The 72,089-nt window shown below is 40.9% G+C and overlaps 2 protein-coding genes across 2 annotated transcripts in view; both read right to left on the minus strand.

The window, feature by feature from the left end:
- Positions 1-762: 762 nt before the first annotated feature.
- Positions 763-13,854, minus strand: LOC103374151 (MAGUK p55 subfamily member 3-like; the record flags this gene model as incomplete). Its single annotated transcript, XM_008304188.1, has 16 exons — positions 13,818-13,854; positions 13,269-13,387; positions 10,817-10,894; positions 10,617-10,697; positions 9,917-10,054; positions 8,938-9,019; positions 8,304-8,389; positions 8,115-8,189; positions 5,687-5,883; positions 5,535-5,599; positions 4,889-4,906; positions 4,536-4,577; positions 2,574-2,732; positions 2,403-2,483; positions 1,046-1,139; positions 763-871 (listed from the first exon to the last, which is right to left on the minus strand). Coding segments are annotated over exons 1-16 (1,461 nt in total), but the record flags the coding sequence as incomplete, so codon positions are not given.
- Positions 13,855-34,701: 20,847 nt separating this feature from the next.
- Positions 34,702-72,089, minus strand: part of lrp2b (low density lipoprotein receptor-related protein 2b) — a 41,105-nt gene continuing 3,717 nt past the window's right edge. The window contains 74 exon segments of the mRNA XM_008304189.1: positions 34,702-34,773; positions 34,908-35,036; positions 35,210-35,299; positions 35,628-35,759; positions 35,930-35,993; positions 36,242-36,419; positions 37,123-37,242; positions 37,693-37,875; positions 38,064-38,284; positions 39,183-39,311; positions 39,585-39,750; positions 39,870-40,013; positions 40,551-40,676; positions 40,841-40,972; positions 41,251-41,379; positions 42,185-42,307; positions 42,740-42,877; positions 43,676-43,792; positions 43,886-44,002; positions 44,472-44,591; positions 45,289-45,417; positions 45,919-46,164; positions 46,386-46,582; positions 47,412-47,589; positions 47,679-47,902; positions 48,015-48,185; positions 48,491-48,646; positions 48,846-49,362; positions 49,756-50,051; positions 50,147-50,348; positions 50,582-50,713; positions 50,922-51,037; positions 51,189-51,318; positions 51,639-51,881; positions 52,021-52,224; positions 52,594-52,883; positions 52,970-53,128; positions 53,233-53,398; positions 53,516-53,963; positions 54,620-55,092; positions 55,237-55,428; positions 55,552-55,788; positions 56,347-56,476; positions 56,519-56,599; positions 56,944-57,121; positions 57,881-57,990; positions 58,204-58,347; positions 58,699-58,865; positions 59,237-59,365; positions 59,607-59,784; positions 60,314-60,542; positions 60,651-60,835; positions 60,965-61,173; positions 61,295-61,543; positions 61,672-62,049; positions 62,149-62,265; positions 62,364-62,486; positions 62,600-62,839; positions 62,932-63,207; positions 64,205-64,342; positions 64,729-64,859; positions 64,954-65,079; positions 65,452-65,644; positions 65,739-65,948; positions 66,673-66,813; positions 66,965-67,167; positions 67,297-67,503; positions 67,726-67,949; positions 68,065-68,231; positions 69,155-69,283; positions 69,524-69,640; positions 70,065-70,208; positions 70,390-70,506; positions 70,613-70,729. Coding sequence (XP_008302411.1) covers positions 34,702-34,773; positions 34,908-35,036; positions 35,210-35,299; positions 35,628-35,759; positions 35,930-35,993; positions 36,242-36,419; positions 37,123-37,242; positions 37,693-37,875; positions 38,064-38,284; positions 39,183-39,311; positions 39,585-39,750; positions 39,870-40,013; positions 40,551-40,676; positions 40,841-40,972; positions 41,251-41,379; positions 42,185-42,307; positions 42,740-42,877; positions 43,676-43,792; positions 43,886-44,002; positions 44,472-44,591; positions 45,289-45,417; positions 45,919-46,164; positions 46,386-46,582; positions 47,412-47,589; positions 47,679-47,902; positions 48,015-48,185; positions 48,491-48,646; positions 48,846-49,362; positions 49,756-50,051; positions 50,147-50,348; positions 50,582-50,713; positions 50,922-51,037; positions 51,189-51,318; positions 51,639-51,881; positions 52,021-52,224; positions 52,594-52,883; positions 52,970-53,128; positions 53,233-53,398; positions 53,516-53,963; positions 54,620-55,092; positions 55,237-55,428; positions 55,552-55,788; positions 56,347-56,476; positions 56,519-56,599; positions 56,944-57,121; positions 57,881-57,990; positions 58,204-58,347; positions 58,699-58,865; positions 59,237-59,365; positions 59,607-59,784; positions 60,314-60,542; positions 60,651-60,835; positions 60,965-61,173; positions 61,295-61,543; positions 61,672-62,049; positions 62,149-62,265; positions 62,364-62,486; positions 62,600-62,839; positions 62,932-63,207; positions 64,205-64,342; positions 64,729-64,859; positions 64,954-65,079; positions 65,452-65,644; positions 65,739-65,948; positions 66,673-66,813; positions 66,965-67,167; positions 67,297-67,503; positions 67,726-67,949; positions 68,065-68,231; positions 69,155-69,283; positions 69,524-69,640; positions 70,065-70,208; positions 70,390-70,506; positions 70,613-70,729 — 13,223 coding nt within the window.

Genomic DNA, 72,089 nt, shown 5'->3' on the forward strand with positions numbered 1-72,089 from the left:
TTTTTTCCTTTCTTAGAAAAGCAAAGTCTATGCTTTAATAGTATGAGGCTTTTGATAAAGCCATCTTAAACAAATGTATCCATGCAAATAAGGTATTTCCAAAGAAGTTTAGGAGGAGAGATGGCATTGGTATTGGTATCGGAAATCAAAAAGAGGTATCAGTCCATCCCTATCATAAATGTCTCCAAACCCTCCAAAAACAGAGCAGCCGATAAATGACTGCACAGTCCGATGCGCTATATAATACATAATGTGAGTCTGTGACCGTCTGTAAACTCCCCCATGAGGTAATGGTACAGTCCAACTACAGGCACAAACCACAGAAATGGAAAGTTAGAGTATTGAGTCATTTTTATATTTTTTGTTCCAAAATCTAATTCTGACCAAAAAAAAACACAAAAACAAACCCAAAGAAGAACAATTAAAAAATACACTGAGAGTGAAATAATAATAGTAAAAAAATAAATAGTGAAAGCTTCAAAATTGTTTTCTATTTGATTAATCTGGATGGTGAGAAATGAACAAAGAACTGCAAAGTGTTGCACAGATTGTTGTGGTTTTCTGTTGGCAGATGAACCTAAGAAACGAAGCGACAGATGAATTGGATTTACTTTGTTACAAAAAAGAAAAATCTATATCTAACTCAGTGTCAGCCTCATTGTCTGTACTGCACTGAAACATTTACTGAATTAAAAACACATGGAATTACGAAATCAGAAGTGTGTTTCGTTGGCAGGGCTGCATGTACATTTCCACACTAACCTCTGGCTGCACATCCACCAGACAGACTTTGTTTTGATCCAACGTTCTGTGAATGGACTCCAAACTGGTACCGTACAGATTCTCTTTATATTCCCCATATTCAATAAACCTGCAGAAACACAGCAGCGTCATGAATTATTCAGGCAACGAAGTTAATGTGCACCAGCTCTCGGTAAGTAATTAACATTTCTGGAAAGCTTCAATTAATCCTTCTGCATCCTTCTTAAGCATAAAGTAGATAATTGTTGCACTTAATCAGACAGATATTGTAGCCAACACTCACTTGCCACTCTGGATGTCGGCCTCGAACGCTGCTTTGCTGATGAAGTGGTACTCTACTCCTTCTCTCTCGTGACATTTCCTGGCTCGAGTGGTGTCTTCAGGCCGTGTGTTTCCAGCAGCCAGCAGGAGACGAGGTGGAAAATAAGAAACTGGCTGAATGCTTGCATGTTTTTGGCTCTGTGAGTGTAAGTAATCAAATGCATGGAAAAACTTGTGTGTTTGCTGCTGAGATACTTAAAAAAAAAAATCAATGCAAATACAGTCTGGAACAGAGTGCCACAGTTTTACGCATACAGGTTATTCCATTTTAAATCATCAGGAGCCTTCTGCTCGGCCATCTCTGATCTTCTTGAAACACTGTAAACTATAGATTTTGAAAATGCTATCTGTAAAATTTTTGATTGATATACAAAGTACTTTCCGAAATGCTATTTTAAAAAAATTCGACTCACTTCCAGCACATTTTTTCACCCGTAGTAATTTGAGGCTGTTTTAACCACAATATCTCAGAAACTATTAAAATAAAAGCCTTTTTACAGTCATTTCTCATCCTGCCATCGATTCAGAATCTAAAATATCAGAAAAGTAGATCAAATAGTTGCTAGATGTCAACTTGTGGTATTTCTGGAACCACATGTAGCTGCAAGTAACAATCATACAGAGTAAAACGTACAGAAAACATTCTCATATGAAATACTTTTGAACTTTTGAGAATCCAGAACTCAGCTCTACTTGTATTAACCCGTCTAAAAATATTGTGGTTTTTGTGGTACAACTGTAGTACTTCCTCAATGAGTTATGAAAGTTCAATAAATATAATTTTTTTTCTTTCATTTTTGTGATCGAGTATTTTCTATTAAAATGTATTCCGTGGTTTGTTTTGAAACGCGCATCATCAATGTTCTTTGATAAATTGTGCTCGAGGATGGAATGGTTTATTTATCTACATGTCCAATATTGATTCTGAATCAGTGACACAACGTGAAAATAACAATGGAAATTTCCAGCTTTATCTTAAATACTTTCCGAGACATCGCTGTTCAAACATAGCCTTAAATTTCAATGTGCAAAAAAATGTGCTAAAAGTGGGTCGATGGGTAATTACAAAAAAAAAGAGAAAAACTCTTTCTTGAAAAGTATTTGATATATCAAGCAAATAAATAAATGAATAAATAAATAAACATGTATCTTTCTGAATATCCATATTTCATGCTATAAAAATGTCAGGCCAATCTGACATGGTCAAGCAGAAATGGTTTAAAAAATTTGATGAGATGGAATGACCCAAAAGTTATTTGCACAAAATACATTCAACTTTTAGTTAAAAAAACGAAGGAAATATGTTTTTAAAGACGTACGAGGCACAGCCAAACCGTACTGTCGAGGATTCTCAGCGATCACCTTCTGCTTGAGCTCAGTGATCCGAGCTCCAAGTGAACCTGTGACCAAACAAACAACAGAAAAATTAACAAAACCAACCTGCATGCAAACATCCCGGCTTAACTTTGAAGTGTCATTTCTTGACCTACCGATCAGTACTATAAGGCGGGGCCTCTCATTAGGGCGGGGCAAATACTGTGCGACTTCCTCATAAATCAGGAAGTCGGTGGGATTGCTGTCTGGAGTGTGCGGTTCTCCTGGTGAACCCTGACGATCTTTCCTGAGGCGGAAACTTCGGCGAAGGCTGGCTGTAGTCAAAGACATGCATGTAGCACAGCTTAGGGTATAAATGCTATGTGCCTTGATTCATCCTACGTACTTGTCCTTATAAAAATAAATACCACACTGCCAGTTTGAAACCTTGACATTAGGTTTAAGACAGAGAAAAAAATCGACATCAAATCAGTATTCCTCGCTCTGCCCAATTAAAATTCAAATCCTGTGTCATACATTACACAAGACAGACACACTGGACAACACCATTAGAAATCAGTAAGAGTACCTGAGTAAAAATCCCATGAGAAAGCATGGCCACAGAAGGCAGGAGCTGCCTTACTCTTGGGAGAAACTACAGCTCATATTAGACCATTTATTCAACCAGCTTAAATCTTTAACAGAATAGAAGCTTGGAAGCCATGCATGCTGCGTCTACCTCTCAGTCAAACACAATAAAAAGCACCGTTAGCATGTAGCATGAGGAGAGGCCACTTGTCAAGCACAATGAGATGCCATCAGGCGCCACAAAGACACTGAGAGAAGCTTGGTGGCTGCAGCATACAGGACAAAAGGCCTGCCAGTCGAACATCACACCCACTGAAATAACGTGATGTTTTTTGTAAAAAATACAAAATGAGGGCATGAAATACACTGAAACGCACCAATCCTGATGCTAGAATACAGAAAAATCAGCGACTGTTTGTCAACTAATCAGTTCAACTCAAACTGATCAGTTACACAAGTGTGACATGATGAGTCGATGAGGGCACCAAAGGAAAAGGTCAACTACTGAAGTCACTACAGTTCATCCTGAGGGGAACATGAAAGTGTGCCCTGGAAGTGGTGTAATCCATCCAATAGTTGAGACATTTTACTGATTACTGGGATTATGAATGTTTGTGCAGCATTTGTGCCATTTTCAGCCTCACTAAAAGTCGTAGACTGACGAATGCTGCAATCTCTAGAGCCGCACTGATACCATTTTTTAAAAAACCACGCAGTTAAAAAATAATTTACACTTTTAATAACGTTTTAAAACTAAAATGTATTCTTTTAAGCTTATACAAAAATGATTAAATGAAACGGTTCTTAAAAAGTCACTTAATACGTAATAAAGGAATCTAATGAGAAAACTGAAGGCCAGAAAAGGCTTTAAAATCGAACACTGGCATCAGTCTGAAATGCACATTGAAGATAAGATGACACTAACTATTGCTCAACACGGTTTAGGATCAAATTTACAGTTTTGTTTGAAACATACTTGTGAGCTGAATAGTTTTCTTATTTTGCTCAGTAAATGTGTGCATTTGAAAAGCATTGCATCTAATGTCTGCATCATGATAAGAGGAAGTGTGAAAACATGTTAACTCCAATGCAGGAGAGAACTGATCTTCTCTGCAATAAGGTAAAAAAAGGGTTCGATGCATTGGAAGCTATCTGCATATTGGACATCGGAGAAAATCCAATATCATGCATTGTGACACCAGAGTGAACCAATGTGTCAGATATTGCACCTACCAATCTGCATGATTGAAAATGACATGAAAATACCCTCAGAAAGTCTGGCAAACAAACGGGTGAACACGCTTTCCTCTGTGTTTGAGTTTTTACTTTCTAGGTCAAGAGTGCTGAGGTCTAAAATCAAGGAATACCCCAGGTGTTATCTGCCCTGACCCTCAACATCTACTACCAAAACCGTCACAGCAGCACAATCCATTAACACCTCAGCAACAGTTTGCAGTCTCGAAAAGAAAAGCATGAACCAGCACACAGACTGAGCAGAAAATGTGATGTTGCAGCGATTTGGTACAAACTCACTGATTGCGCTTCCTCACCTATGTCCTTTCCATTCAGAGCACCCTTACTGTCACAGTCCTCTGTGGGATGGCAAAGCAGGGAGAGAAGACAGGGTGAGGAGGAGCAGATGGGAGGGGAGGGTGGTGTTGATGTGAACACAGCAGGTTAAACACTTTACGAGGAGGTTTGTGGTATGAAGGCAACTGTAAGGGCGAAAAAAAAATAATTTAAAAAAAATGGCACAATGAGAGGAGGAGGAGGGGGATTAACTAGAATCTGTGTTTTTGTGAGTTTTATGAGTCACTGATGAGAATTTCATAAAGAAATTCAGCCATCAAAACACGATCCAGGGATGGAAGATGGTTGCTAATGTGAGTGCTCGTCTACGTACCTCTCTCAGTCCGATCATCTGAGGTTGCAAGAAATAAAACACAGTATCACTGTAGAGGCAGAGTACTACAAGCACTGTTCTCTACCTCCTAAGGTGTATGATAAGGAGGTACGCTTTCTCAGAGTCACTATGAAACTGTTTCTGAATGTCATATGTAAATTATATCTGTGCTTAGAAATCCGCCAGCTTATCTGATTTTCTTTATCCAAAGTGCTCATGTCCACCTAATAGATTTACTAAAGGGAGTCTATAGAAGATAAGGGCTGAGTTCTTTGTGAAAAGAAGAAGTGTTCAAAGAGGACACACCACTATGCTGCAGGATTTCAACTAAACCTTTTATTCAACTTGGTGAGAGTTCAAGAGTTTAGCTTTTATGCAATAGAGCAGATCCAAGAAAAGAACTGACTTTGTTTTATTCTACTTTTAAATTGGATTAGGAAATGAAACGATGGATTCAGTTTTGTCCCCCCGAGAGATTAACCTCATATCCACTCTTCTCATTCTATAATCTCTGTTTCTGTATTTCTTTGCATAGATTAGATTTCACCCACAATACACGCTGTCCATGTGGCTCTAAGCTTCTTGTACATTTGTGGTTGTAGGTCACAGAAGATCATTTGTGCTTTCAGAGGTAAATAAGGCTTACATGTGGATGCTTTGAGGGTCGTAGGGGCAGGGAGGGAGCCCACTTTCATCCTGTACTTCAGTCGCCTGGGAGGATAAAGAGAACAAGTGGATTTTTGATTTTTTAACAAAAGCAGACATTTTCGAATCCTATACACGGCAGATGCAAAGTACCTCTCCTGAAACTGTATGGAGGGGATGAGGGCGGCGCGCAGGTTACAGTCGCCCACCCTCTTGGCCTGCCACCAGGTGCCGTCCTCCTGGCTCACAACCTGAAGGATATCTCCCCTCTTAAAAGGTAGTCCAGCCTCTTGGCACGGCGTGGCCTTGTCCTCAAACGGTGTGTAGTCAAACAAAGCCCGAAGGTAGACCTTTAATAAGAAGGAATCGTCTGTTAGCAACTTCAGTTAATGTTAGGAACTTCACTCACTTCATACAATAAAGAGAGAGTTTAACATTTTGGTTAAATACAAGTATGCTTGCTTGACGATCCCACTTTCACGTCTGTATGGTTTATATGATGCTAGTAACCTGCTAGTTTAGCTTAGCATTAAGACTGGAAGTAGGAAGTTACAGTTAGCTTGGCCACTGCTTTCAGGCAAAAAATATTATCGCACAGAAACCCTCAGAAAACCCTAATTTATTGTTCATATACTTCAGCTTTTGTGCTGATAAAATTACCAGGATGCTACATTACAGGTGGGTTTTGTTACCTTCAAACAAAACCATTTTAGCTCTTTCTAGGCTTTAGGCTAAGTTAAGCTAGGCTAACAAGCTTCGTTAAACCACAGACTGTATATAAAACATGAACGTAGCCTCCAGGTTTAAAAGTGAAGACAACATGGAAGTGACTTAAACCTGCATTCTTCCTACTAACAAGAAGGGGGCGAATCAACCAGTAGTTTGTGTCTGTAATGGAGACAGCTGCACTTTCAGGACCACATTTCTGGAACCCTTGTGGTTTTGGGACAGCACCACCTACCAAAGTGGAAAACTAACAACGCTGATGTTGAAAGTGCAGCCTCCTCTGTTGTAGTGTTGGTTTTTAGAACAGAACAGAAAGCCTTTACTGATATTCTATTATGTAAAATACAACCAAATGAAGACACATCCATGTAACAACCTAAAGGAACATAAAAATAATATCGTAAATAAATAATAAATGTTAAAATCTAATACTAGAGGCAGCATTTAGATCTATATGAATGCTGTTTACACTATATCTATTGCACTAGAAATAAAACAAGCTTCTTGGGAGTGAAAACAACTGCACAAGAATAAAGGATGACACAGAAAGAGACTTTATTTCTTGTTGGAATTCAGTGCACACTATGAGTGCACACTATAATTATTGCATGACAAATACTTACAATTAAAATTTGAATAAAAATCTATAAGAAAATGAACCTACTTCCCACTTGATTTATTACCTCAGTAAACATTTTCTTAATGAGTTGATTGTCTTAATTGCAGGTTTCTAGACTTTTTAAATACAGTATGATGTTAATTTAATTAATGGTCCATTTAGAGTGAAATATACAATGGAGCGGGGTATATTTTAGGACGGGGCTACCTTGTGTTTGAAAAGTTGCCACTACATGGGCGGATGTAGTGCCCTCGGGTTCTCAGTCACATGTACCACTTGCTCATTATGAACAGTTTCAAAAAACTAAGATTGTGATGTCCAAGTGCCAAACTGGAGGCTTTCAAAATGGTAGTCCACAAACAGATGTGTGGCGTCCTGGTTGTTGCATCCATTTTTGATATACAGTTGATGTGTTTAACCCTCTGAAAACTGAAACCTGCTGGTGGGTTTGAAAGGCATGCTGTCTGTTAAAGGCCTGTAAAATTCCACCAATTATCAGAGCAACAAAATGAATTGTTAGATTTCTAACTTACCAACACTCCTCGAACAAACTGACGTGCAGTTTCGATGGAAAGCTAACCAAATCTAGGCTTAAATTTGTAATATTGAATCAAAAGGACTTTATTCCATATATCTCTTTTAAGAATTTTCAAAAATTCTGCCATACAACAAAAAAGAAAATCTTGTGAAGCCATAACCTGACCGAAAGATTTCAGATGAGCTGCAGGCAGTGTTGACACAGAAGGGAGATGAAACAAGGATGGAAACAACAATAAAAAACTAAATCAAATATCTATGGTATATAGAGCCACCATTTTTTTTCTAGTAGTGGTAAGACCTGCATGTGGATTTCAAGTTTTTGCAATTTTTCAAAAAGGAAATTCAATATTTTTAGGATTTATGGCATTATCAGTGTTTTATATTGAATAAAAAAAAAAAAACATTTTTGAGTTCTATTTACTTCTAGTCACAGTTGTGCTGATTCTATAGATATGCAGGACGTTGTACTGCAGTGAAAAATGAGCCCACAATGAATAAAAAATATGTGACAGGAGCTTAAAAAACACACAGAAAACTCCTTGGGCTTCAGAAGGTGGAAAGACAGTGATTTAAAAAAAGTGGTACGTTCTCCAGCAACTGTTAGTATCAGTTACACAAAATTGTCACTTTCCAGTCTTGGAGTATTTGCTTGTTGAGTCTTTCAGAAGAAGAAGAAGCAGAAAGAAGAGTCCTCACCCTGCTCTCCTTCAGTTTGTCTTCTTCTGCAACAGCTGGGATGATTTTCAGCGTGATGGAGCCTTGTGACTGAGACTGATCAAAAACAACAGAGCAGCAGCATCATTCATCCTCCCCAGCAGTCACTGGATGTTTGTAGACGAGAAAAAAATCAGATGATCCTACATGTAAAATCCTTTTTCTCCTTACCAGAATCTGGCTAATTTCATCTGGCCTTTTGTGGGTTATCAGGTTTCCATTAACCTCTCGAAGCTCATCCCCTACATGCACCAGACCTGAAACACAATCACAGCACACACACACACACACACACACACACACACACACACACACACCATGTCTACCAGCAAAAGGAAAAACAAGCAAAACAAACTCCTAGTATGTGTCGTAGCACTGGCAGCATTTTTAAAGCGTGAGGCTCAGATGTGACCAAAAAAGTCAATTTTCCGTTGGCATGTTGTCAATATCATCTCCATGGCAACAACTGGGACCAACCCTCGTTTGTAATCTCAAAATATGCAATCTCGTGGCGCTAATCTCAAGGATTTGATCTTTGTTGACAGTTCAAGGGGTTACACAACGTAATCTCCTCACTTCTCTGTCAGTGTATCAGTAGTGACAAGAAAGTCCTGTCATGTAGGAAGTTAACGTCTAAGAGGAACACAGATTCCTTCACTTTGTGCCTATAGTCAGATTATTTTCTCATGTCCCTTTGCTGCAGCTGTGCCCTTGTATATATATATGATTTTTTTTTTGAGATAACAAAAAAAAGAACACAATTGAAATATAAATTGTCATATATGATGCATGAACACTGTCTCACCGCTGCGGTCAGCCGCCCCTCCCCTCATGATTCTGGCTACAATTACAGCTCCAGTGGCCTCGTCTCTCCGAATCGTCGCTCCCTGTTGGAAAAAAGAAGATGCAACAATAAATCAGAACAGATATCTAATCTTCAGTTCGCCGAGCTCGTACAATCCTCTGAGCGACAGACTGGTGAAAGCTGCTCCCCGTGTGCAGCTCAGTGGTTCTTTGTTGGGAAAGATCAATAAGTTAACTACAACGCTGCCTGACTGGAGATTCTGATGCCTGATCATGAAGATGGTCTCTCTATTTCTGCTTTTGCTCAGTGTTGAACTGATTTAATTGTTTACAAAAATTTAAACAACTTGGAATCATCTTTTACAACATTTTCTGTAAGAGCCCTCAGGTGTTACTAACACCGTTAAAGAATGGTGAATCTACTTAGTATAGAGACGTTACTACTCACGCTTTCATTTCTTTTTCCATACTTGTCTCCTGTCTGCCTGCAGCCACTACAGCTGAATCCATTTTGGTCACAGCTGAGTCACTAAAGGTTTCTTGTTTGCAGTTTCTATTTTGTATTGAATCTGTTAGAGCAAATGGTTTATTTTTTAGAGAATCTTAGAGATTTAGATTAAAGTCATTTTAGGCTTAAACTTGTTTTCCTGTTAGAATGACGTGAAGATTCTTTCTGTTTTTACGGTTTCTTGCTCTAAAAATTGATGTCATTTTGGTGATGTTCTAAAGATAATGTGCCTTCCACACCCACCGACAAGTTTAGAGGTTCAGGGAGTTAATGCATGCTAGTTGCTGTGAAACTTCTTTTTCTCCTGGATTTATTTTAGACCCACAATCACACCTCAGAGTGCTCTAAAACCCCAAAGCTGCTCCATTAAAGTAAATGGACTTTTAAAGCCTCACTTGAGGGCATGAGAATAGTCGAGGGAAGGAAGCGCTCTTATTCTGTCATACGCCCTCACGTCTGGATCGACTCTCACCAGCGGCTCCTTGTTCTTCACCAGGCGGACGATCTTCACCGACTCCTCCTCCAGGTCGTCGTCCAGATCGTCGGGCAGCGGCGGCAACACTGGGTCAAATTTCTTTTGGGCAACTGTGTCATGAGCTGACAGCACCGCCTGCATGAGACATTTACAAACAGATACACAGAGATGAGTCAGAATTAAAAGCCTCAACAACAAACACAGACATAAAAAAAACAAAAAAACAAGAAAAAGCAAGACAATACACCAAAGAAAGCCATTAAAGGTGGAATGTAGAAAACATTAGAGCTCTAGAGTGAAGAAAAGTCAGGGAGAAAAGAAATAAAAGGAGGAATGACATCTCCTTCAGTGACTGCTTTTGCAAATGAGTGTTCCGCTTTCACATCTCTTCCCAGAGAGCTCCCCAGAAACCCAATAACCTGAACATAATCACTTGATCAGGGTAATTAGGCAGACTTGTCTGTGTCTGGGGGATGGAGACGGGGTACAGACAGCTGTGACGCTGGTGTTATGTAATAGATGATCAACTCGGAGGAAAATCAGAGCAGCTCAGGGTGAAAACACTGAGAAGAGGCGTCATTAACGAGATCAAATCTCAGAAGGAATGAGAGAGTGTCTGGGTCCAACAGGACAGAGACACCGTCCCGCATTTATCAGCCAGTTTCTGTGTGATGAAGGTCACTGAATGTGTCTGTACCTTGAGGTGAGGAGTGCTCAGCAGCAGAAGCAGTTCTCGCTCGTCGTCCTCCAGAGGTCCATTCTGAAGCTCCTCTGCCAGCTGACGAGCGAAATCGGAAAATTATCCTCTTCAGACAATATATTTACTTTACAAAATGACATCGGCTGGGTTGAAATGAATGTTTACTCTACATGGAAATGAACTTTGATTGCACCTACGTCCTCTGCCAGACAGGAGGCGCTGTGCAGGACCGGAGTGGGGCTCTGTTTCTCATACTGCTTCAGTTTCTCATGGATCTGGGAGGAAAAACAAATCAGCAGCAACCAGTCATTTGTGTGTGTGTACACAGAAAAATGCAGTCTTCATATAAAACACTTAGAAACAGACATTTAGTGACACCAAATGTAGTAAATTTTAGTGAAAAGTCTCTCTCCAGTCATTGATTAAGCTCAAAAAACTTCTATATCTGAGTATCAAAGTTACATATTTAGAAGTTTCTTCCATCTTCCACTTTTAAAAAAACAGCTCGAGCACACCAGCTCACCTGTGACTCAGCTTAAACACGATAAAACTGCCCACAGCTATACAATGGCAAGTTAAAATATTAGAAAGCGATTGTGAAGAAGAAGAAGAAGAAGAAGAATGCCAGATTGCTTCCTTCGGTTCATTACATATGAAACCCTGGAAGTCCAAATCCATATTTCTGAGACTGTCAAGAAGAAGAAGAAGAAGAATGCCAGATTGCTTCCTTCGGTTCATTACATATGAAACCCTGGAAGTCCAAATCCATATTTCTGAGACTGTCATCAGTACACCGTCACTTCAAGATGGAAATGCTCAGCGAATGTCGTCCAGCATATAAAAAACACTGCATGGACTCATTGACAAGGTAAAAAACATGTTTTTCCACCAGAAGGTAGAGCAGCCGTCACACTTCTAAAAGTGTCCTTTAGATAGAATTTAGACGAAGTAAATAAAACAAACATACAAGCAAACATTATTGTATTTGAAGAGTTGTTTGGTAGTTTATCTGTAAAATATCATCCATCCATCATCTATACACCACTTAATCCTCACCAGGGTCATGGGGGGCTGGAGTCTATCCCAGCCGACTCAGGGTGAAGGCAGAGGACACCCTGGACAGGTCACCAGTCTATCACAGGGCTACACTTAGAGACAGACAACCAAGCACACTCACATTCACACCTACGGACAATTTAGAATCACCAATTAACCTCAACATGTTTTTGGACTGTGTGGGAGGAAGCTGGAGATCCCGGGTGTCCTCTCTGGGACACGAACCAGCGACCTTTTTGCTGCGAGGTAACGATGCTGAGCCCAGAGCCACCTTGCAGCCCTGTAAAATATCCTCATTATAATATTCATTGTGCCCTTCGAAGCCTACATATGATGCGTGTTTGCCCATCAATGCACCATAGAGCTGAACTGTGAAGCACGTTTGACACAGTCAGGCTGTCTTTGCTTAATAAAAACTAAACCCCAATCAAACATAATGGATAATTTACAACTTTCTCTGTGAACCAGGTTTTCAGGTCATTCAGCTCCGTGTGTGCTCCCATAAAAGGGGGCGTTCGAGGCATCATTTGACTTTTGTTCCACAGAAAATTGACAGATGGCACGTCGCCTCCTTCAGTCAAGAGGAACAGGTTATCATAATGGAGAGCCGTGAAGATGTTACTTCTTTTTTTTTATATTACAGCTAAAGGCTCTGCTGCTGCTGCAAATGATAGAAGAAGGGAGTGCTGGTAGAAAAGTGTTCATCATGTAAGTCACTAAATATGTTTTCTGAACCTCTGAGGATCCGAGCTCTTGTTTGATATGCATTTTTGTTTTTTATTTCTCTTTGTTATTTGATCTGATCAAATAGCAAAGAGAAATAAAAAATAAAAAATATGAAGAAAATAAAAATCTATTAAAAATATGAAGAAAATAAAAATAAAAAAGAATAAATAAATAAATAAATAAAATATAACTAACAATAATAAAATAATAACAAAAATAGAAACAAATTTTAAAAAATGACCTACTGTGGTCATATAACCCAACATGTGATGTCGACCGGGTCTGAAGAGGTGAAGGCAGCTGCTTCCTTCTAACACCACAGCTGCACATTCGAGCTCTTTCTGACATTTAAACACGGCTCTCAACAAGTGCATGTAGGTCCGACACTGTCCCATAGTGAAGAATACGTTGAACTCACTTTTGTTTTTGGCCGAATCAAAGTGAAAATATAACTACTGATTGAATAAATGCCAACAGAATAATAGATGTTTTAATCTGTATTCTATTTGCTGCAGCACAGGCAGGAAAAGCGACTTAATAACGTATTATTATTACAACAAATCAGGACCAAACATGCATTTAGGTTCCCACAGCAACACAACGCACACAGTCTGCACGGCTTTGTTCATTATTAATGTACGGCTAAACAGATTTGCAAATATAACGTATTTCTGAAATAGTTATGTGTACAAACTTTTCAGTTGCACTTTCCAGGTTGTTTGGGATTGATTGGTTCTTTTCTAGTGTCTATACTGTTCAATATCTTAAGTCCAGGGCGTGACCACGTGGTTCGAGTCGTCGGCTACAGAAGAGACAGAGATCACAAACGCATCAGCCGCTTCTACTCAGACACGACGCTTTCTGTACCTTCATGAGGTAACTGATGCTTTTCTCGCTGAAGACATCTTTGAGGAACACCAGGTCCTCTTTGTGGTTGGCGTCAGGGTGAAGCTGAGAGGTGAGCAGGGCCAGAGTCTCATGCAGCCCTGTGAATCCGACACAAACACAGGACCTATGCATTAATCATCCATTCAAATGCCCATTTCCATCACGAAAAAAAAAAAAAAAACGAATATGAATCATCATCAATATGTAACAAGCCGCCTCCACCCCCAGACTTCAGAGAAACTAACCATTCATGCTATGATTTATTACCAACAGGTTGCTGTTTGGGTACTTTTATTCAAAGTAGTGACTTTAAATGAGGAGCTCAGGATGCACAGCAGAGTCAGAGATGGCTGCAAACGTACAGAAAGACTCTTTAAGCATCTTATTCGTGCTGTTAACGATGAGACGTTTTAGCTCCGCCAATCAATCAGTAACATAATGCAGCATCACAGTGCATGTAGTTCTTATCGGGCCCACTGAAGCATCCACCTGTACGAACATGTAGCTTCAGCTTATGTGTGGCTGTACCTGTGCTTGCTGACACGATGGGCATGGCGTCAATCATTCAGAGGAGGCAGGAGGAAGCAGAGAGGGGAAAGAACAGGGAGGGAGAGGAAGCAAAGCCGATCACCGCTCTCAAAACTCTCTCCTCCGTCTTCTTCTGTCCCTCACGTGTGGCCGAGGTGGAAAATCAGCGGCGCAACTGAGAATGAAAACAAATTACACAATGTGACACCACATTAGGGAAGGAGGCTTAGAACAGCATTAAAAAGGGATTACTGCAGTACGCGGCGCAACTTAATGGATTTTGCTTTATCTAGCAGCTGAAGTTTAATGGATGTGCACACGACTGCTCTATTAAGATTAATCTAATATTTCTCAGAATTACCCTCACAATTTAGATTTTGTTATCGTAATGTGTTCTTTTGTTTTTGCTGAGGAAGATTAAACTGGAGACAAATAAGCTGAGAGATATACTAAAAACGAGATAAATAAGTTTCCTCTGCTGGTGGATGCGACAAACAAGAGTTGCAACAACTAAAATTTGACCTGAGCAGAGTGAGCTCACATCATTTCATCAAATGTAAATACGTGTGTGAAGGGGCGCTCCATCAGCCGTGCTCTGACAGTGATGAATGGAGCCATTACGCTGCTGAAGTTTCATTATAATTAATTGCTGCTCTCATTACTGAGGCATAAAGCTTTCATTTCATTTCAAATTGTGTGACTGCCAAACTCGAGGAAAGTGAGGTCAGATATTAGTGGCCACTTTAGTCCAATAAGAACTTTTACCTTGTCACCATGGCGACGCTACAGCATCAGTGACTGTGAGTTTAATTAAACGGAGCTGTGGCACATTATTCATTTCAGAACTTGTTTAATGGAAGTCATGAAGCGTGCAGCCTGGATCTGGCATCAGCAGAACTTTCTTGTTCCCATCGTGCTTCGTTTGGGTCTTTTGTTCATTTCTGTAATAATCGTTCTCGTGTCAGTCGCTGCTGACCTCATTGTTTCCCCGTTTCATATTCAAACAACAGAGCTTTTAACCTGCACTGCTCAGTCCAACATTTTTCAGGTTTGAACTGACTGTCGGAATTTTAAAAAAAATTAAAAAAGTATTCCCTTAAAACAAAGTGAACAGCTGACATTAACCCTTGAAACTCAAAAACCTGCCAGCAAACTGTAAAATCTAAAGACTTGTATTCTCAGAATGCAGTGAACATCTGAACTTGTCTTCCGTAACGTGCTGCTCTGTTCAGAAAATTAACCAAACCTAAGCTTAAACTCATGACATGTCATCATAATCCCCTAATTCTACATGTCTCATTTAAACTTTGTGGTTAAAAAACAATTAACAAAACATTTGCACAAACTTAATACTGTAAAAATAAAACTTCTGCACCAGGAAGTCATTCAGCGGTGATCAAGAGAAATATGATTAAAAAACCTGGGCCTGTTTGGCAGAAATGTAGGCAGACAGGAGACAAGTACAGAAACTTCTTTTTTTAATGATTTATGATATATTGTGTTGTTTCCATAGAGGTGCAGGACTTTACGTTGCAATAAAAAACGAGGCCAAATGTGACTGGAGCCGAAAAAACACCCAGAAACTGCTTGTGGGTCAAAGGCTCGACATTAAAAATGATAATAAAAACGTTGCTATGAATGCTTACTGTAGCTGTATATGGTGATATTCACCCCCAGATGAACGCTATGGTGGCAGCTATTATAACATTTACTACAAATGAGATCCTACAGAACTGTGTCCACCAGTGTTTCCTCGACGATGTTTTCCAGCAGCCCAGGCTTAGAACAGTTCATTTCAGGTTTTTTTTGTTGTTTTTTTTTTTTAAATAGAAGAGCTCTGAGGCTCTATTGTAGGTAAATTCTCTGAGAGGCTCAGCAGCATCCAGGCTGCAGCTGATCCCCTGCAGCCTGATTCAGATCATTCCTATCAGGACAGAGTACAGTGACTTTATTGATCATTGCTCTTACAATGGAAATACACTGAATTTATTTTATTTTTGATTTATTTAACAGAAACATTGACATGTATATTATACAAAAAAAAAATAAAAAAGGACAAAAGGTTCACGGACACTCCCCATTATCAGTGTGGTAGAGCCATGAGAGGAAGCAGCTATTTCTTTCAGCCCATGTAGGGTCCCATCCTGAAGCCTGAGCTTCCCTTTAGGTTCTCCTCCTCTACTCTCATCTCTCTCTCCTGCTCCTCCACTCAGATCTCCTTCACTTTGCTCCACTGCTCCTCCCTGTCTGATGTTACTGGTCTTATACATTAAACATTAACGTTAGATCATTTACACTCACATCACATCTGATTACTGTGTGATCACTAATTTTTTACCAAACCATCATCATTTATGAGTCAGTAAAAGGCTAATGATAGCTGGCTAGCATCATCTTCATCAGGTGTCTTTCTCTTCTTAGAGAAATATCTGAACAAGCTCATCTGAAGATGCACTCAGCAGTTCCATCACGGTGTGTAGATGTTAGCTTAATGCAATCAGTTAGTTTACTCACGTGAGCCACACTGAGTTGGCACCGGGCCCAATTAACTTAAGATACCGATATGCTACGTAACAATAGCGGGACATTCATGTTTTGCGAAAGTCTATTTAACTTGTAAAATCTATCTGGAGTTACCGTAAGCTGATAAGTCTACCTTTCCTCCGGCAAGTCGCTGCCCTATTCTCCAAGACGACCCTCCTCTGACTGACCTGGAGCCTGGTGCTGGACGGGACGTCAATTTCAAGGCCGCGCTCTTGCCAGTAATTAACGTCGTATTAACCTCCCAAAGAGTCGAGACTGAACAAGAAAATTATCCGTAGTTTACCTTCGTAGTCGCGATTAATTGACGTCATACTAACCCCAAAGAGTACATAATTAGCAAGCTAGTTATCTGAAGTTTACCTTCGTAGTCGCGATTAATTGACGTCATACTAACCCCAAAGAGTACATACTGAGCAAGATAGTTATGTGTAGTTCACCTTAGTAGTCGCGATTAATTGACGTCATAATAACCCGCAAAGAGTAGCTATTTATCTATCCTTTACCTTAGTACTCGCCAGTAATTATTATTAATATGTTTTTAATTTGATTTTTCTTCTATATTTTTAATTTCACACAGCTGTACCACATTTGTGTAGGAACAGTGGAGAGGCAGACGGCGTTTTTGTTGGTCTGTTCTACGACTTTTTGGGGTCCACGTCTTTACACTAGTGAATAGCTGTTGGCGCTGAGCCAGGCCAAGCCACTGTGGTGGGAAGGACCGGACATCCCCGATGAGCTAGAGGAAGAGGGGAATACAGGGCAGGAGTGAAGCGTCAGGAGGAGAGGAGACGCTACAAACCGCCCGTCCGTCCCTTATCATGGAAGCATGAATTAACTTCCTAACGGGCTGGAAGAGCTAACGGCTAACAGCTAACGGCTAACAGCGCTGACCCGGCTGCAGTGGGAGTATCGGGAGCGCAGTCTCATGTTGTTCAAGGAGTCATGGCTGAACGAACTCACCTCAGACTGGCTCATAACTTTGGACGGATTTCACCTGGTCAGAGCGGACCGGAGCTGGAGGGAGAGTGGCAAGAAGAAAGGCTGGGGACTGGCCATGTATGTGAATGAGAGATGGTGTAATGCTGGCACGTCAGCGTTAAAGAGCGGCGCTGCGCGAAAGATGTTGAACTGCTGGCGGTTGGTTTGTGGCCGTTTTACCTGCCGAGGGAGTTTTTCGCAAGTCCTGGAGATTGCAGTTTACATCCCCCCCCATGCTGCTGCAGCAGCCTCACTGTCCCAGCTGCAAACATCACACCCTCAGTCTCTGATCGTCATCCCAGCAGACTTCAACCATACATGGCTCTCTACCACTCTCCCCACATTCAGCCATGGTGCTGACTGACTTGGACCTGCTGTGTGCGGACACTGAATGTATATTACTTAATTATTTTTTTCTGTACTTGTTTATGTGTTTTTGGATGCTGCTGTTTAGAATAATTTCCCAGGTCTGGGATAAATAAAGTATATTCTATTCAATTCTAATTAACGTTGTATTAACCCCCCCAAAGAGTAGATACTGAGCAAGATAGTTATCTGTAGAATACCTTCTTACTCACAAGCACCGATCCAGTGCAGGACTCTGCTGTGAAGGTGGAGACATGCGGGGGTGGTGTATTTGCAACAATACAAACAAAATAAAAATAAAAAATAATTTTAAAAAGACATTTGAAGGAGCGGCGGCTAGGATTTAGGAATGGTGGCCGCAGCTCCTAAATGAATGTAGAGGAAACACTGTTCACACCATTAATATATGAACAGTGACACTTTTTTCTTCTTCTGGCATTAGCACATTCATTTTGAAATAAAAACTTTAACTTCACACCTGTGTAGGTGATATTAACACATTTAGCCCAAAAGGGTTTTCAGGTAATTGGACAAATACACTTGAGGTCCTACACAAGCAGCATGTTTATAATTTTGTGGGAAATCCTTTACAGTCCCTGAAGTTGCGACACAGACATTAGCAGATGCTTTGTTCCGTCCCTGGTGGTGATCTCCCAGAACTTCACTGCAGCATCCCTCAGCTCACACCTGATGTAAAGTCCTTCTGCCTTCAGTCTGGTCTTCAGCAAGTGGAATGCAGCTCAATAACACTGAGACCATCATTTTGATAGAGTCTGATGTTTGTTCATTTGACAACTCTTTGTGCTCTATTTCTCAGGCCTGTAGGAGGTTTGCATCTTGTGCTGAGTCTTCTAAGGTTGAGTTTCTCTCCTGATTGTTGATGAAAAAAATAAAGTCATTCAAGTCATAAAGCAGTCGTAATTAAAGGGTGTTCTCTTCATCTCACGTCTCGCTGCTTGTTTGCCATTTTCTAATTTTCTGAGAATGATTCTAACTGTTGATCTTTCTTTCCCCTTTTGGGCCTTTTTTCCCTGACTTCTTCACTTGCACAGCCTCCCCTTAAGTCCTCCTACTCAGAGAACTCTTCCTCAATTTAAATAGCAACACTAAATCAACTCTAACCCACAGCAGGAAACATTTTGTAGTCAAGTGTCCAATTACTTTCGAATATTTGCAAAGGAGGCACTATGTGATTGAAGCCTACATATAGTTCTTTGAGTGTTGACATAAACGTAGTCAAGATACTTGACACTCGAGCCTGACACACTAGATTCTTTAAGGAGTAAAAATTCTGGTATCGATATATCGGCCAAAATGCTTTACATATATGTGAGTATTGATTGATAAGTAAAACAGCGGGTCATTATTTATTACCATGGTGTATTTCACAAACTAGTTAACAAATTACCATGAAGACAAAGCTGCTCAGCTGTGATACGTACTCTGCTACATGTGCTGCAGACAGTGCTGGCAATGCTGTAAACAACAGAGTCGGAGCTGCTGTGCTGAACAAACTATGTAGTGACAACATTTCTCTCTTTTCTGTTAAACAGCTTTTATATCTGACAGCACATACTGATGTAGCTGTGATGGGTCAATATCAGCATATAACATCGGGCTCTACTGTTATATCTACTACTTTATTTCTAAATGATCACAGTGAAGCACAAAGTCTGTAGAATAAAAGATGTCTACCCACTCCAATACTGGACTATATACACGCTCCTGCACAGCTGTCAGTAGCTGTTAGATCAGCTTCAAGTTTCTAATTAACAGTCCCTGCAGCAGTCCTATATTCCTGCAGCCCACCTGATACGTACCTGCTCTAACCTTATAATTGCTCCTGAAACTGCTGGCTGTGTAGGTAGGAGGCCAAAACACATTTTCTGAAGCTCCAACACACATCTGTGGGAGGGTCGCATGAGATGCCGAGTGAGCACACAAGTCTGTATGCTCAGTCATCTACCTACACGTATCCCATCTGCAGAACTAAGAGGCCATGCAGCGGCAGCAGTGTCGCACAATCAGCTTGTCTCCATCACATCAATCTGCCAAACAGCATCTCTGTTTAGACACACAGGGCTGAAACCGAAGAAGGATGCACACAGGCTGCGTTGGTAAAACAAAGCGGCAGTAAAAACACGTTGTTTGCTGTGTCCTTTGCATTTTATGGAGCATTTTCTGGTTTAGTTTTTTTCCTTACTTTCAGAAAGAAAGTATTCGCCAACATTAAATAATAACAATAAAGTGTGGGGTTTTTGCATAACAGTGGGCCAGAATTCATTGCAGCCATTTGATGGCAAGTTTAATGCTAATCTGTTATCTGAACAACCAGACACAACACAAACCTTCATCTCTCTACGGGAAAAAGACAAAACACTCAATGAAAAAGCTAATAAGAAGAAGTTGGAGACACAAGCTTACACTTGACTGGACATCACATCAAAAACACCATCAGAAAGCAGACATGGTGGTATTAAAACTGTGCTGTTTGCTTTTGAGGCAACATTCCCTTTGAGTTGGAGGTTACAAAGCAATCCTGCAGTGTTTTTTCTGGCCATTTCCAAGGCTGGCAAATCAATCTGGCTCATTGTTAGACATCCACAAACACACTCCTGACGTCCACAAACAAAAGCCAGAAGCACCAGATCAGCGTGTTGGCTGTGCAGCAAGCTGTCAAGTTCTCGTCAAATTTGATTACTGCTAAGACAGAAGAATGCAGATCTATCACACTGGTGAATCTGGCTTGTTATCACTGATTTTATTTACAGAAATCACTTACAGCCCCGAGGGTGTCTTTGAATGCAACACAGGAGAATTTTAACTCGTTAGAAACAATCACCAATTGTTGTTTTTCTGTCATTTTATTTCATGTACTCTGACAAATTTACAATAGTCTTGCGCTAATGATTTGCCATGTTCTGTCAGTTCATTGTCACATTTCCCCTGGTGGGTTGGTGAAAACATGCCAGCTGCCAACAAAAGTTCTTTATTGGAAAAATATTGACTGAAGTCAGGATGGCACCGTGCCAAAGTGGCAATTAGCATAAACAGCCACAACACAAACAAACCTTCACTTAGCTGGTGACAAGGGTTTATAAAGTCCAGGATGGGGACATTTTGAACATGTTTAAGATATAGTGCATTTAATTGGGCCCTAGACTGTTGGCTGGTAATGAAAAACAAGCTTTCTAAGCTGCTTTGAAAAGAGCTGGCACACATTATAATTGATTGCCTTCTATTTTACGGCTGTCCATCAGCAACAAATGGACGCTGGTGGCATCATCATTAACGGAGTAAATAATGTCGCATAAATCATCTGCATCTCTTCTTTCTGCATCTCACATCATAGTATTCTATCACTTATAAGGAATAGTTTTGTTAAATTAATTAACTTATAATAAGAATGGATACCATTGTGTCTGTCAATTTTAGTTTCCAATGAGCTTATGTTAGCCATACATGACTGTATATAAAACATGGATGTGGCCACCATTACATCAGTCACTGGTTGATGAACTACTTTGAAGCCTTGTGTTTGTAATTTCATTATCTTAGTGCTGTGAGAAATGAACGTGATGAGCAAAGGGCCAGATCAGTGTGAAAACTCGTGGACACTAGGCATGCCTATATGGTAGCAATCACGCCCGAAAGCGCTACCTGCTTTCTCATCTATTTTACTCTAAATAGGACCATAATTTAAAAAATGAACATCATGTTGTATTGACAGACACTTAAAACAAGTGATTGAGACCATAAACTCTGTAAAACAATGCTTCCTGAGGTCAAAAAACCCCAAAAACTAACAAAAACAAGTGAGAAGTAGCGTCATTTTCTCATAGACTTCTATACAACTGGACAACCAGAGGAGTCGCTCCCTGCTGGCCATTGGACAGACTGCAGGTTTAAGGCACTTTTGCACTGGATTCACTTTTCAGACCTAAATGTTGTGTCCATCTTTTTTATATAGAGTCTATGAGCTTACTATAAAGACTTGAGATCAGGTAAACAAGTAACCTGGCTCTGACTAAAACAAAATCAATTTACCCACAACTTTAAAGCTAAAATATCCATTTTGTTTTTACATCCACAAGGTGCAACGACAATGTGTTATAGTTTTAGAGTGTGGTGGAAACTTGTAGCTCAACAACTTCCCAATTCCCAGAAAGTCAGTGTTTCTATCACATGTTCAACACAAAACTTTACTTTAAATTTAGTACATATTCCAGAAACAAGATATAATTTGTTAATTAGTGACATTAGGCAGCCACTGTGTTATCTTTGGAGGAAGGCTTGCTGTTTCCACTTTATTTCTAGTCTTTATGTTTAGCTAACTCCTGCTGCAGATTGATATTGATCTTCTCTAACTTGCAGCAAGACAGCGAATGAATCCCAACACATAGAGCTATTTATTTGAAGTGCTCCTTTGTGTTTTACTGTTTTGCCGATATAAATCTGGGCATGCTGACAGACTAGTGTCACCAGTGTGATTAAACATCATCTGTGTGGAATCCCTGCTTGAGCCTGACATGACCTTTGACCTCTCGCCAGGCATCAATAATCATACTCCCAGACTGATTCGGTCTAATGCTGCACTGCCATCAGCATGTCTGCCCCTTCATTCATTCACACAGTGACGCACTGACAAACAGCACTTCTTAAAAATCCATTCTGTGCAATTTTTGGTGACAAATACACACATTTTGCCACACTGGCTGATTTACACAAGTTCAGCAAACTAAATGAATCATATTCGTGCATGTTTGTTCATTTATTAAATGGTTTCTGTTCAGAATGTTGGGTAGCTATCATTACATCAAAAATCATTCAATCTGAAGCAAGAAACTGGATTAAAAGAATATGACAATTCTATGTCTTCCTTATTGTGAGGAAAATGTCATGAAGTGATAAGACCAACATTTATCTGCTACTCCACAGCGACATTGATGCTCGATGAAGCAAGAGAATTATCCAATAAAAGCCAAAATGTTAGCTTTAACCAAAACCACACATACTACAAATTGATTGGTTTCTATCTTTATACAAACAAAATCTAATTTGATTTACTGATATGTTAGTCCACATAACTAAATGAGCTAGGAACCAAATTCAACAATGACACAGACAAAAAAAAATCTGCTATATTTGCTAATGCTAATTAGCTTAGCAGAATAGCTTTAACATCGAAATCAGCTTTTAACTCTAGTGGAATCAGTGCGAATTCATGTGGTTGAACGAGCTTAGAAGTACATGTTTAATTGCAGAGACTTGTTTAAACATGTATCATATAAAATATACACCAACTACCCACAACATTAAAACCACCAAGAGGTGAAGGGAATGGGCCAATATTGATTATTTCATTACAATAACATCTGTCAAATGATTGGATATATCAGGAAGTGTGTGAATAGTCAGTTCTTGAAGTTAATGTGTCAAAAGCAGGAAAAATGGGCAACTGAAGGAACCTGATATGGGACAAATTGTGGCGCTAGATGATGGGGTCAAAGCGTCACCAAAACAGCAGGACTTGGGGGTTGTTCTTGGTGTTGGTGGAGTGAAAGCTGGCTTGTGTAATCTGATCATACAGGAGAGTCTCTGTGGCACAAAGTGTAGAAAATCTTAATACTGACTATCATAGAAAGTGGTCAGAGTGCCCGTGCTGAGCCCTGTCAACCACCAAAGGCGACTACAATGAGCATGGAGCATTAGATTTGGACCATGCAGCAATGTAAGAAGGTAGCCTTGTCTGATGAATCAGGTTATCTTTTACAATTGTAGACATTTGGTTGCGTTGGTTATCTGGGGAAGAGATGGCAGCAGGATGCACGATGGAGGCAGTACAAGACTCTAGACAATGTTCTGCTGGACAACCTTGGGTCCTGGAGGTTACATTGACACGTACCTAAACGCTGGTCAGATCACATACACTACTTAATGGCAGCAGTATTTCCTGCTGGCAGGAGCATCTTTCCACAGAATAATGCACCCTGCTAAGCTACTAATATAGTTCAGAAAAGGTTTGAAGAATGTGATAGAGTTTAAGGTGTTGGAGGGCCTCAAAATTTCCCAGTTCCAAGCATCTATGGGATGCACTAGGAAAAGAAGTCCAATTGAAGCTTCACCTTGCAAAGAAAGAACTTCAAACATCTGTTGCCTTGGTGTGTAATACCAGAGTACACCTTTAGAGGTCTGGTGGAGGCCATATCTCAACAGATCAGAGCTGTTTTGGCAGCACAAGGAGACCCATGCAACACTAGTCAGGTGATTTTAATGTTGTCGCTGAAGCACATCATGGGTGTTTATGGGAGGTAACAAAACCTTCATACAGAGGCCTCAAAATGAAGGCAACAGAACTCATCTGTTACACAGTTTGCCAGCAAACCTGACAAATTTTAACACTTTTTCCTCAACTTCACCACTTGTGTCTTCTAGCTTCTGTTGTTCCTGAAAAAAAAGGTAATTTATCATTCAGTGTCTGGAATAAAAACCCATAAAACAGCATTTTCTTGTCTTAAAATGAAAGTCAGCTTTGTTTTGCTGCCAGTTGCCCATCACACGTCGGAACTCTGCTGAGAAAACTCGGTTCAAACAACAAAGCCAACAGTTCTGGGGTAAAACTCTCCTCCGTGTTTCCTTGCTTTCATTCAGCCCTCCTCCCTGCACACTTGGCCCACGTTCCTGACCTTCTTTCTCTCCGCTTCTTCTTCTCTCCATCCAACTCTCTAATTACAAGAGGCTGACAAGAGCTCTAAGCCGGCATCTTTCTGTTTTTTTTCTCTCTCTCTCTCTCACTCGCTGAGTCTATCGTCTAAATACTTAAGGTTCCCACTGGCCATATGGTGGTATTATCTAGCCTCCTTGATCTAAGATGGCAGTGCCCGCGGCTCTGTGCATCACTGAGGACTTCAACGAATACAATGAAGCAGATTAGAAAGGACTGGTAGATTAGAAGAAAAACTCAATAGCAAAGAGGATGGAGCCTGGAAAACACAGTTACCTTTAAAAAGATGGACTGATAGGAAGTGGATTATAGCAAGAACAAATGTACAAATCAGTGATGAGGTGGAATTGACAGAAACCTCATCTACTGTGTTTTTACACTGTTTTCCAGCTAATCCAGTGTTGGAATTTTTAACTTTTCTGTGAATATTTTTGAGGCTTTTAAATATTTGGACAAAAGAGTCAATTGGAAGACGTGTCCTTTGGAAGGTCTTTGGAAACTTGGAACTTTTGGAAGCAGCCGATTAATTTTACACCTGAACACCTTTTTCACCACCTTTAGAATAAGTAGAGTGTTATTCATACTGTAAATAATGTGTTTTAATCAACTTAGATTCAAAGAAATTGCAAAAACAGTGGAACACAATTCTGATAAGAAAACAAAACTGTTGGAAATCTTGAGAGCACTTCATCAAAAATATAATCAATTCATTCCATTTTAAATGTGTTAACAGATATCTTCAGTACTGAGCTTAGTACTTAGACATTTCAGGAAATAAACTGATGTGCAGTGTGTATGGAGTTGCTGCAGCCAGCAGCTGCATTACACTGGAGATGGAGACCAACAGCTAACTAAGCTGATTCAGCCCACAGCTAACAAAGACCACCCACCAGCGCCTCCGTTATGTCTTGATTGTTGAATCTGTACAACAGTGTAAAAAGGTTAATTTACTCTTTACTGGAGGTTGATTATTTCTTAGCTGAGGACAGTTGCCAGGCAACCACAAAAGACTTCAGGACATTACTGCTTCCATCTAAGAAATAGTCCAAAAACTGCAAATTAGTGTTCTGGGTTTTTTTTTGTACAGGTTGAACACACCAGATCTAACGTGTACATGAGTGATGTGTAGTGTTACTGGTGGACAGATTGTGTTAGTTTTAGACCGAGTCTGACTGTAGGATTACTACACATTGTCCATTTTAAAGTTTTGCACTTTTCCAGACTTCCCAGACCATATTTGGCATTAAAATAAAAGGATGTACTTTACGTCAATAAAAGGTTTTAAACTCCAACTGTTGCATGCATGTCACACTCTGATCATGTATTCGTGCAGCACCAACATGACGATGGGCACATGCACAACAGTCACGCTGCAGGAAGTGTGGTGTGAAGTAAAGCCAATTAACTCAAACACAAAAAAGAAAACGTGCATGATTCATCTATAGAAACGCCTGATAGAATATAATTTACTCTGATTTAAGGGTTCTTGAATTTTTTTTAATCTTATCAAAAGAATGCTCCACGTGTACATGTTGAAATGAGCGAGGAACAAGAGAGACACACAAAGATGAAAGATTCAGTTGGAAAAACAAACACAAATCAGTTGTATGCAAATATTTCGACAACAGAAGGGATGATGTTGACCACAAACAGGTACTCTGTTAGTAGTGTTGTGTTGCCACTACATGAGGCAACACAAGCAATTTGTTTGACGATTCAAATCAGCACCACAGAGTTCTGTACAATTAGTGCAAAGCCAGATCTGAATGCCATCTAAAGCAAAAGAAAAACTATTTTGGATACCTTTGTCAGTGTTACACCATTAACAAAAAAAGGCTTCAAAAGGCTTTTTCAGCATTTCAAAAAAAAGAATTACTTTGTTTACGATGCAGATGCACTCTCCTAAAAAAAATCAAAAAAAAATCACCCATTTCATCCCAGATGGATTCAATCTTCCTGAATAAATTTATTCAACTCATCTAGTAAAAAGTCCTCTGTATCTGAGAAAAACAAAACATTGGAGTATGCCACTGTACATGTTATTATGTTACCGAATAATTGCCAAAAGATTGCAGCACTAGGCAGCATAGCTCTCACAAATCACTCAACCCAGACAAGTTCAGTGCACAGTATTTTATAGTAGCTGCAATGCTAAACAGCAAGCAACAAACAAGAGTAGCAACATCTCTGGCCAAAGAGCACCACTGCGTCTCACTGAAGAATTAATATAGTTATTTCTCAATATTTCTATTCTAATAATGGCTAACAAAAAAAAAAGTTGAAAAATTGAAATAAGTTAATTTTCTCATTTGCTGTGCAGCGTTGTTCATTCACTGTGTCATCAGAAACAACAATGAATGAAGGTGGGCTTTCTCACACGAAATAAAAAATGTATTTGCTTTTCCGATAACTGTAATCTTTGTAATATTATATCAGGACTGAACAATCTAAATTAAAATTGCAAATTTTCTGACAGACTTTGCTCTTTGATTAGCATCTTCATTTCTTTTTCATTTATTTAAAATATGTGATGAAGCATTACCACATGAGATTCCATCTAAAACATGGCCGTCACATGAATTTGTAAAACCACTGACATGCCAGTTGAAATCCGGGGTCAAGCACTCAACTGGCACTAGTGTAAATCCCAAATTGCATCCTTTGTGATTTACTAATTGCATTGGTTCAAATTGCTATGATTGTTCAGCGACAATATGCAGCATACATGCAATATTACTGCAATCTCTTTCAGACTAATTTGGTGGCAGATGTCTGGATTTGGTGCAAGTATGAGGCACTTGGGGCAGAGCTGTTTGCAGGCTGTGACGTACAGGACTGTGCTTTTGGCTGTATGTCTGGCTTCTGATGACATCAAGCTGGTTCTGACCAGGAAATCTGAACTTTACCTTTTAGAAAATAGAATAGAATAGAATAGAATAGAATAGAATAGAATTCCTTTTATTGTCATTGCAAATTTTGCAACAATATTAACCCCATTCAGGACATTCATGTTTCCATACGTAGAAGGTCTTTTGGGGACCCCAAGAAAGAATATGTGCAAAATATCTGTTGGTATTCATTATAGACTTTTATACTATGTCAAATAAATTTTCTGATAAGTTGATGTATTTTTGGTTACAAATGCATGACATATATAATATTTTATGTTTATATTAAAAAAAAAAAAATCTTCAAAAACAAAATAAAAAACCTATACCTGTCAGCTAAACCAAATGGCCTGGGGTCCAAAAGACCCAAAACTCCTGAATAGGGTTAATCAGTGGTTTCTCAGTGCATTATAAATAAATACAAAGTACATACGGTTAGTATAGGGTATAAAGGAATGAGACCAAAAGTCAAAAAGCCCGAATACTTTCCTATAATCTCATCTTTTTTCCAAGCTTATCCAGATCTAGAATCTAAAAAAATCTAATTCCAAACTGCATAGCAGCCCTGAAACTAGCATCGTCCTCCTTTTTTCCAGTCCTGATGCTAAACTAATCAGCCAAAAAGTGAATACAAGTACATGAAAGTATTTCATGCCATTAGCTTTGTCCAGCCACATCAGTCTGGTTCTTGCTGGTGAGTGAGAAAAGAATAAAATCTTTCATTCCGACTTCAACAGCGTGAGTGCAGACTGAGTCAGTCGTCCTGCTTCAACCTGTGTGATTCATGCATGCACCGAACCAGACACTGACAGCCTCCGGTCGACGCGGAGCAGAATTCTATTCCGGTGACATTGTTGTTCGGGGAGCTTAACCTTATGTCTCTGTCCTCTCTGCTCTCACACACAAACATGCGTAGATGCCACCTGCTTGCCAGACTCGTTTGCTGTTGGACGGAGCCCCGAGAGGGAGTCAGAGGGGCCGAGGTCGCCAGCTCGCTGCTGCTGCCATCTGCCCACCGCTCAGTGTGTGTGGGTGTGTGTGTGTCTGTGTGTGTTCACGACCTGGGATGCCACCCACATGGCTGATCTGACATATTTGGAGTTGACAGATTTCATTCCAATATCCGTTTGGGGAAAGAAACCCAAAAAAACAAATTGCCTGCTGTACATTTTGCAAAAGTAAAAACGGGATTGTCATTTCGAAAATGTAATCATTTCTATCCTCTTTTTAAAGAGGGAAGGCACGAGTATTATACAGCTCAGATGGGATCATTTAGTCTGTGAAATGTCAAAGAATGAATAAATATCCAGCACGACTCCACAGCCTCCAAGGTGACTTCTTCAAATGTCTCATATGGCTCAATCAAAACCTGAAATGAGGGTAATAAAAAGCAGCAAACTGTGTCATTTTAGCAGATTATTTGACTTTTTTTCTCCACAATTTTTCTTACCAAAAGTTCTTCTTGTGTCAATCAATGAATCGCTGCTGCTCTAATCCCAGAGTAAATCAAATAGTGTGTAGGGTCTCTGTAGAAGCCGGGATTTCATTGTTGTAAATAATTCTTCAATAGAGGAGTCTGTCACCCAAACGCTACAAGTTAATCTTCACGACGATGCAGCTGCCGTGAGATTTAGTTTTTGATTTTAATTGTGCTTGGAGGAAAAAATGCTGGAAATAAAATTAAATGTAGTGCAGAGGAGGTCAAGAGCCAGACGGCTGTTAAGAGGCTTATAAGAAGAACATCACTTCAAAAACACCTTCAGCTCGCCCACTCGGAGACGCAGCAGGAGACGGGATCAGCCTGTCCGGTGTTCGGGAGGCTGAATTTGGATCTGTGTCTCATTCAAGAGGCTCTTTTTAGAATTTCAACAGCCAAAAGGGTTTTAGGGGCAGAGCAGGACCTCGACATGAGGGCTGACAAAGTGCCAATCTGTCTGGTCGGGAGCCAGACTTCTGAGGTTTGTGACTGGTGGCTGCTGCTGAACTCACTGAGCTCATAGTGAGCAAAAGCCCCGAGAAGCAGAGTGTGAAAGAGGATACACGAGGGCGGATTATGAGACAACAGGCCTGCAGGCGCAAACACATAACAGCAGTCGTTTTGCACCTCTTTGTGTGCATTGTGCGCGTCTTGTGGCATCTTTTAGTGCTTGTTTTGTGTGTCTCTGTGGCTATGTTGTGTCTCTGGGGTGAGTCTTCCTCTCTGTGGTCTTCTGCATCTCTTTGTAGTGATTTTGAGTCTCTGTTGGTTGTTGTGCATCTATTTGTTGTCATTTTGTGTCTCTCTGTGGCTATTTTGCATCACTTTGTGGTCACTTTGCATCTCTGGGGTTATTCTCTGTCTCTGTGGTCTTCTGCAGCTCATTTTGGCATCTCTTAGTGTTCCTTTTGTGTTTCCTTTGGTTGTTTTGCATCTTTTTGTGATCATTTTGAGTCTCTTGGGGGTTGTTTTGTGTCTGTTGTAGTATTTAGCATCTTTTTTGTTGTCATTTTTAATCTCTTTTTGGTCATTTTGTGCCACATTTTGTTGTCTTGCATCTCTGTGATCATTTTGTGTCTCTTTGTGTTCATTTTATGTCTGTTTGTGGTCATTTTGGACCTCTATTTTGATTGTTTTGCGCCTATTTGTTGTCATTTTTCGTCTCTTGTGGTCATTTTGCATCTCTTTGTTGTCATTTTGAGTCTGTGGTAATTTTGCAGCTATTTGTGGTAATTTTGTGGCTCCTTTGGTCATTTTGTAACTCTTTGTTGCTGTTTTGCACCTCTCTGTCAGTCTTTTTCTGATTATTTTGCATGTATTTCTGCTTGTTTTGAGTCTCTGCTCAATTTGTGTCTTTTGTGGTAATTTTGTGTTTCTTTGCTATCATGTCTTTGGGATCATTTAGCGTCACTGTGGTCGTTTTGCATCTGGTTGTTGTACTGTTTCTCTCTGTGGCCTTTCTATATCTTTTGTGTTTGTATCATTTGTATCATATTCATTGGATTAACTTTCCAACTAAACATATTAATATTCGCTCCGTGGGGATGCTGTATTTGTTCAGTAATCCTGCCATGGGGACATCGACTGCACAATATGCACCAACAACAACAAAAACACCTCTAACCAGTCACTTCATCTGCTTCACTCTCATTAAAGACACTTAATTTCCATCCAACACACGGCAGCACATCATAATGACTTTCTAGACCCAAGACACCCTTTTTTACCTTGAATGCATTTATAAATACACTGGTGCACATTTTTTTTGTGTTTGTTTGCCAAAACAACTGTGCACGACCCTGACCTTCGCTGAGTCTTCCACTGAAAGCCAATAAAAACCATAAAGCAGTCATGCCCTGCAGCAAAGCGTGACCAAGTCGTAGCCTCAGGGGCCCTGTCATGTCAACCACCTCTCGCTGAGGTCACCAAACACAACGTGCACTGCTTGTACTGACCTGCTTCTCCATTTTAATTCATCCAAACAAGCATTTGTAGTCGTTTAATTAGCTTATGCACTGCACTCCTCCCTGTCAGTGTAATCTCATACTGAAGCTGGCAATCAATCTCAGGTGCTACAAGCAGCACACTCAGGCAGCCACATGGGCAATTTAGAAAAAAAAAACAAAAACAAATAGGAGTTTCATGGAGGTTTTGCACAGAACACATCATGAGCTCAGTGTGGAGTTGAGTAAATGAAGACAGAGCCTGGAGCTACAGATTTCAGTGTGAGAGCTGAGGGAAGTGAGTGCACAGCAGAAAGCATCCCTACCTTGTTGAGGCTCCTCTCAGCCTCTCTGTGCAGGTTTCCCTTCTCTCCCTTTTCTCCCTTTTCCCTCTTTTGTCTCCTCTGTCTCTGGACTCGACACCGCTTCTGTGCTTAAACACCAGTTTTCTTCCTTCTCCGCCTCAGAGCGCCTCACGTTGGGTTTTATTCCTCAGCTCCATGCAGTCTGTCGCTCACTGAGCCTCCCCTTCCCCCCTCTGTCAGTCAGCTCTCCTCCCTCACCCTCTCTCTCTTCTCTCTATCTCTCTCTCTCCTCTCTGGCTCTCCCCGTGCTGCCTTCAGGAACACCTCGGAAACTCCAAACTCCACATGAGCTATTGTGTTTGAAATATGAGTTGACAGGAAATGTTTGATGAGAGTTTGAACCACAATAATGCAACATATGTCATCTCCATTCAGACCTAATGTTGTGTCACTGTTTTGTTAACAATCTAGTTTTGATAGTATTTTAAATCATACAGCATACTACAGGTAAATGTTAAAAGCATGTTTTTCTTTTCTTCTGATATAATGATTTGATCTGTTAGTGTTGTGTGAGTATTAGATGGAAGTTATGCAGTAAATAGTTGAACAAAAAGGGAAAATAGTTCAATTTTAAAATGCCAAACACACATTTCTGCTTGAGGGGAAAATAAATGCAGTCGTGACTCGATAATCCGACACTAAATGTAAAACCTTCTTTTATGCCAGATAGCAAGGGGTTGTCAAGGAGGCCGAGATACAAGGAGAGTTTGATGCTTGAAGGGTAATTTTTTGCTAATTGTTGTTCATAGTTGTTATAATAACTAGTAGGGCTGGTCCGAATAACATTTTCTGGTCTCTGGATATTCAGGCTCAATTAATGATGAATATCTGAATATTCGGGGCAATGGCGGGGGCCACTTCTACCCTGGGGGAGCGTTCTGACGGGGTGGAAGTGGCTGGAACACACAAGCAGTACTTGGCTGCTGATGCTCGTTTAGTTAGAGGTCACACTTCTGTTTCCACCACAGGTGGCGGTGGCAGCGCCACTCCCCCTCTGCCGCCACCATCCATGTTTACTTCTGTTAAGACTGAGCATGTGTCCTCTTCTGCACATGCATATGAAGTTCACACAGCAGATCACATACAAGTCGCATTTAATTGGACGTGTGAATGAACTCACAAAAAAATTGGATTTCACAAAAAAATTTGAATTGAGCATTAAGTCCTGCAGTCTGAACGTAGCCAATCTGTCGGATTGTTCAGTCAGATAATACGCCGTTGTCCTTATTTGTGACATAAAATGTCATGTCATCGTCAGAATCCAAGGCTGTTGGCATGTTAAGGCTGTTTTTTATGGCTTCTGTTTGTTTTTCCTAAAAACCTGTCGGATAGCAAGGTTTTCAAAGTTTTGTTAAGGGTCAGATTATCGACTCACGACTGTATAAGATACTAGGAATGAAAGATGTACAGCTGATAAGTCAAAACTGTGATGCAGTAACACTTTTTGACGGAAAAAGTCAACGTGTTTACATATCTCACAACAATTTTATCATGTTATAGGATTTTACGGAACGTTCAAGTTTCGACTCATAATTTTGACTTATTTGATATATCGTGAATTTCTTCAACTTTTTTTTTTTTGCCTTTACAGAAATTCATTTTCCAGCAAATTATAACAAGAGCTGTAATGATTAATCAGTTGGTTGTCAACTGTTAAATTAATTGCCAACTGCTTTGGTAATCAATTAATCAGTCTGAGTTCGTTTTTTCTATTCTTATTATTTTTTAATTCATTTATAAAAGTCTACGCTCTCACTTTAGGACACAGTTATCAAGACACAATTATTAAACTAGAAAAACTGTATGCTCTTTTTTAGATATTTTTCAACCAACCAATCAATCAATCCAAAAAATATTCAACCTGATATATAATCTAATATAAAATGAATTATTTAATCATCCGTTTCCTACTGAAACAGCTAATACCACATAAGTATGTCACATGTAAGTACAGAAAGCATTAATCTCCTTGATGTGTCTCTGTACAACACATGCACACTTGCTGTAAAAAATATAAATGTAATTACCTTGACTTTAACTACCCACGTGCAAGTTATTAAAATGGGTGAAATTGCACAAGACAAATATTTAAATAAGAGCAATTCATTCTCTCATGAGTGCAGACATTCACAAGATGTTCTCATGTGGTACTACTTAATGTTTAAAATTTTTCACCACAACCAATTTCTGGCCATTAAGGAGTCACTGAGAATTGACGGTTAGATAACTGAAGACTGGGTGTATAATTTCCAACAGCCCCTGAACACAGCACTGTGTGCACACATGCTGTAAGCTGCATGCCTCTTTGGTTCGCCCCTCTCAAATCCATCCATTCCTATTCATCCCCTCCCTCCGTCTCTCAGCAGTGCAGCGCACACTTTGGCTGACGCTCACAGAGGCCTTGTGGGGAACCAACAGTTTGAAAACAAGGACTGTGAATCATCAAGAAGCACAACACAGAAACAGACACACACAGCTCCCTATCCATCCCTCCCTCCCTTTTGCGTTTCCCTTTTCTTTCCTCACTCTCTCCATCCATTTGTTCCTCTCTCTTATCGGTCTTTTCCACTTTTTTTCTTTTGTGCCTTTGCTCATGCGGTTGGCCTAGTTGTTGTTGTGAGCTCAGAGACCTTGATGCGTTCAGACACTTATGACGATGGGAGAGAAGAGGAGCAGAACCATCGCTGTTGCTCTGTGATCACTCTCAAATTGTCGGTGTGATTAAATGGATGATGACAAAGCATTTCGTCTTAGTTCAGTGGGTCAGACGCAGTAGCTGGGGATCAGAGTCCTATCTGCGATCAGTGAGTGGATAAGAGTTGGAGCCTCCGTCTTGTAATTACAGATCTTCCTGTGATATGAGTCGCGTCACACAAAAAGAATGCTTTAAGCAACACTGTGTGTCAAGAATAAGGGAGGGATGGAACTGTGATGGAAAAACACAGGCTGATGATAACAGTAGTTTTACTATATAATGTCACAATCAAAACTTACAAAAACATACAAACTATTAATCAAAAACACTTCTTTTTCATTGATTCAAAAAAACCTCATATTAGTTATATTAAATCACATTTATAAGATTGATTTTTTTTTTTTTACACAAATAGTTACACTGAAATTAAAGTTACACCTGCAAATGACATGAAACATATTTGTTTACAGGCTGTCTTGGTTGATTTGTTCAGTCTGTCAGTGTTGCAATGTTCAGATTGTTGAATAATTTTTTCAGCCATGTTACGTCCTCCAATGAGAAATAATGACGTTTCATTCCTGAAACGTGGTCCAGTCTAATTCCTGATGCAGCAGTCATGTCAAATGTTGGAATCTGGAGGTGCATGTTGGGGTTCCTAGTGTAAAATCACAGTGATTCATAAAAAATGCAGCTGGTTTATCAAAACGTCATACACAACGTTAAATGAAATAATAATAAATTAAAAAAACATAGCCTGCCACTCAGGTTTTTAAAATCAAAGTAAAAATATACACAAATTTCAAGACTTCGTGGACATCATGTGCAGAACTTTCACAGCTCTGCATGTCAAAATGAGATCTGCACAGCAGTCAGTTCATCTGGTTTCATCTCTCTCTTTGCTTTGTCATTCTGGACTCACCGTGTACGTGGAGTTTTCTACCGACATAAAATCATCCTCTCCAGTGGGCTCAAACAGCTGGGAAAAAAAGGAAGAAATCAAACGCTTAAAAAATCTGCAAACATTTGACTGCCCTCAAAACAATCCACTTTAACATCTTGTTTTTGTTACTTGCAAAAGATTTTCTACACTCAGAGCATGTATGTATGTACGTTTTCAGCTTCTGAGCAGTAACCCTTGTGTAACACTTTGACATGTGTCGCCATGGCTACCTGTGTGCTCGAAGCAGCTGGTGGTGCAGGAGTGACGTCTTCTGAGCCGTACGATGGGTTCTCAAAAGTCTGTGAGCAGGCATAAAGCAGGGACATTCACAGCAGTGTAAATTTAACTAGTTGAGGATCATCACATAATAAGACAAATGAGGGCCTGGTCAATAAAGTTGCATTTGACATCTGTTGTTTTTTTTTTTTAGAAAACTTCCTTCAGTGTGCTATGACTTGAGTCACAAACCAACCTTGTCGGAGATGTCAGGCTTGGGTGCTCTTCTTGCTGGCTTTTCTGGAGCTCCACCCTCCTCCACGTACAGAGGATTATTAATGTTCTCCTGAGGAAGCAAAAATACGGTCATAAAACAGAGCCGATGAGAATATGTTAACGTCATGATTTGCACGTTTTTACACTTTCTGCACAGAAAATATCTGAATGTAGTGATGAGCAAAGGTGTTTCTTGTGTAGGGATGAGTTATGTAAAAAAAAGCATGTACACAAATTACACTAATTTTATATCAGAAATATCAGAATTAACTTGTACATTGCAGCAGGAAAAAATCAGTAAAGGAAATGTAGCATGTCACATGCAGCCACCAAGGAAAAGGAGGTGTAAAGCAGAATCAATGCAGTCTGCAGGCGAGCAGCGATTTTTGTTTATTGACCTTGTTTGTTCCAGCAGGAGCAGAGGTGGCTGTCGGCAAGCTGTTGGATTCAAGCTGTTCTTCAGCTTCATACGCTGGGTTCTCAAAATTCTTCCCCGCTGTGTCCACCATGGATACAGACGTACAGGGAACCTGACAAGAGGCAGCGTGTTAGACAAAAGACAGTAAATTATTCACTGTTTATCTAATCAGGACGAGAAAAACAGACATATAATATGTGTAAATGCCATTTTTTTTAGGCAGTTGATGATGTTGCTTTTTTTTTTTTTTTCCATGAATGGTTGTTTTGCTTCGCTACTGACCGGTTCTGCGTCCGGCCTTGTTTCATTGCCTTCTGTTTTCAGTCCATTTTGGGTCACGCCATTCCTGAAAACAGGCAACACAATAAGAGAATGTCATTCTGCTGTAAGTCATCTGCTGACATATAATACTCATATGTAAATTGAAAGCATACAATTAATCTCAGTGTCAGCATCCATCCGTCAAGGTGCAATAAATCTGCTTTTAACCTTGATTTATTTATTTTGTTTAAAACAGAAGCTGTGGACAGAGATATTGGATATGTTACAACAATAATCATGTATTGAGTCTTTTCTCTTCTGGCTCAATCTCACCTGAAGCTTGGAATATTGGGCATAGATGGCATAGATGGCATAGATGGCATAGATGGCATACTGGGCATTTTGGGCAAGTTCCGCAGCCTTCCCACCACGTTAGGTTTCTTCTTGGCAATGTAGACCACAACAAGCAGCAGAGACACGATCAATATCGTCACCCCGATGGCTATTCCAACTGCCGTGGAGGGAAGGACGAAAGCAGGAGAGAGCAGATGCACAAGGAGACCCATTAATAATAAGAAACACAACGTTTAATTTTGTAACTGTGCTGTTTTTCTAAAAATTAAATCAAATATACTTGAAGATGCGACCACGTTGTATGAGTTAGTCTGGCAGAATTCTCCCTCCCAGTTTGGAGGACATCTGTGGAGCAAAAAGCAAACGTTGCAGTTCAAGATCCCTCTTGTAAGACACAGCGTTAATACCACAGTTTATTTACAGAACCACATATGTGCTGTTTCAGTCTGACAGCCGGGTAAAAAAGACTGAAACAAATGTCTTACTTGCAGAGAGCCTTGTTGTCATCAAAATAGCAGGTGCCTCCATGTTGGCACTGGCATGGCGGCGGCATGGTGGGTGGTGGATCAAAACCTGAACATTCATATCAATGAGAGCAGTAAGTTTTACTGCACTGTGGCAGAAACCTGATCTTTATTTGGGCATCAATACTGTTGATTCTATTAAATCCCTCAACAGCATTTCTAACGTTTGTGTGAATTTATTATTATACTGCAGACAAAGACAAGGCAAGGAGAAAATGATGTCAAGTTGTGTCACTGTTGCTGCAGTAAAGCTCACAGATTAATTAATGAGACTTTGATACGTGACACCCTCTGTTTCTATGATACTCAGGAAAACTGAATAACTAATTTTCTTACCTGCATCACATTCCGTGTTACTGTTGGAGACGAAGCTGGTGCCTTCGGGGCAGGCGCAGCTGTATCCTCCCGGTCGGAGCAAACACAGGTGGCTGCAGGTTCCCTTGCATGGATTCTTCACTGCACGATCAAAGGAAAGTGTTTCGATTTCTTTGATTTCAGCAAGTTGAAGTCTGTGACTTAGTTTTTTGAGTTTGGCATCATTGCTGTGAACAAAACTTTCAGGTAATTTCCTTTCTTGTTCACTCTTTCTTTATCTGCTGACTTCCTGCACTTACATGTTGTTGTTTTTTTCTGCACAAGAAATGCCAGAAACATAAAAAGCATATACTTTTTGTGCACTGGATATTTATAATGTTGAATTGAATGCTGGTATAATGTCACACAATTATAAAACATACACTTATTTATTCACAAACAAAAAACAGACAAACATGCTATTAGGGTGATGTAATCTGCAAACAACAAACCCTCCCCCACATACACATACTATGCTATGTGCTAAAACCCAACAAAACTGAAACCCAGGACAGCATGTGGTAATGTATTTGATTATGTGGGTGAGCTTACTAGCTATGGAGTTGTATCTCTGCTGCTGGTACACAGAGACCTGGGTCAGCCAGGGGCCAGCAGTCAGCAGCTTGACCTTGTCTCCGCGGCCAAACTTGTCCTGTCGAAACACTTCGCCTTTCTCCTGAGTGCTCCAGTAAACATGGTCCTCGAATACGCTCACGCCGAAGGGGTTTCTCACATCTAGACAGGGTATAACAATATGTGAGCAATTCAACTCAGCCCCAGTAATGGAATTAGGTGTTGAATGTATGACATATGAGGGATCACTGAATAATCTGAAAGTATGATCACATTTGGACATACTTTCCTTTAGATAAAATTAGTCTCACATTTATCGTCTCATCTTGGGTCTCCTTTCTAAACCTCACCTATGTAGACGGCAGTTTTCCGTTGCTCCCCAGATGGCAGAACAGACTCGATGCGGCTTTCCTTAGAGTCCGACCAGTAGATTCTGTCATCGTTGGTGAAGTCGATGGACAGTCCAGTGGGCCAACCCAGGCCATCTGCCACTAGAACTTTTCTATTCTGACCATCCAGCCAAGAACATTCGATCTTAGCTGTGTCCCCACGGTCTGCCCAGTACAGCATCCTACAAAAAAACAGCACATATTAAAGCACTGGTCGCTGAAACGGTGAGTTAAAATGCCTTCCGCTGTGTTCCATGGCAGATAAATACAACCACACAGCAGGCAGATGCAATAGTTTTGACTGTGCTTCTCTCCAACAGACATTTTACTTGAGAGGATAAAACAAAGAGTTTAAGAGTTAGACAGACATCCACAAATGTTTCAATGGAAACACAATCTTACAATCAGATGCTTTCCAAAAAATCTAAATGCAAAAACTGAGCTAAACAAAGACACAAAAAAAAATGATTGAAGGCAAATAAAATCTCTAGATCACTGCAATAGATAGATAGATAGATAGATAGATAGATAGATAGATAGATAGATAGATAGATAGATAGATAGATAGATAGATAGATAGATAGATAGATAGATAGANATAGATAGATAGATAGATAGATAGATAGATAGATAGATAGATAGATAGATAGATAGATAGATAGATAGATAGATAGATAGATAGATAGATTATTCATCCTCTTGAGGAAATTCACACAGCTCTGTCCCTGTATTATCTATCGTCTCACATAGTCAGAAATATCTGCAGTTAGTGCATGGGAAAACGCTAAGCCCAGGATGTAGTGTTGGTGCCCCTTCAATAAAGTGTTGAAGGGACTTTGTCTGGGTGGAACATTTGCATGTGGGAATATGAGAACTGTCACTAAAATGATCAACAGTTAAAGACGTATGTTGACTATGTGAGTGCTTTTAATGATCAAAATAGCCAACAGGCTGCTGCTTTTTGTTGTTATTTCCCAGAGTAAAGGGGATTTTTTACAGTAGGAGAATGCTGCATGAAATATGTGGCCAACAACAGGCTTATACCCATAGTCTATGTCCAGTGGGTCAGACTAATCTTACCCCAGTCGTGGGTTGACGGCTACAGCAGATGGGTAACCCAGCTCTGTCTTGACTAGATGCTTCCTGTAGCGTCCATCCAACATGGCCACCTCCAACCTCTTCAGTCTGGAGTCTGCCCAGTACAGGTTTCTAAAACAAGGTAAAATACACAACTATTGACAAAATATGCTTTGACACACGGAGACTCTCTCTAAAGAAGCGATGTATCTAAAAGAGTTGAGTGATTTAAGGTCGACCCCTTTACTGACAAAGAAGCTCATTTATGAACTAATTTCAAGGCTTTAATCACATTCATGTAAGTGACTAAAATACTTTAAAATGATAAACTATGATTAAGCTCGAGGTATGAGACTACTGAGGGAATGCAATTGGATGAGTTGAGAAATGTGAGTGCGAACTGACCTGCCAACCCAGTCCACAGCGATGCCATCTGGTGTGGTGATGTATTTGATGCCGAGGTCAACAGCAGCACCAATGTTATTGCTGCCATCATCCACTGAAGGTATGTACGCTCTCTTAATGGCACCGGCTGTCGAGTCTTTACCAGCAACAGTGAAGTACACCATGCCTGACAATGCACAAGGATGTGGTCAAACCAGATTTAAGGTTTGTTATTACTGTATCTTGTGTGGACCCAGTTGTCTTTCATCTTTTTTGTACTGTCTGTTGCTAACGTGAGTGTCTTACTGTATCCGGTGTTGTTGTGGTCCCAGTCGTAGTCCAGAGCCATGATGTGCTCCTCTTCTTGGATGAAGTCATGGTAGCCCTCTGTCTGCAGGTTGAACCTCCGGATACGAATGTTCTCTGGTAGAAGTAGGAGTGGAGTCGCTCCTGTGGGAGAAGCAGGCATTTACATCTTACTTGTTTCTGTAATTTAACAGGGCAAATATGAAGACTCAGACATAACAATGATGGACTCAGGCTCTTCTGTGAGATCTCATAAGGAGGAATTGTACTTTCTCTACCAATAAGATCACCATAGTGACCTGCATCTTGTTACCTGTCTTTTAATTAAAGACACAGCTATATATTTGATATTATAGCTGTATATTGGAAAGTTAATGAACAGTTAACATAAGACCTGCAATATAGTGATGACTTTAAGTATTTTTAACATCAGTAGAAACAAGAATTATTCGTCATTAAAAGGCATTCATACTTGTTCGAATCTGCATGAGGAGACCAAAAGGCACTACTATTATTAACAAGGTTTACCATCAGATCATTAATGAGGTGGCATTTGCTTCATCTTGTTTCTCTTTATTGCATCTAATCCAAAATCTACTTCAATAAGCCATTAATTCAATGTAAGCTGCAATTTCAGTCACACTGTTTGCATGTTGCTACTTATAAAAAGGCTATTCTTACCCTCAGCCTCACACATGTTGCCGTCGCCCACTTTCCTGTATCCAGGGGCGCACTCACAGTCGTAGCCTCCTTTTGTGTTCTTACAGAACTGTGGACAGGTACCGTACACCTCACACTCGTTGATGTCTGAAAGAGTCAGGAGAGACAAGAAATAATATTCAAATCAGTGCAGCAGTACATTTCTGGTCATGTTTGTGCTTCTCCGTAGATCTGATGGGTGATGTGGTTTGTCCCACTAAAGATTTAACCAGACGTTTAATTAACGTGTTCTTCTATGAGTGTGTGAGTACCCAGGCAGGTGTAGGTGCTGTCTGGGTCCACTGTGTATCCAGGCCTGCAGGAACAGATGAAGCCGGTGCCGTTCAGGTTGGTGCACTCATGCTGGCACAGCTTCTCCTCACAGTTGCGATCAAGGCCGAAATCTAAATGCAGGAGACAACACAGAGGATGTTCACTGACACATTTAAACCATTTCTGCCAAAATAAGTGTTTTTTTGTTCGCGGGCAGATTGAGTTAGATGTTGATCATAATCCAGTTATCTGGTCACAATGATTCACTGCGTTGAACTTTGTGTGACCATAAATACATCAGCCAACAGGACATTTCTGCTTTCCAGGTAGATTTAATAACAGGCATTACATTCAGATTAAAAGAGGATGCTGCCAGTTAGCTGATTGAGTGTTTTGCTTTGGTACTCACTGCAGCCCATTTCATCAGTGCGGTCCCCACAGTTGTCATTGTGGTCGCACACATACGGCAGGGCCACACAGTGCCCGTTAGTGCATTTAAACTCGTCCAGCGTGCAGGGGGCCAGGGTGGGCTCGCGGCCTGTGAAGGACACAGAGTGAATCATCAGCATGAGTATGCAGAGAAGGTTGAGTGGGTATGTGGCAGAAACACCACTCTCACTAGTCTGGGAGTGAATTCAGAGCTTTCTCTACTGTGTCGCTCTTCAACAAGAAAAAAAAGACAGCGAGTGAACCATCCACCCACAAGCATGAACAGAGAAGCACGTATATTTAGATTGGCAAAGTTCTCTTACAATCATCATAAATTGACATTATTGTTTCTGTCTTTACCGTCCACTGCCTGAAAACCAATGGATTTTCATGAGCTAGCCAATGTCCGCCTCCACTGCGGGCCTAACTGTTTAATCCCCTCTCAAAATAATTTGCTCTGATTGACGTTTAAGCCGATTGTGTAACATTTCCATAAAACAGACTATTTTCTTATCTCTTGTATGTTTCAGGCTTTGTCCTGAGCAGACACTGATGTCATTACGGGATTTCCCATTTCACTGGCCTCAGAGAAGAGGGGTTCAGGAGCATTAGCGTTGTTTGGACTAATGCTCAACGATCCCAGAAACTGAAGATAAACGGTGCATTTGTCGAACCTTACTACAAATCTGGCCATAGATAAAAAGAAAAAAAAAGGCAGCATCTTTATCTAAATAAACAGCATTGGACAGTTGAAGCTCAGTGCATTTACAGGACATACATGATCTATGTTCATATCTACATGTTTTTATTTCTGCTTGTGTTTGTAGATCTATGCCTCGCTCTAACTTCTCTCTCCTTGACTGTTTAGACTTTTTGTTTGATCAGATTGGTGCATTAGTATGTGTGAGCCATACAGAGGTCCTCCTTCTCATCGGTGCCATCTCCACAGTCATCATTCTCGTTGCACAGCAGGCCGGCGTAGATACAGTAGCCGTTGGCACAGCGGAACTTGGACGGCATCTCACAGGTGATGTTCCCTATACAAACACACACACAAATGTGAGCTGAGGCCAACCTGTGTACAGTATTGTTAAAACACACTGCTACTGTTTATTCCCTCCTACTAGCTGTCTTAGTTTATCAAGTCTTCAACCATCTTTTCTTCTACATCTTGGATTACTTTACTATTGAGGGGATTAATGAGGAAAGCAGTTGCAGAACTTCATTTCATCAGTGTTCTTCGTCACTTTACGGCATTTAATGAGGATAAAAGTCAGTACTTACCAATCTAAGTATGACACAAATTACCAACATGAAAATCCTCTAAATATTATCTCAATCTTTAGCCAGATGAAGGCTGGGGACAGTGATTATAATGCAGTTCAAGATGTTAATGACTATTCTAATCTCACAGTGAGGAACGCAGACAGTACACAAACTTTTAAGATATGATAAACATGTTTTCTCACAGCACAAGTTGAGCTGTTCGTCAGAGTTGTCCCCGCAGTCGTTGATGCCGTCACACACCCAGCTCTGCATCACGCACAGATGGTTCGTACACTGGAACTGACTGTCAGGACACCAGCGGCCTCCTGGGAAACGAGTGGCTGGAAAGGTTGGGAGAATTACGTTATGACTTTCAGTAGATCTCCTGATTATTTCTCATACCTCTCTTTGATTTGTCCACTGTTTTGCTTCAAAACAATCACACATAGAAGAAGCCCATTAACTGTTTACTCAGCCACATTCCTAAGCTCCAATGAGGTTCTTATAAGACTGTTTTTGTCTTATTTGGGCAGTTTTGGTGACCATTCCTCTTAAAAGAGGAAATATTTTATTCTCAAGATTCAGATAAAACTACACATTCCTTGGTGTGACATTTCATGCTTTGGTAAGATGATGCTCAGTAAAAAAATGACAGAATAATCTGCGACAAAGTCCTTTGAACCAAGAAGCTGCAGTTTATGGTCACAGCCTCTTAACGTCGAACCCAACAAGGCCTCCAAAGTTTTGCAATACCTCAACATGTTTGGATGTAAAAGAAACGGCTATGATAAAGATTTTCCTCTAAACTGCCTATTTCAAATGTCCACACAGTCAACTGATCCTGTGTAGCTACTCTGTCATTTAATCACTGCAGTAAACTGCTGGTGTGTATGTTTGACAGACATTTTCATGAACATTTTCACCTTTAATTTAATCTCTAAATAAGTGGTTTCAGCTAAAACTTTTTAAATCCCATCTGTGTTTCTAACTGCTCTGCTGTTTGCACAACTAGAGCACATTTACATCCTTTTGAAGGCTTTAAATCTGAATAATCACCTTGTGCACACACAAAATACAAGTGCACTAACAGACTGCAGGAGCCAGGCAGTTTGCCATTAGTTTTAGTGTTGTTTACTTACGACAGCTGGTCTCATCTGACACGTCCTGACAATCAGGCTGGCCGTCACACTGCAGAGCAGCGGGGATACAGTGACCCGAGTCGCACTGGAAAAAACCTGGACGACATGTCTGCAACTCTGGAGGAGAGCCAAGATGTTAACATGGTTGTGTGTGTGTGTTGTTTACGACTGAGGGTGTTTTCTGAGGAGGTGAGTTTGTGTGCAGCTCACCACAGTCTCGCTCATCTGAGTTGTCCCCGCAGTCGTTTTCATGGTCACACACCCAGTTTCCAGGGATGCACTGCGCGTTGTCACATCGGAATTCACTTTCAGAACAAGGCCTTGGCTCTAGAGAGTGGGATACACATATCTTCAGCATTAGAGCCAAATGATGTGACTGTTTATGCAAACTACACAGCATCAATTTATACAAATCAGCAGTGATTTAAGATCACTTACACCTGTAGTATGAGACTAGAAGTGCACAAAGATTTAGGCTAGGTTGGCATGAAGAAACAAGATGTACATTTTTGCACTCCCACGATTCTTAATCCAAATGAAAAGACAAACTTGAACACGCATTATGTAACTTTGGTGGACATGCAAGACTCAATTTAATGTGTAGTGGTTTCAAATAATGACCAACGTCAGCTGAGTGGTTTCAAATAATGACCAACGTCAGCTGAGTGGTTTCAAATAATGACCAACGTCAGCTGAAATAGGCTCCAGCCCTCCGCGGCCCTCTACAGTATCACGTATAATGGTTTCTAATAGCTTTTTAAATGAATAAAGTTAAGCTACAGAGTGCGACACTTACGGCAGTTCCTCTCATCTGAGCCGTCGCCACAGTCGTCGGCGCCATCGCACTGCCAGCGGATCGGGACGCAGCGGTGGTTGTCACAGCGGAAATCTCCCAGAGGATCACATGTCAGCTCCTCTGTTGGAAAGATAAAGTCAAAAAAAGCAGCAGGGAGAGGGTGAAAAACCAATGTAGGGTGACTATATTTTGCTATTTAAGTTGTAAAACACACTGAAACCGAACAGTCTCCTGAATTATAGATTTACTTCATCAGCTTTTTAAAGTCTCAAACTCTTATCAAAGACATCCAGTCTCATTTATTCTTATGAATAAAATCTGAAGTGAAAGTGAAAAGGCTGTGGTTGCTCTTATTTTCTTCACGATGCAATACATTTGTGTCTCCTGTGTGATGCTAGGACAGTATAACTTTATTCTTGAGATAGGCATTTTGACATGGCAGTTTAGGGAAAAGCTGAAAACAAATTGTTAAAACTCAGCTGTTGACCAAAACAAATCAATAATCCATGTGATTACTAGGCTGTGTAAGTAGTGTATAACTCACTACAGTTAAAGAAGATTTCCAGATTATAGTTTAATCTTTTTAACTGTTCAGTACCGTATAGAGTTGTAGTTAGGATATCACAGAAAATGTGACTTTCATTGAGAAACTAAGGATCTTTAAAGACATTTTATTTTTCCATAATATTGTATTTTACGGATTTTTCTTGAACTTTACACAACCTGGACTAAATTTGACATGGACTCGACTAGTGCAGGTTTTTATCACAGCCCTGCCTTTACAGAACAGCACATCTGCTGACACATAAGCACTGACCACAGCCTTGCTCGTCGCTGTTGTCGATGCAGTCATTAGTGCCGTCACAGCGGGCCCACTGAGGAATACAGCGGTAGTTTGTCTTGCAGGAGAACTCGGTGTCCTCATCACACCTGTACTCTGGACCCACTGGAGAGAGAAACAGAGAGAGAGAGAGAAAGAGAGACTTTACACATGAAATGCGAGGAAGGAAGTGAGAATGACGGTTGGACAGAAACACAAAATTTTGCATAATAGATGACAAATGAGACGCACAATGATTAGAAGCAGACGAAGGAGGATGAGAGAAAAAAAGGACAAACGATCTGTGTCACTTAAATTTTTAAAAAATCCACAAAACAGGCAATATAACATCATCGATTTACTCAGATTACCCCTGGGATGTGGCTGAGTCTATATTGATTGAACATCACTGAAAAACAGATAAATCTATGCTTGATTAAACTGTCAGGTTGTTCTGCCACAGTGCGCCGCTACCATCAATTACAGCAGTGCCTTAAAGGGAAATCAGGGGAGTCACATGTGTGATTCCTGCCTCAAAGTCTGCCTTAAAGTCATATACTGCTCAATGTTCTTGTTTCTTTCCGGATTCATTCCTGTTAAACTGCCTTTTCCTAATGTTCCACTTACTGCAGGTTTCATACGGCTCATCAGATCCGTCTCCACAGTCGTCCTGGGCGTCACACACATAGCTAGATGGCAGACAGCGGCCGTTAGCGCACTGGAACTGTCCTGGAGGGCAGGTCTTCTGGGAGCAAGTCTCCTCATCCTCGTCGCTGCCGTCTGAGCAGTCTTGTACTCCGTCGCAGTGCAAGGACACAGAGATGCACATCTTGTTTTTACACTGGAACTGGTTATCCTGGCATCGGTGATCACCTGCGATAACAGAACACACATTCACATTACCTGAATTCCTGATTTTTTTAATAAGAAAACATTGAGCAAAAAGAAACCAGTTTAACATAACAATTGTAGAACAACCTATTCTTTAGTTTTTTAATACATTTTGAGGTTTTAATGAGTTATTCAGATTTGGCCTTCTATCAGGTTTTCCACACTGCAGCGTTCTATTACAGTAACTATGTTTGTTGTCGTACTGCAGAGAGCAGCGTCCTCGTCCGAGCTGTCAGGACAGTCTGCGTGGCCGTCGCAGATGAAGCCGGGGAATGTACAGTTGCCATCTTGGCACTGGAATCGGCCAATGGGGCACTGGCGAGGAGGGCAAGTTTGAGGTTCATCTGAGCCATCGCCGCAGTCTGACTGGCCATCGCACTTCCACCATATGGGAACACACCTAAGGAAAGGAGGAAGGTTGGATTACACATGATTCTCAGAGGCAGGTTGTTTGGGAATGCAGCCTTAAGCGGGTGGTTAACTCCATCTAAGGCTAAATACCGACATGAGGCAGATAGTCGATATGTACCTTAAGGGAAAGTGGAAAATAACTTTGAAGTGAGAGTTCAAGAGGGGATGAATTTTGTCAGGTCTTCATCTTCCTATTTTTTTATTATTTTTTTATTTTATTTGCCTATGTTGGGACTTGGCAGCATATAAATTAAACTGTTTATTGCATACTGTACACAGCATAAATGCAGAATTAACCCGCAATATGTTTTTAGATAACTTACCTTCTTCTAAATGAGCTTTGCATCTTAAATTTGTTTCCCAAAAATCATCTTTCACTTTTGACTTGCCTGCTTTAACATATAATTCAACGTTGTTATATATTAGTTTATATGTACTGCAGCACATTAAGTAACTGAAACAGAGTATTTTTCTATGTCTTCATCAGGATTGGGAAACTGATAGGAAATAAGACGAAAAAAGTAAATAATATAAAGCTTTGGGAATTTTAACCCTGATGAAGGGTAATACTCTGCACTTTTCTAAATATGTTAGCAGTTTGTAATACATCATAGCAATTTCTATACATGCATATATTTTTTCTTTAAAAACACACCTGAAAACGCAGTAAAATTCTAAATAACACAAGTTTCCTTTTTCTTACAGGCTTCTGAAATTCCAGTAAACCCACTGTTAATATTCAGTACTGTCATAAACAATTAGCAGATGATGAGAATACTGAAGACTGTGGAATGGAAATGATTTTCTGTCAGACTAACTTCTCATTGTCTCCGCAGCGGAACTCAGTGCTGGAGCAGTCGGCGACACACTGGACCTTAAAGCCCACAATCAGTCCAATGAAGCCATCTGGACACTCGCAGGTCGCTCTCTGGCCACCAGGTGCGATCAGACACAAATGACTGCAGGTCAGGTCATGGGACGAGCACGGGTTTTCACCTGGGAAGGAAGTTGGTTAAGAATAATGTATTTTTTTGCTGCCCATGGAGAATTAGGAATATAAATGCATACAGCTGTCATTTACGTACTTCGAGGCTGCCGGTAGGGGTGGCAGACGTGAATGTCATGGGGCCGATGTGTGTTGTTACCCATGACTGCTCGCTGCTCTCCAGTGTACTTATGGGCTTTCTCCACAGTGTGTGTGTTCCAGTCGGTCCAGTAGACCCAGTCTTCAAACAGGGTAACAGCAAATACATGGGGAAGTGTACCAGCAATGGCCCGGTGCCGGTTCTGCCCATCCATGTCTGCAAAGCTAAGATATTCAGGAAGGTTAATAGTTAATGTAGGTATTTAGCTGCCATGTGAAGTAACATAGAGGACTCAGAGTAAGGTCAGAGTGTTGTGTCCAAGGCCCATAAACTCACTCCAGAAAGTTAAGATGGGCATCAGCGAAGAAGATCTTGTTGGTGGTGTAGTCAATGGTCAGAGCATTGGGCCACTCCAGCTTGGTGGTGATAATAGCTGTGACGTTTTTTCCATCCATGCCAGCTCTTCCGATAAACGCTGTGTCACCCCAGTCGGTCCAGTACAGCCATCTGGGAAAAAGAGGAAACAGGAGGTAAGAAACAGGAGGGATCAAGGAAAACAAACAATGGATTAGTTCATTATAAACCTTCAACAAAGAGCAAACAGCTAGTAATGAATATTATTGTATTTCTGGAGGCATTTCATTAACTTTCCTCTTCTTCCACTAACTACATCAGTATAAAGAAACGCAGGCTCATATAGAGTATCTAAACAACTACAGCTACTATACAGTCTGAGAGGAACAACTGTACACATCTGGGTTTGGTGTCAGCCGTAGATTTAGGGGCTTGTGTGTGTGTGCATATGTGAATACCCATATTTAGGGTTGACGGCCACAGCACGAGGTCGGCTGACAATAAAAGTGTCATTTCCACTTGTGATAGTTCCTGACACCAGCTTCTTCTGATAGCGTCCATCCAGCTCCATCACATGAACTGAGCTGTAATAACTATCCACCCAGTACACCTTCCTGCAAGAGACAGAAACAATTCTCACACATCTTCAATTTCAGTCAAAACAACAGAAAAAAAAATACGTAGTAAACTTCTACTGGAAATTTAGAATCATAATTTGTCTGTGAATTCCACTGCTTATCGTTTAATAAACAAAATAACAGTAAATCAGGAATTATATAGTTTTGGTAATGCAGCTCCTCCTATTCCACACACCTGCCCACCCAGTCCACAGCCAGGCCTTCAGCTCCTCCTATGTTTCCATCCACCAACGTCTCCCTGTCAGTCCCATCGAAACGCATCCTCTCAATCTTTCCCACTCCTACATCCAGCCAGTACAGCCTCTTCTCAAAGTAATCGAAATCTAACGCCACCACATTGGACAGCCCCTGCAGGACTACGCTCAACTGTGACCCATCGGTGGTCAAATTGCGGATGTAGTAACGGTTGCTGTACAACAGGTACGGGGCGATGCCGCTGTTCTGACGACAGGTGCGTCCGTCTGGTTCACGGAGGTAACCTGGGGCACATTTGCAGTGATATGAACCAAAGGTGTTCTCGCAGATCTGGCTGCAGATGGCGGGTGTGCTGAGGCACTCGTTGAGGTCCTCGCAGGCTTTGCCATCTGGCATGAGTTTGTAGCCTTCGTGGCAGGAGCAGTAATAACTGGTGAGGGTGTCGGTGCAGATTTGGGCACATTGGTGAACTGACGGGGTGAGACACTCATTGATTCCTAAACACAATGAGAAAAGAGGGAGTAGTGGAAACAAGAGAGGATTTAATGTGACAATTTTAAGCAGCAGCAGAAATGTGTGTAATATATTCTCTCATGTGTTAACATCTGAAGAGTCTATATACTTTTAGCAATATTAACACAAAGCAATGAGTGGATAGACACACATTTAAGGACAGATTCTAATATTTTGGTTCACAAAATCTCACCACCTAGATACAAAATTTGAGCCTAGAAGACTCCCCTTTTCTCTGTCTTCAGTGTAATAAAATGACAAGACTGTATGTTTGTGAATGCTTTTGAAGACAGTGTCAAATCGTTTACGATAGGGAGATACTATTCAGAAATCAGAAATCAGATCAACATCATTTCACATGTCTGTGAGTCGCTCACCGCAGCCTTTTTCGTCACTGTTGTCCTGGCAGTCCGTCATTCCGTTGCACACCTTGTTGTCTTCAATGCACTGGCCGGACGTGCACATGTACTGCCCTGGCGCACAGGTGGGCTGAGGTGTGACGCACAAGCTGTCCGCCTCGTCCGAACCATCCAGGCAGTCATTCTGCCCATCGCAGGTGAAGAAGGCGGAGATGCAGGCACCGTTACCGCAGGTGAACTGGGTGCTGCTGCATGTGTCATAAGTGCAGTGCAACTCATCACTGCCGTCTCCGCAGTCATTCACACGGTCGCAGCTGGAGAGGAGAAGTAGTGTATTATTTAGAGGCATGAGAATGAGCTTCCCAACTGGTAAACTCAAATTCTATTCCTGCATATATTTCATACTTACTGAAATGGGAGGAAGATGCAGAGCCCGTTGGAGCAGGCAAACTCATTCATGTGGCAGCTTCGGTTAGCACAGTTTTGGAGCTCATCAGCTGCATCGACACAGTCTTTCTCGCCATCACACACAAAGGGTAAGGGCACGCAGCGTGGGTGGCCGGGGTGCCAGGTTGGGCAGGTGAATTGGTCGGAACTGCAGGTACGTTGACCTACAGGTGACAGAGAAACCGTGAGAAGGGTCAAAATGATTGGATATGGTAAACACAGGTAGGTGTACATTTTTTGAATCAGTCTCAAGAGCAAATATCATGAAAACGTATGCAGGTGCAAAAATGGGATGAGAAAAGGGATAAAGCTGAAAAAATCTAATTAGCTTAAATGCATTAAATTTTTCGAGCCTTGAACCCTCCCACAGTAACTCAGTGTCTAACTGCTGTCTCACCACACTGCAGTTCTGGAGCTTCATCACTGGCGTCCCAGCAGTCACTGCTGCCATCACAGACCATTGACTGAGGGATGCAGTTCCCATTGGTACAAGTGAACTGGTCTGGACCGCATGTTCGGATGAAATCTTCTGCTCAGGATCAAAGAAAGAGTAATAAGTAAAATGAAAAAAACACACATTTCCTAAATTACAAGCTTTCCAAATGCAATAACTTGAGTCACCAATAAACTAAAAACCAGATTAAAAATAAAAGCTGGTAGCTATCTTGTTTATAGTCCTTATATCGGCAAAGAAGTTTGCTTTGAATTTGAGCTGTACCTGTCAGCTGTCAACTCACCACAAGAGGAAGATTCATCTGTCCCATCACGGCAGTCTTGGATGTGGTCACACACAAAAGACTGTGGGATACATTTTCCTGTATCACATAGGAACTCATCCGGAGAGCAAGTTCGACTCCCTGCAGTACAGCAACACACAAAGCCGATTGCACAGATTTAGATCTACAGTATACCAATGTGCCACCATAAACTTTTCAGGTGGCCAAAATTCTACAAAGCGCAAGCGGGTCTCTCTTTTTCTTACATTCTTTCGCTTAGTGTTCAACTTACTGCAGAAGAGAGGATTTTCATCGCTGTTGTCCCCACAGTTGTTGTAGCCATCACACAGGCTGTCAGGGTAGATGCAGATGTTGTTGTTGTCACACTTCATCTGGCCAGCAGGACATGTGCGGTCAGCTGAGGAGAGTTCACACAAGGTTAGTGGTGATCCTTTGATGCTATGTACAGTGTATGTGTATTATTTATCAAAACAGAATCACTTCAGGTGTCTAATAAAACCACAATATTCAATCATCGGCCACTAAGAAATGTTTGCTTCAGCTGAAAATGGTTATTCATGCAGAGGAAGCCCAGTCTGGAGAGTTTAAACAGTGACCTCAAGTCAGAACTTTTCAACTTTCTTTCTAATCTTGCTACATGAGCACAGGAAATATCTCATTATCCGTCATAATCAGTCCAACGGTTAATGAATCAAACACTTGATTATCATCACTCACGGCAGTTAATTTCATCAGACGTGGTGTTGTCTCGGCAGTCGTTGAACCCATCGCAGATGAAGGCTGCACTGATGCAGCGTCCGCTAGCGCAGGTGAACTCAGTGTCTGGGTTACATGTGGGGAAGGGGCAGCCTCGCTCATCACTGTTGTCCCCACAGTCGTCTGTGTAGTCACAGGTGTAGGCGAGAGGGACGCAGCGGCCGTTGTCACAGGTGAAGTCCGTGGGTAAGCAGGTGTGGAAGGCTGGATAGGGTAAGAGCAAGCAATAGCTGAAGTCTACCAGCAGAAAAAGCTTGCATTCTTGTTGAAGATACAACAAACCACCAGGAGAAGTAGAAAGGAGTGGATTAACATGCATGTATCAAAAGTCCTGATTCCTCACCACACACTCTCTCGAGCTCATCCGTGTTGTCGTTGCAGTTGTTGTAGCCATCACACTTCCCCTGCATTAAGATACAGTTACCATTGAGGCAGGTGAACTGCTCCGGTTGACAGCGTTTTCCCGTGTCTTTGATGCAGTCTTTCCCGTTGTTGGCTAGATACCACTTCCCCTCATGAGGACACTGGCACTCTGGGCCCACTGGACCTAAAGCCAAGATTATGGGAGGTGAGAGAGTTTAGGAATGTGGCAGAAACCAGAGGGAATGTAGAGATAATTCCTCTTCTTAATAGTAGTGCTGTATGTCCCTTTATGTCCTGTAGGATGTCCTTGATAACTTTCAAGCTAAAGTTAAACACTGACTTAAAGCCAAACACTTACCTTAATGTGTTTATCATAGCAAAAGAGATTTTTTTTATATAGAAGATTTCCTTGTCAAAATTATGTCTTGAATCTAAGTTGTAACAGAAATTAAGACAGCATTACATCTGAGAGGACATAGACACAACTTCAGACACAAAATACTGAGGCAAGGCCCCTTTTTCAGTAACAATGCACGGATAAGTGTGGTCTTACCAGAAACACATATATGACTGCATCCTCCATTGAACTGCTGACAGAAGCTGGAGCAGCTCTCCTGCTTAGATCCAGCATAAACGTGGATGTCATTTGGTCGGTACTGCATATCCTGGGCTAGGACTGTTAAGCCAGAGCCATCGTCCTTTCCAGCCCTAAAGATAGATCTCTCAGTCCAGTCGGTCCAGAAGATGTCCTGCTGGAAGACAGTCATGGCGAATGGGTACGTGACCCCCTGCAAGATCACTTGTCGGTTCTCACCAGTCAGAGTGGATCGCTCAATCTTGTCTCTGCAGAAAAGCAAGAGGGAAAAAAAGAAATTTTGCTGCAAAATATATGACTTTTTAATATATAACACAGGAAAAACTGGACATACAGTGAGGCGTCGGCCCAGTAGAGCATCCTCTCCTCGTAGTCCAGAGACAGACCATTTGGTGTTGTCAGTCTGTCGCTGATGATGGCCGTACGGAAGTTTCCACCCAGTGTGGCCCTCTCAATTTTAGCCGGACTGCCCCAGTCAGTCCAGTACAAGTACCTGGCATGAGTAAAAGAGCAAGAGGTACCTTCGATGTTCACTACCAACACCTGAAAACCAATTTCAACCTATGCGTTTCTGAAATAACAGTTTGTTGCTTTTACCCATAGCATGGATCAGCAATGATGCCTCTGGGGCGGTTTGCACTGGCGATGATTGTGCGGTTCTTCCCATCCACCCCCAACGACTGAACATTACGGGCATAGTAGTCAGTAAAGTAGAGGCGCTTGTTGACCCAATCATATGCCAGTCCCTCTGGGTCATCCAAATCTGAGCAATATGCAGAGGAGAGGATATTAAACAAAGTGACAAAAACAACGATAAGCTCATACAGGAAATGAGAAAATGAAACAGGGTGAATGTGAACAGTGACAGTGCAAAACTTACCCGTAGCGATAAAGACAGGAGGGCTGGTGATGGATGTTGTGGTGATGTACCCAATCTTGCTCCTACCTAACCCTGCATACTGGGTGAAGAAAACTCGCTTCTCCTTGAAGTCAAAATCCAGCGCCATTAAGTTGTAGCCCAAGGTCACTGTTGGATAGGGAGTGCTGTGATCAGCTGGGTCCAACCTCATGCTGTTCAGCCCGTAGTCTGTGGTAAAAATTAGAAACTCATCAAGACCGTAGCCACACGATACTCCATTGCTAAGGAGTGACCCATGTGCACAGCCACATTTAGGGTGCTCCTGGTCTGGGATGGCAAAGCAGAGCTGCTGGCAGCGTCCATTGTCTTCATGGCAAGGGTTAAACCCAACCTGGTGGGCAGATGTAGGCTGGACATGCGGGTCAAAGATGGTGACATCCTTCAGTCCATCAAAACCGTCTCGGATTACCTGTGACAACAGAAAAATTTAGTTTTGTTATCTAAGTTTCGTGAGCATAGCACATTTAAAGAAGAAATGTAAAGTGTTCACATGAAAAGAAGTAATTCTGGATATAACTGTTACGATATTACTGAAACTTTATGTTTGCTGTTATTTATTGGTAGTTCGTGTAACTCAACCAAATGCAAAACCAACCACATTCCATCCACTCTTGTTATTCGTCACCCACTTGCAATCTGATGTTTCTCAGTGTTAACTGATTGCAGTTTTTTCTAGCAAAAATGTCACATTTTCATTTGTTTACTTTCCAGATTGTAAATTGTAAAGATTTTCTGTATCCTCTGCTTCAAATGATTGTAAATTAAGAAGTATGTTTCTGGCCGTAGAGCATTTTCTAACATGAAAATAAACTGCAGATAAGTTAATATGGAGAATATTTACAGCCCTTGTTTAGCTGACATGGGACTTTTCTGACTAACTTGACAATGTTAATAGGAATTTAGTTATAATAACAGAAAATGTGGGAGATAAATGAACAACAATTTCTGCAACATTGTTTTTTATACGCATGACATCCACTACTCAGTGGTTCTATGGAAGACAACAAAACAGCATCTTCCTGAAAGATAAAAGTGTGTGTTAAATCAGGATAATTTAACTTTCACCTCTGGCTGGTCGGTATTGGCCGGGTCCTTGCTGGCCTGGAAGAGCTTTCCCAGCTTTGTATCCACCCACAGCATGTAGTTTCCCAATATAGCCATTCCAGCCGGAGATGGATATCGGCTCCCGTACCGGATGATCTGCCTCTGTGTGCCATCTACGGCCATGCGGGAGATCATATCAAGGACATCATCTGTCCAGTAGAGGAAGTTATTAGTGTAATCAATAGTGAGTCCACGAGGTGACGCCAGGCTCTCTGATGCCAACACTGTGCGATTTGTGCCATCCAGGAGGGCCCTCTCAATCTTTGGTGTCTGGCCACCGTCGGTCCAAAAGAGGTAGCGAAGCTTGGGGCTGACTGCCAGATCACGGGGCTGGTCCTGGGTGGACTTGAGGAGAATCATTCGGTAGGTGGTGTTGATGGCCAGCACCTCCAGGAAGGTCTCACTCGGAAAGACATTGGTGAAGTACAAGTTACCTAAGAGGGTGAATTGAGAAATTGGAAAAAAAGAGAAGGGATTTTTGGATTATTAATATAGAATCTTCATATTTTTTGTAAATGCTCCTTTGGTGAGACGGTGGAGGAATAATTGGATGGTTGAATGGGAGGGTGGCTTCATACCTGCAATCCAGTCTACAGCAAGGCCCTGGAGGCCTCCATTTCCAATGCCTGTATAGATGACCTCACTGTAACTCCCTCCATCTGTTTTGGCTCTGAAGATGCCCCTGTATGACGTGTAGGTGCTGTTATCAATCCAGTACAAAAAGCCAGATTCAATATGGAGGTCCAACCTGTCCTTAACGGATGAGGACGCTGTAAAAAAATGGTCAAGATGTCACCTTTTGTTTGAATTGGGGTTTATAGTCAATTAAAAAGATATATAATATGCAAAACAGGTTAAACATCACAATGCAAAGCAATATAAAGCCAACATACTTCCACCAACAGGAACCATAGCCTCAGAGTGGTCAGAGCTGTTTATATGGAAGCCACGGATATGATTGAGGTTGGAGATGATGGCGTAAGAGTCATACTGTTCACATCGGGAACCGTCATGAGAGATGTAAAATCCTGTGGTGCAGGCACAGGTCTTCTCATTGTTTGGTTTAGGTAGACAGAGGTGCGGACAGCCTCCGTTGTTGGAGCTGCAGGCGTTGCTGGTCCCTGCTGAGTCTAATGTGTAAGAAACAGAATAGTGAAACTGAGAACTGCTGGATCATATTATATTGTAATGCAACCATAGCTTGTATACCTAACAGATGGACTTAGTTTCAGACTACTTCTTACTTAATTTATTAGCTCGGTAAACATTTTACTAATGAAATTATGGACTTAACTGCAAGTTTCCAGAATTTTTAAATTTAGCGTGATGTGTAGTTTGTAGATTATAGTTCCATTTAGAATGAAATAGAAAATAAAGCAGGATATGTTTAAAGCAGGGCTACCTGGTGTTTGACAAATCACTAACATATCACTGTTCTCGACTCTTCAGTCAAATCCATTGCTTGCTCCTTACTTGTGGTTTTGAAATCCTAACATGGCAATAGCCAAATTCCAACCTCCAAAAACCCAGACTATGAAGAACACAAAAACTGGTAGCCCTTGATCCTGCCAGTTGCAACTCCCACTTATTCACTGGCAATAATTGCCTGTTGCGTAATGTAACAGGCTGGATAAAAAACACTAACAAGACACCTTTCGACTAAATTAAAAACCAGTACGTCTACGTACTGTCTCTGGCGTGCACTTTGAGGGCACGAAGGCCGGACATGCCGCTCCTCATCACCACCATATTGGCGCCGTTGTCCTTGTCCACCCGCTCAATGACCTCGTAGTCCAGGTCAGTGTAGTAGAGGTGGTTCTGGTGGATCGTCAGCCCCCACGGGTGGGACAGACCACTGACCACCGTCACACGTGTTACTCCATCCATGGTGCCACACTCGATCTGGGAGAGCAGGGAAGGAGAACCAAAAGAGAGAGTTTACTGGAAACAGGCAGATCATGAAGACTGTGTGCAGATAAAAACAAAACTACAAGTAGAACATAACAGTAAGAGTAGGAAAAAAATACTTTAGTTTGAAACACATCAGATTACTCAGGTTGATATTAGTCGCTGACAGTACGATACTGAGTATTAAAAGGGTAAGAAAGTGAGTCATTATGATAACTACATGAAAATTTGATCAACTATGGAGGGAAAGAAAAGTGTTTCCCACATATTAAAGGTTAGTACATTCATTAGAGGAGAATTTAACATACCTAAATCGTAAAGACACTGACTACATATTTAGTCATAGTCTACAAGTTGAGCAGTTTTTCTGTACATACCACCCCTGAGCCTGACACACCCCAGTACAGCTTCCTGGTAGAGATGTCAGCAGCGATGAAGCCAATGTTAGCCAGGTTGCCTGTGTAGAGGTTCTTGAGGTTGCTTCCGTCCATGTCAGCACTGCCAACCTTTGGGGGAACTCCACTGTCTGACCCCTTGTCTGTCCAAAATAATTTTCTATAGGGGGAAAAGTGCAAATGTGAGAAAAAAATTGGAAGAAAAAAAAAAATGCAAAGATGTGCACACAAATCATGTAATAATTATAACAATAACTTCATCTGTATAGCACTGTTTGAAAACAAAGTTAAACAGTTCTTTACAATAAAAACAAATGTCAAATTAGAAAAATAATGAATTTAAAATTAAACAAACAAGATCCTAAACGAGCAATAGAAACATGACGAAACAGTTAAGTCAATGTTTTTTTTATACACAGCATTTAGGACAATAACCATCATGTCAAGTGCCCTCCAGTAAAAAAAAAGTTATGATTGGCATTATGAAAATGCAAATATTGGGGTTAAGAAACTTCACTGTTATTCATGGTGATTTTACATTTTGGGGATTAAAACTCTTCAAAACTTATAGTTTCCATTTACTTATTTGATATTTTTTGGCTGTGTTGTCCATTACTGTTTTGGTTGTGTTATGTTTATCACAGGAAACAAGACTAAGACATTTTGTCGTTGGAGAAATAAGGCCTCCAATTGGTTGTTCACACAATAAACTCACTTTGTCCTTGTCAGTCAGCTATTGCTTGCTGAATAATTGGTAATAAGATCATGGTCAATTTCCAGGCCAATTTCCAGAAGACATCAAAGACACAGAATTTAGAATGATCGTGTTAAATATGTTTTGTTGTATCACCCTGATTTATTCCATTGAAACCTAATACAAGAGCAAATTCTCAATTTTCTTAGTGAACAGATGCTTTACCCTCTCGCTGGATCCACAGCAATTCCAAGAGGCTGTCCTGCGGCCTCTGGTTTCCCAGTTGATGTGATCAGAATCCTCCTGTAGTTACTTATTCCATCTACACGGATAACCTACACAAAACACTTTGCTCATTTACTTGCCCACAGTGACAACACAAAAACAACAGTTAAGTGATAAATACTAACAAAGGGGAAAAAAACAACAACAAACGTCTGCTAGTTAGGATAAAAACACTTGTGGTAAAATACAGTTCTGTGCAAAAGCTTTGGTTTAGTAGAGGTAAACAGAAAAAAAGTCATCATTTTGTAGAACAAGGTGCTTACTTCTATGGATTTAGCGGTGGGATTGGTGTAATACATTGTTCGACCTATCCAATCAAAAGCCAGACCAGACGGAGAGCCTATCAAAGCAGCTGGAGCAAACTCAGATCTGTTGCTTCCATCGGTTTTCACTCGCCAAATTGAACCCTGATATTAAAGCAAAATAAGAGACCATGCATCAAAACAAACCTTTCAGAAATGGTCGTCTCAAGTAATGTATAAGGAAAAAAAATTAAGAAAACATGAAAGTGCACATCAGCAGTTAACCTGTGGAATTAATGGACTCAACCAAAACTCTTTGCAAAGCCTTTTTGACCTTTTTCCTTTTTTTTTTCTGCAGGAAAGCTATTAAAGCTTAAGTTGGTCTATGATTTAAGGTGAACATGATTAATCACATGTAATAGAACATTTTAATTAATAGCTATCCTTGTATCACATTAAATCCATTTCATGTCATAAAACATCTCTCCAGTTCTTTAGTTTAACACCTGCACTCACACTGCTCTGCACCCAGTAGACAAACTGCTCCTGGTCATCAAATTCAATGTCTCGTCCCTGACTGATGCCGGACACCACAGTCATCGCATTGTTGGAAGAGTCAGCGGGGTCCAGCGGAATACCGAAAATCAGAGCATCTCTGACCACCATCAAGAAAGGACTCTCATCTTCAACAGAATAGAAGTACACATGAAGGGAGGAACACAATAATCACACAAAACAGTGCCACACTGTTGGATAGAATGTCAGTTTTAGCAGCAACTAATGACTATTTTCATTGTAGATTAATCTGTACATTATTTTCTGAGTTGATCAATTGGTTTATGAAACGTCAGAAAATGTTGAAAAATGCTGATTAGTGTTTCCTAAAACCCAATATGACGTCCTCAAATGTCTTGTTTTGTCCACAACCCAAAGATATTCAGTTAACTGTCAAAGATGATTAAAAGAACCATAAAAATTCTATATAGTTTAAGTCTGTGAACACTGGTGCAGGGAGCGCTGGTAAAAATGCAACCTGATGTTTTAAAATAACTACCTTTGATGCAGGTGCGTTTGTCAGTATCCAGCTTCCATCCAGACTGGCAGTGGCAACTGTAGTACCTTGGCCTCATGCCTGACAGCAGGCACAGCTGAGTGCACAGATGTTCTCTGCATGGATTGATGGCTAAACACAGAACCACAGTGTCACCTTCAGGCTTAAAATGACATTTCACTATTTCAAGAAACGATCACATAACTTGATCATACTGCAACAAGAAAGTGATAGAACCAGTGTGTGGAACTTTCACATTCACGACATTCCCTCAGAGTTTATTTGTCTAATATTGTGTTCCTTAAAAACATTAACCTGTTGTCAGTGTACCTTTGTAAATTACTATCAAGAAGACTGTTCAGTTGGAAGCTACCTGTGGGCTGTTTGACGGGATGGGACATAACTATGCCCATGGGCTGGTAGACGTTGGTCATCAGAGTGGTGACGTTGCCACCGTGGAACTTGTTGGTCGTCATCACCTTGCTGGAGTAGTGCTCTGACCAGTAGACATTGTCCTCGAAGATGGTCATACCATGCGGATGCTGGAGAACCTAATGGGAGATGGTCATGCGTGATTTTCAAGCTTTTATTGAGAAGTATATAATTTATTCTAAACACACTTGCTCTCTTTCAATGTATGGCATGTGGCTCCTGCCCAGACTTTGAGCTCTTTCATGCTGCATCAAGAAAGGGTTATGTTTATGTTCCCTGTTGTCTCAATTATTTCTCATCTGAAGTGTTTGGGATAATGATGAGAAAAATGTGAAATTTTGTTTCGGGAAAATAGGGAACAGATGAATGACTAAATATACACAAAAAGAGAGAACAGGGAAACTAAGGAATTAAAAAATAAAAGGAGCAAGTAAAGGATACATAAATAATATCTCTATGTTTAAATAAGATAAAAGGACAAAAAAATGTCATCTTTTCTCTTTATACCAACTGATTGGAGGTTAAAAAAAGAGGAAAATGCGGCACATTTCTATTTAAACTTACATTTTCATTGTTTAACTCAGTTGTACTCTACTAGTAATTTAATCTAATTCAGTGTATTTTCTCAAATCATCAAACTAAACCTACCAAGTCACTTGCCATGACCTGATAGCGGTTCTTGCCATCATAGTCACAGTAGTCAATATATTTGAGGTAGGCATCAGCAAAGTAGACCCTGCGTGTGGTATAGTCCAGAGCCAGACCATTGGGCCAGTAGAGTTTAGTGCTGACAATGACTCGTCTCATGTTTCCGTCCATGTCGGCCCGCTCAATCCTGGGGTTCTGACCCCAGTCGGACCAGAACATCAGGTTAGTACTGTGAAGAATGACAAGATCATAGAGATGGTTGGGCCTGGTTGTTGAAGCATAGATGGATAGGTGTTTCAAGAAAGCATTTCATATTAAATTAAAATAAAAATCTTACTAGTTTCGAGGGTCTAAAACCAGTCCACGGGGACTGGTAATGTTTTTGGTTAAAAGGACCTTCCGAAACTGACCATCGAGGGTGGAAACCTCAATGTTCTCCATATCAGAGTCGACCCAGTACAGGTTCCGACCCACCCAATCCACAGCAATGCTTTCAGGAACTTGCAGACCAGTGGAGAACACCTAGACAACAGGGACACATTGAGCACTGAGAATATTGTACAGTTTACCTTGTCTTTTTTGCTGCCTTTTGAGTTCCTGTAGAGCAGGAACGTTATTGCTTTAATGTTTATGTGCTACTGTTTGTCTTACTTCCTTTCTGTCTGTGCCATTCTGGAAGGAACTCCATATTTTCTTCTGTGAGACATCAGCCCAGTACATTCTTGAAGTCACGCTGTCAAAGTCAACGGCCACAATGGCTGAACCGGTGATCACTGGGACCATCTGGGGTGGTCTCATTTTAATCCGGTTGGCAATGATCTGGCTACGCTTGGCAACCAAAAGTACAGCTGCAATGGGATCTGAGGGCAGAAAAACACTTTGTTTGCTTCCAACATTTTAGCAACAAATAGACAAGAACGGATTAATCTACACCCAGAATATATGTGCAGATTTATTTGGATTGTATTGCTTCTTGCTTACTCGTAGCTTTGCAGGTGCGTCCATCGGGCTCCAGGAGGTAGCCATGTGAACAGTGGCACCGGAAGGTTCCTCTTTCATTGTAGCACTGTTGACTGCAGAAACCAGGGATCAGACACTCATTGATGTCTTCACAGGTCTTGGAGTCATTGAGGAGCTGAAACCCTGAAGGACATGTGCACTCAGCCCCAAATGGTCCTTGGATACATCCGTCACTGCAGCCCCCGTTGTTCAGTGCGCAGTCATCTAGGTCTTCATGAGGAAACATGACAGTTTGTTTAGTGTCTTTTCAGGCAGCTGGTAAACATAGCTTTTTTCAGTTGTATTTTTTTGGAAATGTCATTGGCTTAAATATAATGTACAAATGCATGAAAACTCACTGCAGAGTGGTGATTCATCTGCTCCATTGGGACAGTCCCCCTTGCCGTCGCACACCTTGTCCAGGTCGATGCACAACTCATCAGTAGGGCACTCCCACTGTCCCGAAGGGCAGCTATATGGAGGGGTGGGGCAGTTCTTCTCATCGCTCATGTCCCGACAGTCATTGTCGCCGTCACATAACCAGCTCATCGGTATGCAAATCTTGTTGGCACACTGGAAATAGGTGGTTCCGCAGGTGAAAGGCAGGCAGGAGTTGTGTTCATCGGATCCATCCTCACAGTCTGGATGGCCGTCACACTCCCATTCGTCCGGTATGCAGAAACCGTCCGTCTGGCACTGGAACTCGTCGTTGTGGCAGAGGCCTGGACCTCGAGTGGCTGGAGGTGCCAGAGACATTTAAAAATGTTTTTTAAGAAGGAAAACACTTCTCTCAGAATTTTGTTTATGTTTAGTATCAGTATGTGAAGTTAACATACGACAGCCTTGTTCGTCAGAATGGTCCCTGCAGTCAAAGACTCCATCGCACCGATAAACTGAACTAATACACTGGTCCTTGCTGGCACAGGCAAACTCATAGGAGGAACAGGAGAACTCTGAAAGTGGAAAGGAGAATACAGGAAAAAAACAACTAAAAAGACTATTTTTCTCTATTTCCTACAGCAAACATGTGTTTGAAATTGTAGATTCCTACCACAGCCTTTCTCATCGGACCCATCCAAACAGTCCTGGTCTCCATCACACACAAAGGAGTTGTGGATACAGCGGTGGTCAGGACACAAGAAGTAGCTAGGAGGGCATGTAGTGATGGTGGAATCTGACAATCACAGTTCATTTATCAGGTTGGCCAGTGGATTTAAAAGACTATGTATGCGCAGAATTTCATGAAACACAAGAATGAAGGGAAAATGAAGTGAGCCCAATACTTACTGCAGTTGTGTTCATCAGAGCCATCGCCACAGTCATTGTCCCCATCACACAACCATTGTTTAGAGATACAATTCTTGTTATCACAGGTAAAGTAATTAGCTGCACAGGTGGTCGGGAGACGAGTGGGACAGTTGACCTCATCAGAACCATCTCCACAGTCGTCCATGCCGTCGCAGCGCCAACTGGAATAGATGCAGCGCTTGTTGTTGCAGGTGAAGGCTCGAGGAGAGCAGGTCATTCCTGGTAAGGATATTGTACGATAAGAGAAGGTTGTTTGCTCCAGTTTTTCCATTCACTACTTCACAGACATACAGATTTTCTTATACATTCACCTGTATCGGTGCAGTTGGCCTCATCAGTCTCATCTACACAATCGACAATCCCATCACAGCGGTAGGAGTTGGGCCTACAGCGCCCTTCATCACACTCAAACGATAAGTCATCGCAGTTGTCAGGTGGGGGCACAGAATCGTCTTTGATGCAGTCCCTCTGGTTGCTCTGAAGTTTCATACCGTACGGACAGCCGCACACTCGACTGAAGGAGGGAGTGGGGAAGCAGAAGTGGCTGCAGTGTCCATTGGGCACCATGCTACAACGGCTGGTGTAGGCTGTCGGAAGGACAAAGACGCAGTCAACAGGTTTCTGGACTGTTTAATCTGGCTGACTCACCGCTCAACCAATGTCTTAGTACAGCTGGCGTGATTATTCTTGTTTGATCTGCTGAACTCCAAGCAGATTCTGAGCATTTTTTTTTGTTTTTTCCTGTCATATTTTTGCTCAAAAACACCTTTTCACTGCAATACAAAATCCCACACCTCTATGGAGACAGCACAACCATGGCAAAGAGACAAAAATGACGCAAAGAGAGAACTGAAAAATGTCCTTTATGCTGTGTTACAAAGATAAAAGGTCATAAAGAAAAACAGAAGTTACATGTCTTTGTTTATTTTACAAAAAATTAAATATCCTGGAAGCAACATGTACAAAAATGTTCCAAGAGTCCTCAGGTTTTAATATTGAAAAATAGGGACTCTACACATTCTAGATATCTTACTACTTAGATTTTTAATAAGATTTTTCATACATGTGTACTATCTGCTTTGTGTGAACACAGCCTACTGTTTAGCTGAAATATGCCTGAATTTTTTTTATTAAACTACCGTTGGTCACAGCTGAAGCTGAATTGCACAAAGGAGTGGAGAATATTTTGTTGTTTACAGAATCAGATTGGTACAAATCAGTTATTTTAGTGATTTTTTTTTAATGAGACATGTAGAATAAAGAGATTTGATTAAATATCATCGCTTTAAGCTTAGATTTGGTTACGTTTTCCAACAGATGAGAAGTTCATCTTTTGGAAAATTGAAAACCTGATGATTCTTTCTATTGTTACAGCTTCTGGCTGTGACATACAGTGTAATTTTGGCGGGATAACGTACCTGTTGTAAAAGCCACTAGTTCAGAAGGATAGGATTGTAATATGGCGATTATTCCCTCACCGCTAGCAGTCACATCTCTTTAGTCCTGTTTATACACACATTTATCTGAACTGGATAACTGTTAAACCCTTCGCAGACTCCAATGTCCTGCTGTGTGTACACTTACTGCTGTGGAGGTCAGCTGTGTAGGCCTTGACATTCATGATGCCGGTGATTCCTTGTCTGATCATAGTGTTTCTTCCGCCATCTCTCTTCCTCATCTCGAATATTCCTCTGGTCCTTGCATCACTCACATACAGGTAGTCTGCAAGACAGAAGTAGGTAGTTGGGCATTTTGAAAAACACTAGGGAAGGTCCTAAAAACAAATCCTCATTCACAGAATATTATTAATGAACAGCTGTATGGAAAATAAGTGTCCCAATAGTTTCTTATTAGTGTGCTACAGTGACTGGTAGCATGACAAATTTAAGTTTCATGAAGTAGCTTCTGGACTTCACATCTTTACAGAAACAAAGATTCTTGCCTCGTGTATCAAGTATTGATATGAAGGGGTTTGGCGACATTTAAGGCTTTAGAATAATAACAGAGTTTGATGTTTGTCAGGCTGCAGAAAAACATGGCTGAAATCATGTGCCCTTTGAATATCGTGAGTGTGGTGAATGTATTTCAGGGGAGACCGTGAAATTCACCTGCATAAACTGTCAAAGAGAGTGGCTCAGTTATCTGGCCGAGATTGGAAAACGTCTGTCTGTCATTTCCTTCCAGGTCAGTGTGACCAATCTGGTCCAGGAAGGAATCCACCCAGTACAGCCTGTCGTTCCTATTTAAGAGCGATACAAAGGAATACTGGAGTCACACTGCACATCCTTTTACAGGAGCTTCACATGAGTCTCACAGGTCATCACTGTACTCACGCATAGTCCACAGCGAGTCCGTACGGTCTTGCCAGTGTTGTGTTGATCAGAGGAATAGCATTGCTGCCGTCAGTGAAGCTTCTCATTATGACCGCTGGACGATACCAGTCAGACCAGAACAAGAAGCTGGGGATCGACATTTGATTGGACAACCAGTGTCAGTATAAAACCGGGTAAACCTTGATGTCATTTTCTATATTATAACCTAACCACCCATCCATCCATCCATCCACCCATCCATCCACCCATCCATCCATTATCTATACACCACTTAATCCTCACTAGGGTCACGGAGAGTTGGAGTCTATCCCAGCTGACTCAGGGTGAAGGCAGGGGACACCCTGGACAGGTCACCAGTCTATCACAGGTATAACCTAACCTCATGGGATATTTATGCATAATATAGTGTGGACTGTGTTTAATTTCCTCAATATCCCTGCAAACTGAAATCTGCTCAAAGCAAACCATTCTTTTGTAATTGCTCCCGATAAATCTCACCCAGCACTAGGATGCACTGCGATTCCCTTCGGGTTCCTCAATGCAGTCACAATGTCTCGTCTGGACTTGTCTGTGACTCTGAAGGCCACCACCGCCTTGTATGTAGTTGTGGTCCAAAACAAAACGTTGGAGGTCCAGTCGTAAGCCATGGCATCAACTATTCCCACTCTGTAACCTGTTAAAATCTGTTGAACTGGGAGAGCATAAAGAAAACATTTAGGACAGAGCTTTGAAAGAGCTCTAATGTTTCAGTGGTGCTTTATTAGACAAATCTAACATGAGCTCACCGGTGCCATTAAGGTTGGACTTATAGATGAAGCCCCGGGACCTGTCATTGTAGAAAACTGACCCCTCGTTGCCGTCAAACTCCATTGCAGAGCCAGCAAAAGAAGTGCCAAGGCCTGTAAGCGGCAGGGTGACGTCCTCCTGGAGGGACAGGTTCAGTGGGATTCCCCTCACCGCCAGAGAAGTGCCCACCAACAAATAATCCTTCAGCTCTGTATGAAGAGTCAGCGGCAGCGGTTACAAACAGGTAATCATGCTGTCTAAACAACTGAATTATAAACTCCTGCCTATTCTACTGTTATTGTTCGAACATTTCATTATTGTTGTTGTTTTGTTTTTTTTTCAATTACCAATTCTGACAGTATTTTCTATTATTCTTCAGCTGATAATCTGTTCAACTTCAATTACGCCCATATTTTTAAGGTGGGTACTGTTGCACAAGTGGCACCTTTCTGTTTTTAATGCTTATGTTTCATGAAAGTACAATAAGCAAAGTAGTAGTTCATATACTGTATACATACAGAAGGCTGTGTTTATCAGCAGTTTCTCATTCTATCATTTTTAGCGTACTTATTTCTGGCAGCAAGGGTGCCAGATTTATTTGTTTTTGCAGTATATGCTATGATAAAGTATATTGTTTGTGTTACACTGTACATTAATATGCTTTATCATAACAGTTGGTAATCACTATCTACGGATAAATGCATTTGCAGGCCAAAATCTACACAACTCTGCATCATTACCTTAATTGTTAACCTGTCTGAAAGGCCTACCTGTAATGGCATACAACAAATTGTGTTTACAATATTGTAAATTGCACTCATTTTTTAAATTGCTAAGTAAGAAGACAGACATCCAAAATCAAAACATAGAAAATATCAAGAGGGGAGTAACAGAAACTTCAGGTCATTTTGCCCTCATTCAGTGTGAACTCACTAAAGCAGGTCCGCAGGTCTGAGTGGAGGTCGTAACCATAGCGACACTTGCAGCGGAAGCCCAAACCATCATTGTCTGTGCGATGACTTAATAAGCAAATGTGCTGACAGCCACCATTGTGTCGGCCACAAGGGTTCATCACTGCAAGACAAGACAGATGTGGTCAGTTCAGCACATTAATGATGTTCCGTGACCAGTTGGACAAACACCGAGAAAGGAAAACACAAGCTTTGACTGAGGAAACAACGTGAACTCAGTCTGAATTGTTACAGGTTGAAGTATGTCTCTTTACCAAAAGGTTGCAGGACAGAGTGCGACACCACAACATGGCCCGGTTGCTTTGCAGTACGATAGAGGAGCGTTGGGTCGCTGCCGTTGAACCGATTGGCTCTGATCACACCCATCTTGGTCCAGTCAGTGAAGAATACGTGGTTTTCAAATACAGCAATTCCAAAAGGATGTGGCACCTGAAGCGCATTATTCAGGACTATTTTCCTGAGAAAAAATAACACTTTAGAATTGCCACCACTGAAAACACAATACAGCTGGATCTTTTTTTTTTCCCTTCTAAGTTTAAATTCTAGAACAAATCTTGACTGACAACATTTTCAGTGCGACCTTTACCTGTCCAAACCGCTGTATGTGACGGTCTCCACTGTGTCATAGTGGCTGTCAGACCAGTAGACCCTCCGTGTGACAATATCGAGGGTAATTCCGGTTGGTGTACCGAGCCTGCTTTTGACCAACTCTATACGATTACTGCCATCCATGAAGGCACGCTCCAGCTTTGTCTTTTCATTAGAAACGCCCATGTCTGTGAAGAACATGTAGCTGCAAACAAACAAGAAGAAAACACTTAAAGGGATTCTATATGATCATATAAAACCAGTAAAAAGTTCTTTAACAGAATTCACGTGGATTCTTGCAGAGTTGCCAGTGGATCAGTCCTGTCATTTAACCATAATAATAAAGACTCCAAAAATGAATCTTCCAAATGTTATTTTAATATCACTACTGACATGCGTTAACAGACTAAATAATATTTAAACCCACCCCACTGTAGGGTCCAGGGCGAGGCCATGAGGGGTCTGCAGGTTCTCAGCCACCAGTGACACCCGATTCCCCCCGTCAAAGTCGCACGCTTCGATGCGCTCCACCCTGGCCTCCAAGACATAGAGTTTGAAGTTGATCCAGTCCACAGCAAGGTTCTGGACACTGTGGACTGCAGCGGTCATAATCTCTTTAATTTCGCCTCCGTTGAAGTTGGAAGAATAAACCTGGGAAAAGTGTGAAAGAGTGATCAGTGCAGAAGTATGGAGCTGCAGGTCAGATGCACAGGTGTCTTGTTTTTGCCGTCATTAAGAATGTGACCAGACGAGGAACCAGACTGACCTTTTGGGTTGATGTATCACTCCAGAAGACTTTTGAGTGCATGTGGTAGGCGACTCCTACAGCGTAACCTCTGCCCTGGGATGGCACCAGAGTTCTGACGATGCGTCCATGTATGTCGGCTATCATCACATCGCCCCCGTTGGTGAAAATGAGCTGTGGCAGCCCAGCTAAGAAACGAAACATAAATGCACTTTAATAACTGACTGTTTCAAAAAACAAACGAAAAAGACAGCTAGGTTCTAACAGGAGTGCACTGTTAGGTACTGTAAAGTAAGTGCCTTTAAATGAACAAAACATTTTTGCACAACAGCTTACACAGTACTACATCTTGGTTTAGGCAGCTCAGACTGGATTGGATGCCCTGAGGTAGGCCAATTTCACATTTTGTTAATTTAGTTTTTTTTAAGGTTTACTTAAAAAATTTTTTTAAAACATAAAAATGCAGCTTGCCTTATCCTTTATCCTTTATTGTTTTAGAGGTTGTAGTGGAACATACACTTTTAAATGTTAAACAGATGGACTTGCAAAAATTAAGGACACATTTTTATTTATGTTGTAGTATGTCTGCAGCTCACTGTAGTATTTATAGGTTATAAAGGAAGAAAATTTTGTAATTTAAAAATATTATAAAATACTGGTGATCACCAATGCCAGTATTCTAATGTGAACTTCATTTTTTATGGTAGAGTACATTATTGAATTTTACAGTAATCAACTGTGGAAATGTTACAGTAAAATACTGGCGACCTCAGCTGATAGTATTTTGCTGTAATTTTACAGCAACATTTTTTCAGTGTGCCAGGCTCTAGTACTAAAAGTATTATTAAAAAGAATAAAAAAACTGTTTAAAAGTGATAGAATTTTAAAATACACGTATTACATGTACACAATTAAACAAACAGAAAACTATCTGTGACGTGGGGCATTAAAAAAAAATCTAAATTTTATTAACTGTTATGTTGAAAAACATATTTGTAAAGAGAGTTATGATTGTTCCTTATGAGTACCACACCACAGATTGCTTTTTAAAGTAAAGTCTTCTACTGTAGCAGCGGCTCACTACAATGTAAAGGTGTGTTGCTCTGCATACCTGTCACATTGGCTTTGCAGACATGACCCTGCTGCAGAAAGTATCCGTCAGCACAGCTACAGTGGTGTGTCCCAGGACGATCCTCACACAGCTGGTCACAGATCCCCCAGATCTGACAGTCATCATAGTCTGAACAACAAAACAAACAGCCATGTGTTATGTTGTAGGCGCTAGCCTGAGTATTTAAATGAGTAATTTACAACCAAGCACTGAAATTGTAGAACTGTAGATTTGAGCTCTGTGTTTGTCATCACTTCCAGCCAGAAGAAAAAACTTCAGAAATATCCCCAAAACTGTTCACCTGAGAATTCTGCACGACTATCAATGTTGCAACACATATAGGTTTATATAGCAATATCTGGCACTTACCCACACAGGAGCGGCTGTCATTGGCCACAGTAAAGCCATCGGGGCAGTAGCAAGTACCGCCCTGAGGAGACGGGTGGCAGAGATACTCACAGCTCAAAGTGGAGCACCGGTCCAAGCCTGTAAGCAAAAAAAATCACACAAATCAGCATGATTGGGCAAATCTAGGTTGCAGTTAAAGCCTGCGTGCCAGAACATTATCAGTACCATGATGAGAATTATAGCCATCATCATCTGAAAATTATCAGGAAAAAGTTAATCTTAAACCAGGTGTGTGTGAAGGTTCTGATAAGGAAGGAAGAAGCTATGATCATATCAGTCTCAGCAGCTGTTTCCTGTGAATCTTTTATGAGTACACCACACTACGTATAAAACTCCTGCACCTAAATCTGCAGTCTTGTTAAAGGTTTACTCGAATTCAGTTCACCTCTTTTCTTCTGTCAATTTACCCTGCTGGTATAAAGCCATTAATGAATCGGCATTAATTCGTTAGTGTGGGACAAATGTGTGCAGTTTTCTCAAACCAAGGTGAAAAATGACTTACTGCAGGTTTGCGCTGTCGTGGAGTTGGTTTCATCTGTACCTCCAGGACAGTCAGGTGTGCCATCACACACTTTGCCGACAGGTATACATGCCATCGAGTCAGGGCATCCCCACTCCCCAGGGTAACAGTCTCGAGAGTTACTATCTAAAAACGACAGAAACGTTTGATGAATGTATACAGTAATATTTCTCAGTCTTTAAACTTGTGAACATCACATCTCAACACAGTTCACACGTGTACATTTTGTAAAAGTACCTCTGAATGTTTAAACTGAATTTAAGTTTATTTGTTTCAAGAACAAGTTTGAAAGATCAGGGTTTCTCACCACATCCTTTCTCATCACTGAAGTCTCCACAATCATTGAAATGGTCACACACCCACGACTGAGGAATACAACGGCCGCTGGAACATGTGAACTCGTTGCCACTACAGCTCTCGTACGCTGCAGAACAGGAATGTTGTCAGGCAGTGCTGATCATAAATTATAAAATGGAAGACCCTCGTTGTTGCTGGAGTGTATGCGAGAGACAGCTCAGTCTAATTCTTACCACAGTCTTTCTCATCGCTGTTATCCCCACAGTCATCCCAGTGGTCACACACAAAGGCAAGTGGAATACAGTAGCCATTGGCACACTGAAACTTGTGGAACGGACAGTGCTGGTTTGCTGAAAAAAAGAACACAGAACACAGTGATTGAATGTACAAACTGTCCAACAATCTGTTAATTATTGAAACAACTTCTGACTAAACTGAACATCTGAATAGGTTTAAATTCCTCGTTTACAGAAATCACAAGGTGAAAGAACTTATAAAGATCCAGAGGGGCAAAGGTTGAGGCTGTTCGTACCTTTTGTTACAATATGCCCCCTGGCATATATGTATGCACAGTCAGACTTTATTATATGGCATTAACTGCAAAAATTCAAAGAAATAAACGGAACAAGAGTTAACCCTTTACAGGGCACTCCTGGAAATACTTGGAAAATGAAAATTTCAATCCTAGGGTGTTATTGAAGGATATTTCAAGATATATTTTTATTTTTGTGACTTAAAAAAAAAAAGAGTTGCAAATCAAAATTAATGAAGTTACCATATATGATCACTTGTCCGTATATGGGTTAAAAAAGAGGAGGATTTATAATAAATAAGACAAAAAGTAACAAACTGCTAAAAAAATATATATTTATTTAGAAGCACTTTAGTTTGAGGTAATGATACTTACACAACCAGTAAAGTATTTATAAAGTGCTCGGCAAGTTCATTTAGTACCGTTTTTCTTGGAGTAGTGGTATTAATGGCACTAATCTCAAAAACAAATCAAAGAGGAGTTCAATACAAACCAGTAACAAAGCGTTTACAAAGTGCCTGGAACATTTGTTTAGTGACATTTTTCATAAGTTAGTGATATTGGCAGTAATTTAAAAACTAAATCAAAGCACACATGGTTCTTCAACCTCAAGGAGAGGCTCAGGGTGGACACACTGAACGTCCAAGGAAGTTAACAAATATGGTCACTAGCCCCATAAAGGGTTAAAGTTAAATTTGATCCCAGGAAAAGTCTAAAAAGGCATTAGAGTTGTTACATACACCATAATACAGATGTAAGTAAACTCCTGTGCAATATCACTTAAATGTCAAATGATTCGAAATCACCTCTCAACATTTGCATTAGAATGGTTCCGAAGGATTTTTACAAACAATAATCTTAGAAAGACTATATTGGTACAGGCCTCAAAGTACAAAAAATACAACAAAAGTGAATATACTTGTGATGACGGATGGACAAGTTAAACAATCTGTGATCACTGGAACAAGACTAGTAGAGGACACCTGTGATTTCCAATCAGTCCAGTTGCATGAACAGAGTTTTAAAAGGACCCGTATCACTGTCTGCGTCAAGGCTGTAAATGTAAAAGCGTTTCCAGAGGAATTTTTAAATCATTTTATGAAGCTTCGTGACAATGGAGAAGAATACAGGATGATCCCCTAAAAACCAGTCAGAACATTGTTGCATCAGTAATCAGG

Source organism: Stegastes partitus, unplaced genomic scaffold (assembly GCF_000690725.1).
Source record: "Stegastes partitus isolate 25-593 unplaced genomic scaffold, Stegastes_partitus-1.0.2 Scaffold2157, whole genome shotgun sequence".
NCBI lineage: Eukaryota > Metazoa > Chordata > Actinopteri > Pomacentridae > Stegastes > Stegastes partitus.